Source organism: Pseudophryne corroboree, chromosome 10 (genome assembly GCF_028390025.1).
Source record: "Pseudophryne corroboree isolate aPseCor3 chromosome 10, aPseCor3.hap2, whole genome shotgun sequence".
NCBI lineage: Eukaryota > Metazoa > Chordata > Amphibia > Anura > Myobatrachidae > Pseudophryne > Pseudophryne corroboree.
In genome coordinates this window covers 189,809,891-189,881,979 of record NC_086453.1, presented here as the reverse complement: position 1 = coordinate 189,881,979, position 72,089 = coordinate 189,809,891, and the positions used below count along the sequence as shown (strand labels likewise).

At 42.9% G+C, this 72,089-nt stretch overlaps 2 protein-coding genes across 2 annotated transcripts; both read left to right on the top strand.

Annotated features, from left to right (window-relative positions):
• The first annotated feature begins 5,204 nt into the window (after positions 1-5,204).
• On the top strand, positions 5,205-6,617 carry LOC134965260 (paraneoplastic antigen Ma1 homolog). Its single transcript, XM_063941753.1, has one exon. The coding sequence runs from the start codon at positions 5,205-5,207 to the stop codon at positions 6,615-6,617; it is 1,413 nt and encodes a 470-aa protein (XP_063797823.1).
• Positions 6,618-19,905: 13,288 nt separating this feature from the next.
• LOC134965258 (uncharacterized) lies at positions 19,906-71,518 on the top strand. The gene is made up of 4 exons (XM_063941752.1): positions 19,906-20,333; positions 20,838-22,045; positions 70,382-70,606; positions 71,163-71,518. The coding sequence occupies exons 1-4, from the start codon at positions 20,029-20,031 to the stop codon at positions 71,516-71,518; spliced, it is 2,094 nt and encodes a 697-aa protein (XP_063797822.1). The 5' UTR covers positions 19,906-20,028.
• The last annotated feature ends 571 nt before the right edge of the window (positions 71,519-72,089 follow it).

The window sequence follows — 72,089 nt, the reverse complement described above, 5'->3', positions numbered from 1 at the left end:
CAAGTGCTGCACGTACATTACAAACAGCACGGAGGACCCAGCCGAGGTCATAGACCAAAAGATGGATGACATTTTACAATTAAAATGGGAGTTCCGAAGGAAACACAATCTCACCATTGCCGCTGTGGGTAATGAGCTGACCAGTTGGGTGTCATGGTTGAACCCACGAAATTGGTTCTCTGGTTTAGGAGAATGGGCCCAAGGTATTATCTTGGATGTAGGGAAATTTCTTTTGTGTATTCTGGGTGTCATCATATTGGTCGGTCTGATATTTAGATGCGTTCGGGTTTTAACGAAGTGTAAACGTAGTGCCCGAGTGATGAGTTTAAGAAGTGAAGATACTGCAATAACAACGACTAATTTGATTTATGACCCAACGATAGAGACAATGTTGTGATGAAAATGTGATTCCACGGTCCGTTTCTTTCACCCGTTTCTCCTTTGTTTTCCTTCAAGGTACAAAGACATCCGCTTGGAAGAAGAATTTGACAACCTTTTATACAGACCACTGATGGACAATGCCATAGACCCCCAATATCCCTAGTGACTTTAAAATTTTACGATAGCCCAACACTTTAAAGAATGTAAGTCTATGGACATTGAGAAAGCTTTTTGCTCAAGCAATTATAGCAAAAGCATCGGGAGACTACAGTCAACATGTACATCGAGACAAGACACAAGACAAGACCTCAATCAACAAATGTATATTAAACTCACATAGTTTATGACTGCATTTACCATAATTGCTTCTTATCTTCATTTCTACAACCTTCAGGTAATGACACACATAGTCGATAGGGAATATAGGCACAGATATCAGCACTCACAGATCCCCCCATTCATGTATCATCAACTAAATGTGCTCCCCCATTTTGTTGCAACCAAAAGCCGAAAAGAGCTCGGTAAAGTTTGACAGCCCATCCACAGGCCCGTAATACGGGATAAGAAGGAATTCAAATGTATACTTCGCAATACCTCGAAGCTTGATTTAAAACACGTACGGCACGATGATACATGACCCCTCAAACATGGACTCATACACACATGCTTCTACTATCTCACTAGGTCATACCTTTTTCCCACCTTCTTCTCTTCTCCTTTACCCAATCATAGAAATGTATTATACATGACATATATTTTTCTCTTTTTGAACTGTTTTAGGAAGTGGCAGTTATTGGTGACTGCCAAAGGGTGGACTGTCAAAGTCAGAAAAATATCACGCTACACGTTGCCATATATTCACCTCATGCGCGTGCCTGCTGCACGTGCACATTCTCTCCCGTGCGTACGGATACTCGCAGCCGCGTGATGGCGCCTTGGCCATGCGCTCGAGCGCGTGGTATGTGCATTTACGGTAGAGTTTGTGTGCGTCTAGCGAGCGACTCAATCGCTAGATAATAAATCCATATAGCAGGTTTTATAGGTAATGTTCCCTTTAGTAATAACTGCAAGTTTGTTTAATGTGACTTGTTCACGGACTTGGGAATCCCTCTTTGCGTGGTACAAAGGGTCTGATTAAGGTTGAACAGTGGTGTCTGGTACCTAACCGAAGAGTATTTTAATAGCAATAATCCGGTGTTGGTTAGGTAAAGACTAATCGCTCCTGCGTGTAGTTATGGCCATTAGTAGTTTCTGGACATATTCTATATTTGCAGTTCATTATCCATGCGGCGGGAATCCGGAGATTCCCTCCCACCTGAGCTGTTTGAAATAGTCACAGCCCACCTGTTCAAATCCACCTATGACCTTTTGTTATAGTGCAGAGAGACATTCCTGTGTCCAATGAACAATAAGGTTGTAGGGCCCTTTGAAGTACACTGTATGTTGTGTATATAAGGGTCACTGTCCCCAGACCGGCCAGTACTCTCTCTTCAACAGTTATCGCTGATAATTGGAGGACTGGATTCCGGTTGCGCCTGCGAGTGTTCCCCGTATGGTATGTTTCTCTGTTGCCACTTTGTTACCCGTGTAATGTTAGCCATTCATTCTTAGTCTATGTATTTGTATTTGCGATTGTTTACTATTGTGTATATTTCTGTCTAGATATCCTGTTAGAATTATATGTTAGCCTGTAGTGTATGACTTGTTAACTCTTTCTCTTTTCGATATAACTAAAAGCTTGTTAGTAAAGGTGTTGGAACCTTAGCAAGGTTTCGTGTGTTCATTACATTTGCAGAGGGTAATAGGAGCGTCCCGATCGCTCAAATCGCTTTGGTATTATTAAGGTTAAGCAGCGTTATATCGTAACAGTGTTTCAGTACAAGGTTTACAGCATAAGAGTATCCTTTCTGTGTGTTACATTCAAGGTTTACTGATTGTCATCCTGTGAGCGTCTGCGCCGCTCGTGATCTCCTCGTGGTCTCGAGCGTCCGCTACGCTGGTAGCGTAGCATTACGGTAGTCGCTCGCCTATAGCGTGCTCGACACCAAGCGTAAGCTGTGAGCGAGCGTGCCGCATGTGCGTCTCGATCACGGCCAAGCGTCTGCTACGCTAAGTGCGTACCCTTACGGTACCTCATACGCCAATTGCGTACTTAGTCTCTTACCCATATATAGTGAATATTATAAGGTAATCAAATCAGCATTATCAATACAGTAAAACAAGGAACCTAAAAGAGATCCTGGCACCAAGCCTACTGAAACCTGCCGTAACCCATCAGACAAAAAAATGCCAGGGCTGTTATAAATGCGGAAGCTGCAACATCTGTAAACTGGTCCATCGGGATCGGAAAAAGTTCTCAAACAGTAAAAACTCTCGGGAGTATACAATCAAGCATTTCATAAACTGCAATTCCACAATGGTTATCTATCTCCTGGAATGCCCATGTGGCTTAAAATATATTGGGAAAACCAAAAGAGTACTTAAATTGCGTATTCAGGAGCATGTAAGAAACATCAAAAACAAGATAACCACACATGCAATTTACAGGCATTTTCATGAAATACATAGGTCAAATCGTGAGGGAATGATTTTCAAAGGTATCGAAACTGTTGAACTGGGAGAAAGAGGTGGTGATATTTTGAACAAGTGTAACACAGTTAAGTATTTAATGTTGTTATTAATAAACAGTGTATATTTATATAAAACATGTATTTTATATATTACTGTACTATTTATATACATGAAACATGTATAGATAAGTGTATATAGTATGTTGTTAGCACTGCTGTAAATCATAAGAGGAGTGATTGGGGGGAAGTTTGACCAGCGGCAATTGATGGCTGGAGAAGTTTCTGGAGCCTCTCGCGGAAGATGAGGGAGCCTCGCGCCGAGCAAGGAGAGCGGGTGAGCGGGAAAGGAGACGAGGGCACGAGCTGCAGGAGGAGAGACTATAAGAGGCACCCGCAGGCGGCGGGTGGAGAGAGCCGTTGGATGCAAGGAGTGAGAGGACGGGAGAAAGAGGAGGTAGCCGAGGTCCGTCACCGCCGCTCAGCTGTCAGCATCTCGTAAGCTGTGAGGGGAGAGACGGCCGGTTAATGATAGAGAAGGGAAATATCTTTTCATTCAGCTCCACAAGAGCCGCCGGAGATAGAGTGATCAGAGACGGAGCCGATCACTGTGTGGCACCATTAGAACCGCCGGAGTGAAGGAGAGAGCTGCAGCGCCGGGGACCGTGAGGAGATGAGCCGCGGATACAGCGCTTAAGAGCTAAGGACGGCTTGAGGAGGACGATGTGGGGAAGCAATGCGGTAAGAGTATCCAGCATCATATGATTACCGCTATAGAGAGGTGCTCAATTAATTCATCCACAATAGTGAGGAGTTCATACAGGAGAAAGACACAGCCGGGGACATATGCTTGCAAGGAAGAGCAGTTACCCTGTGACAGAGGGACAGGTAGTTGGTCTAACAATATCCACAGAGCAATTACTATAGCAAAACCATTTAAACTACTATTGAATACCAGAAAGAGAGAGAGTGATGTATCTTCATATTCCCCCTCTCCCATATAGATGAGATCAGGAACTATAAACTGAGAAAGACAAAAGAGTCTCACAAACTGTCGCTGGAGAGTCGGGGGAGCATAGGGAGATAGAATAGTGATTATCCGATGTTATGATAATAAAAGAAACTTTAAGGCTCACTTTCTGCAGACTTTTGATACTATCAGGATAGTATGTCACAAGGGAGAAATATATTAAGCAGCAACTTCTAATATATCCTTTGGATTATAAATGATTATATAAAGTTCGCTCTGTGTTTAAAGGCATTTGAAGGGATTAAAGACAGCAATTAATTATTAAAGAGAATTATATTATTCAAGGATTCAACCACTCCAGCTACAACAGTATAACAAAAGACTAGGACACGCTTAAAATAGACTATGGATAACCTCACCTTATCTTCATCTCTACTAAAATCTACATGAACTGGGAAGATAAAGACACCTTTTGGAGCGTTAAATATAGACTAGTTCTGAAACATAAAGAGGAGTGCTAATACTCATTTATCCTATTTATAGCTCAAAGTCATTAGTATATCTCACTATTACTTAATGCATTGAGGATGAGATATAGTAGAGAGACAAATTAATCTCAAACTGCGCGAAAGACTCCAAGAATAGTAATAGTGTAATAACAGCATAAGTGATTACCGGGACTTTGTGTCACTCTCACTAAACAAATCCAGAAGGAGTGTTGCTATTACTAAATAAAAAATCGTATTGTATATACATGAGCTCTAAAAAGTGCACTATAATATATGTGGTATTGTATAACTAGAGTACCCGGGTCACTCTGGCACTTTGGGTGCCCTTTTTTTTGGGTTTTTTATATTGCATGCAAGATATTTGTATAGTGGTGTTTATACATAATATATTATCCAATATTATCCGATGAAATGGTTATGTTATTATTATATTAAAGTATTCTTTGTATTATACTTACCGTTTTCTGAGTCCTACTGAAGATAACAGGTTGAAAAAGTCTGGAAGACAGAAGAGACAGGTATTTAAGTACATATATGTGTATATTATCTATTATCTTAACAATCCATAACACTAACTATATACAAGGTTTAGGCTTACTCAAGCAAGCCTCACCACACTACATACATACTAGTGATAAGAAGCTTGAGTGGAGGCACAGCTATAGTATAATTACCCTTTGACACTATAATATATCAAATCCAATTGTCAGTTCGAAAGAAGGGTTACAACTGGAGGCACTGCTGAGATCCTAGGGCCTCACTACTCAGTAAATAGCAATGGAGAAACTTACCGAGGAAGATATAAGTGATTGGTGTTGTAGGAAAGGGAAAGATCCCAAGAAATGTTTAAGTATAGGGGGAAACTTTACGGAGTTTTCTGATGAAGAAATCACAGAGAGATTAGCAATGTTATATGGAGTATTTAGACCCAAGATTGTTGACAAGTGGATTGGAGGATTGGGAAGAACAGTGGCTGTTCTGATAGAGACAGACAGAGAATTGGACGCGGAAGTAATACCCTCAGTAGTGGTAGCTAGTGAAGAGTCTGGAAGGAGATGGAGCGTCGTTTGGCCTAATACGCAGGATAGAGAAGCTACTAGCGCACCCATATCGGCTGCTGTTGGCTCTTTACAGAGCAACTCTAATAGAGGTGAAGAGAGCGGTGAAGGGGGAGATGCTCATAATAGTAATGATAATACGAATGAAAACAACCAGTTTGAAGCTGTCATGGATAGAGTAGTGACCCAACTAGAGAGGTGGCATTATGAAGGAAGTTACCGACGGTTGCGGATATTTTCTGGAATTATCCCAGTGCCAGCAGGGGAAGAAACGTATGAGGCTTGGAAAGAAGCTGCGGTGCAACAAACAGAAGAGTGGCAGTGCCCGGATCGCATTAAAAGACAACGAGTTGTAGAAAGCCTGAGGGGACCTGCTATGGGGATCATACAAGCTGCTAGGCGTAGCAATCCCAATGCCACTTTAGATACATACTTTGAGTCATTGGATTATGCATATGGGACGCTCGAAGATGTAGGAGATCTTACTTCCAGACTGCATCATACATTTCAGGAATCAGGGGAGAAGTTGAGCGTATTTTTAATAAGACTAGACAAACTATTATACAAGATAGTAGATAAAGGAGGCATAGCTAAAGAAGACGTTGACAAAAGCAGGATGAAACAACTACTGCGGGGTGCTTCCACTATAGATCCTGTTGCCCAGAAATTGAGGTGTTCGGGTGTTAGAGAACCTTCTCCCACCTTTAATGAATTATTGAAAGAGGTGAAACAGGAGGAAGTGTTAATAGAAATGAGGGAGAAGGTTGTGAAAAAGGTTAAGGTGGTTCTGCCGGTGGCCGAAATCAATACCTTTGAAGATAGAATACTAAAAATGATGGACGAACAGAATAAAAAAATTGAACAGTTTATTACATCGCAAAGTACCAGCTCCACGGGTTCTTCTCAAAGGTCTTCTAGTGATAACAACCCCCTAGTGAGGAGTCAAGGTCGAGGAAATAATAATTATGGGCGAGGTTGTTTTAGATGTGGAAGAACCGGACACCGAGCCTTTGAGTGTAATGCAAGAAGTATGAACCGAAATAATTCGGGAACCTCAAATGAGAGTCAAGATCGAGAGCCAGGGTCGGGAAACGGTCGGGGGCGGTCTGTGGACCCCACACAGGCCCCCTAGAAGTCAGTAATTGTGCCATGGGGAATTCCTGGTGGAATGGGAGGTTACCTGAAGGACTTGTTGGACCTGCTCCATTAGTAACAGCAACAATAAATGGGTGTCCCTGCAAAATTTTAATAGACAGCGGTTCTCAAGTCTCTATTATATTCAAAAATTGGTATGACCTTAACCTCCCTGATGTACCCATTCAACCGTTGAGTGGTTTGGTAATATGGGGTTTGAGTGTGGACAAATACCCATACTTGGGGTATGTAGAAGTTACCCTGGAGTTTAACAAAAATGCCCATGACAGAGTAGGGTTACAAGTGCCTCTTCTTGCTTTGGTGTGTCCTGAGATTCCTGAAGGAAGAGATGAACCCCCTGTGATAATTGGAACTAACACCAGGATTTATCACATCCTCACTGAATGGCACAAGAAGGAAGATGAGCATTCGGTTGCGATTTATTGTGTATCATCTGAAGAGAAAAAAAAGAGTTCAATTGGATGGCTAGACAAATTTGATTCATGTTTTCAGGGGAGTGATATTACCCAAAGGGAAAAGTCTGCGTTAATCAGGGAGCTAGAATCCAGAAGCCAGGCTTTCTCTAGTGGAGAATGGGACCTTGGAAAGGCTAAAGGAGTAGAACACAGCATCAGATTAACAGATGAAGCACCTTTCCGTGAGAGATCTAGAAGAATTTCCCCAGCAGATTTCGAAGATGTGAGACAACACCTCAAAGGTCTACTAGAAAACCAAGTGATTATAGAATCTAGAAGTCCCTATGCATCCCCTATAGTGATTGCTCGAAAGAAAAATGGAAACATAAGAATGTGCGTAGACTATCGAACGTTAAATCTGAGGACTGTATCGGATCAGTACACAGTACCGAAAGTAGATGAGGCGCTGGATTGCTTGCAAGGGAGTTCATGGTTTTCAGTATTGGACCTAAGAAGCGGATTTTATCAAATTCCTATGAAACCAGAAGATCGGGAAAAAACCGCATTTATATGCCCTCTTGGGTTCTTTGAATTCAAACAAATGCCACAAGGAGTTAAAGGGGCCCCCGCTACTTTCCAGAGGGCAATGGAAAAAACAGTAGGAGACATGAATTACCGTGAGGTCATTGTATATCTAGATGATATCATTGTTTTTGGAGCCACATTACAAGAGCATAACAACCGACTCCTCAAGGTTCTAGAGAGGCTGATGGAAGCCGGATTAAAATTGTCCCTGGAGAAATGTTATTTATGTCAGTCCAAGGTGAAATACCTAGGTCATATAGTTAGTAGGGAAGGAGTGGCTACTGATCCCGATAAAGTGGAAGCTGTCAAGAATTGGCCCCGTCCAGTTAAACTCAAGGAATTAAGATCTTTCTTGGGATTTTGCGGGTATTACCGCCGATTTGTCTCAAATTACTCTAACATTGCCAAGCCTCTGACTGATCTTACGAAAGGATATCCTCCCTCTAATAAGAAGAAGAATATAGGACATAAGCCGGAAGTACAGCGGATACCCAGATATAAAGTTAATGAACCCTTTGGAGTGCGATGGACACCTGAGTGTGAGGCTGCCTTCATGGCGTTGAAACAGAAACTAACAACTGCTCCTGTTCTAAATTATATAAATCCTGAGCTACCTTACGTTCTGCATATAGATGCATCATTAAATGGACTGGGAGGAGTTTTGTATCAGATGCATCAAAAAGAATTGAAGCCAGTATCTTTCATCAGTCGAGGGCTCACTAGTAGTGAAAGACGATATCCAGTTCACAAATTAGAATTTCTTGCCCTGAAATGGAGTGTAGTCGATAAGTTTCACGACTATTTATATGGGACGAACTTTGAAGTTCATACGGATAATAATCCATTGACATATGTACAAACGACGGCCAAATTAGATGCAACTGGTCATCGCTGGTTAGCTGCTCTAGCTTTGTATAATTTCTCCTTAAAATATCGACCTGGTGTAAATAATGTAGATGCAGACTCTCTCTCCAGAATCCCAAATCAGCAGCAATTGGACGAAGGTGATGATGAAGATACATGGATCGAAGTACCAGCAGGAGAAGTCAAAAGTATGTGTCACAATATATTTGTGGATGTTATTACTGGGAACAAACATGTTGGCGCATTAGGTATGACTCCTTCAGCACTACCGTTGTCATATTGTTGGATTAGTCAGGTGGATTTGGAAGACCTCCCTAGAGTAAAAGGGAGCCAATTATGGCAAGAACAACGACATGACCCAGGGATAAAATATGTGGTTCAGGGGAATGTGGATCAAGCCATCACGCCTGAATTGAGGGAAGAAGTTGCTTTATTAAAAAGACAAAAGAGGAATCTGTTTTTCAAGAAAGGAATTTTGTATCGCTGCATAAAGCAAAGAAATGGACAACAACGATATCAGCTGGTGTTACCACGGAAGTACCGCTCTTCAGTACTACATGCCCTGCACGATGAACATGGTCATTTGGGATTTGAGAAGACCTTGAATTTAATAGTTGATAGGTTTTACTGGCCTAACATGAGGAAAGAGATACGGAAATATTGCCAAAACTGCGGGAATTGCGTCATGCGGAAAACATTACCTGTCAGAACAGCGTCATTAGTGACATTTAAAAGCAATGGGCCCATGGATCTAGTTTGTATGGATTACCTCACTTTGGAAGTAGAGCCGGGGAGAAAATGTAACATACTGATAGTAACAGACCACTTTACCAGATACGCTCAAGCGTATGTTACCCCGAATCAGAAGTCATCTACTATAGCAGACACCCTATGGGATAAATTTTTTATCCACTATGGTTTACCCAACAGGTTGCATACTGATCAAGGGAGAGACTTTGAAAGCCGATTGATAAAGGATTTATGTCGAAGTTGTGGGATTGCTAAATCCAGGACTACTCCCTATCATCCGCAAGGTGATCCGCAGCCTGAGAGGTTCAATCGGACTTTGTTAGACATGTTGGGGACCTTGAATCCATTAAGCAAACAACACTGGAAAAAACACATAAATCGTCTGGTCCATGCATACAATTGCACCCGAAACGAATCAACTGGGTTTTCACCGTACTATCTGATGTTTGGGAGAGAGGCTAAACTCCCCATTGATGTGTGTATGGGAACTTCTTCTGACGGGTGTCCCTTCAGATCACATATAAAATATGTAGAGAAATTGAGAAAGGAATTAGAGGAAGCTTACATCCTAGCTGAACAAGTTGCCAAGCGGTCAGGGGCAAAGAATAAAGTTTACTATGATCGGAAAGTTCGCGATCAAGTGCTATCCCCTGGGGATAGAGTACTATTGAAACGACTAGGCACATCTAAGAAATTCAAAATTGCCACTCGTTGGAAAGAGGAACCATATGTCGTGATTGAAAAGTTTGAAAATTTACCTGTGTATAGGATACAGTTAGAAAATGGAACGGGTGGTGTTCTAACTCATCATAGACAGAATCTACTCTCTATAGGAAGAGAAGTACGTCTAGAAAGTCAAGATCTAGGGAGAAAGGAAAACAATTTAACAGGAAAAGAAACAAAAGAAACAACCAGTAGCATGCTAAAACAATTAGTACCAAATGAAGACATAGAAGAGGACCAAGATACAGATAATGGAAGGAGTTGGGGATATTACTATCCCGATCAAGATACCGAATTCAAAGACGTTCATGGGGTGAGAAATGATGAAGAGAAACCTGGACCTTCGGGAGTTCAGACAGAGGTCGATCAAGAAGTTATCTATGCTTCTGACACTGATAATAGTAATTTGGACAATGGAAGCAGTAGTTTAAGGGGAGGTTTGGATATTTATTCTCTAAATAGTGAGGAACCTACAGAAAGCGAAACTATGAGTAGGCCTCAGAGACAGAGACGACCCCCGTTAATACTCACCTATGATCACCTGGGATCCCCACAAATGGTTCCCAGGACCATACACCCCAATACTATATTTACCTGGCCCTATTTTGATAGTTATTATCAAGTAGTCAATGATACGCCAGAAAATAATATTCATTCATGGTGATCAAGTTCAAATGAATTTATCATGATCACCAGGGGGAGAGTGTAACACAGTTAAGTATTTAATGTTGTTATTAATAAACAGTGTATATTTATATAAAACATGTATTTTATATATTACTGTACTATTTATATACATGAAACATGTATAGATAAGTGTATATAGTATGTTGTTAGCACTGCTGTAAATCATAAGAGGAGTGATTGGGGGGAAGTTTGACCAGCGGCAATTGATGGCTGGAGAAGTTTCTGGAGCCTCTCGCGGAAGATGAGGGAGCCTCGCGCCGAGCAAGGAGAGCGGGTGAGCGGGAAAGGAGACGAGGGCACGAGCTGCAGGAGGAGAGACTATAAGAGGCACCCGCAGGCGGCGGGTGGAGAGAGCCGTTGGATGCAAGGAGTGAGAGGACGGGAGAAAGAGGAGGTAGCCGAGGTCCGTCACCGCCGCTCAGCTGTCAGCATCTCGTAAGCTGTGAGGGGAGAGACGGCCGGTTAATGATAGAGAAGGGAAATATCTTTTCATTCAGCTCCACAAGAGCCGCCGGAGATAGAGTGATCAGAGACGGAGCCGATCACTGTGTGGCACCATTAGAACCGCCGGAGTGAAGGAGAGAGCTGCAGCGCCGGGGACCGTGAGGAGATGAGCCGCGGATACAGCGCTTAAGAGCTAAGGACGGCTTGAGGAGGACGATGTGGGGAAGCAATGCGGTAAGAGTATCCAGCATCATATGATTACCGCTATAGAGAGGTGCTCAATTAATTCATCCACAATAGTGAGGAGTTCATACAGGAGAAAGACACAGCCGGGGACATATGCTTGCAAGGAAGAGCAGTTACCCTGTGACAGAGGGACAGGTAGTTGGTCTAACAATATCCACAGAGCAATTACTATAGCAAAACCATTTAAACTACTATTGAATACCAGAAAGAGAGAGAGTGATGTATCTTCATATTCCCCCTCTCCCATATAGATGAGATCAGGAACTATAAACTGAGAAAGACAAAAGAGTCTCACAAACTGTCGCTGGAGAGTCGGGGGAGCATAGGGAGATAGAATAGTGATTATCCGATGTTATGATAATAAAAGAAACTTTAAGGCTCACTTTCTGCAGACTTTTGATACTATCAGGATAGTATGTCACAAGGGAGAAATATATTAAGCAGCAACTTCTAATATATCCTTTGGATTATAAATGATTATATAAAGTTCGCTCTGTGTTTAAAGGCATTTGAAGGGATTAAAGACAGCAATTAATTATTAAAGAGAATTATATTATTCAAGGATTCAACCACTCCAGCTACAACAGTATAACAAAAGACTAGGACACGCTTAAAATAGACTATGGATAACCTCACCTTATCTTCATCTCTACTAAAATCTACATGAACTGGGAAGATAAAGACACCTTTTGGAGCGTTAAATATAGACTAGTTCTGAAACATAAAGAGGAGTGCTAATACTCATTTATCCTATTTATAGCTCAAAGTCATTAGTATATCTCACTATTACTTAATGCATTGAGGATGAGATATAGTAGAGAGACAAATTAATCTCAAACTGCGCGAAAGACTCCAAGAATAGTAATAGTGTAATAACAGCATAAGTGATTACCGGGACTTTGTGTCACTCTCACTAAACAAATCCAGAAGGAGTGTTGCTATTACTAAATAAAAAATCGTATTGTATATACATGAGCTCTAAAAAGTGCACTATAATATATGTGGTATTGTATAACTAGAGTACCCGGGTCACTCTGGCACTTTGGGTGCCCTTTTTTTTGGGTTTTTTATATTGCATGCAAGATATTTGTATAGTGGTGTTTATACATAATATATTATCCAATATTATCCGATGAAATGGTTATGTTATTATTATATTAAAGTATTCTTTGTATTATACTTACCGTTTTCTGAGTCCTACTGAAGATAACAGGTTGAAAAAGTCTGGAAGACAGAAGAGACAGGTATTTAAGTACATATATGTGTATATTATCTATTATCTTAACAATCCATAACACTAACTATATACAAGGTTTAGGCTTACTCAAGCAAGCCTCACCACACTACATACATACTAGTGATAAGAAGCTTGAGTGGAGGCACAGCTATAGTATAATTACCCTTTGACACTATAATATATCAAATCCAATTGTCAGTTCGAAAGAAGGGTTACACAAGTTATCCAAGAGAGAAATGTTTGGATCTTTGAACTACAGACACTTGCACCCCTTGGCTTTAATGAAGGTCTCGAAATTGCCCCTTTTTTATGAACACTATCTCTCCAATAGTAATTGACTATATCACAATCACCTCTTGTACACTCAATTTTTTCACTTGCTTTTCATCCTAGATTCATGCATCCACCTCTATACACACCTATCCTGTATTTCTGTATAAATCACCACTATATTATGTGACTCACATCACTATAAATATTAATATATTATATGTGCATTAATAATAAATCTCTGAATAATATATTTCATTATTATCTCTTTGTCTAAAAATGGCTGTGCGTTTCAGTACATTTTAAAGTATGAAGTGGCCTGAGGAAATCCTTAATAAAATGGCCGTGCGTTTCACAATATCCCGGAAGTGACTCTAAGACTATAGGACTGCTCAAGCCTTTACACTAAAGCCGGACCGGAAGTTACGTTCCGTCGCCGCAAGCCAGTGGCAAACGCAGGATTTGCATGGGGGGGTTTCCAGAACTGGGCGGAGCCAATCACGGGGGTGGGGACTGAGGTGACCCAGTATATGCTGGGTCCGTAAAACTAGTGTGTCTGTGTGTGTATATATATATATATATATATATATATATATCTACACATATATATGCTTGTGCCATTATGCCACAGTTTACACTGCACCACTGGCTGTTGGAGTGATGCAGGTCGTTGATTAAGTGGATGCATTAAAATCATTTATACTAAAGTCCTGGAGTGCCATGTCTTGTCTTGGACATTTGTTTGTTCTGACTCTTCTATATATATATATATATATATATATATATATATATCTACACACATATATATATATATATATATACACATACATACACACACATACATATACACGGGTGGTCTTCAGTATGCCGGCGGTCGGGCTCCCGGCGACCAGCATACCGGCGCCGGGAGCCTGACCGCCGGCATACCGACACTTATTCTCCCTCGTGGGGGTCCACGACCACCCTGGAGGGAGAATAGAATAGTGTGGCGCGCGTAGCGTGGCGAGCGCAGCGAGCCCGCAAGGGGCTCATTTGCGCTCGCCACACTGTTGGTAAGCCGGCGGCCGGCCTCCCGGCGCCGGTATGCTGGTCGCCGGGAGGCCGGCCGCCGGGAGATCGTAGTGAACCCATATACACATATACATAGCATATTAAACATGCATACATATATATATATATATACACACACATACAGTACACATATATATACACATGTATATATATATCATATGTGTGTTTATATGTATGTATGTATGTATGTATGTATATACATGTGTATATATGTAGGCACATGGATATATATGTACTATAATTAAAATAAAGTAAACTTTTATTGCACTTGCAAGTGCCACCAGGAAGACAGCAGGCTGCAGAGGACGCTAGACAGTCATTAATAATACTCATGCAGCTAAAAAAAAAAATATATATATTTTTTTTTTTAGTGGAGGGGGGTTTCTGGGTACTCGGAAACCCCCCCTGGGTGCGCCACTGCAAGCCCTAGCGGAAGTGACGAACTGCGGTCCACAGTGTGTTCCAGCACTGTCTCCCATGACTACCGCCTCCGTTTTTGACGTCAGCATCCGGCGGAAGTGACGTGGCGCGACTCACCCTGCGCCTCAAAGCCACGAGAGACGACTCCCGGCTTCCTGGTTTATACGTTTCCGGCGGAAGTGACATCATCGCGGCTTAATACCGCGATTTAAGACATTCTCAGTACTCGTTTTTATACTACTTTATCCCCTCTACAATACTGGGCCTTACACCATCTGGATCTTTATTTTAAATTGCTTTTGCTGGTCCCCTTTATCTTCATATAAACCCGGTTCTCAATTTTCTGACAGGAAGTGATGTCACACTTCCTGTCCCATGTGACCCCTGTATGTTTTCAATTTAACTCCTGCTCTGCTCTCATTATGCATCCCCTTGATGAAGTCCTTTGCCATAGGACGAAATGCGTTGGGACTGGGACTTGCTGCTTAACCCTGAACTTCCCAGAGTGGACAGGTAAGCTGTTTTTATTCAATTATCCTGTACGTTTGTTACCTGCATTTGCTTCAGGAATATTTACTTATTCGCCATAATTTTATGAAACTGGGATTTGCTGCTTAAACCATGAATTGTCCCAGAGTGGACAGATAAGCTGATTTTATTTTGTTTATCCTGTACGTTTGTTACCTACATTTGCTTCAGGACTGTTTATTAAATTGTTATATCTTTTTATGTCACCATGCTCTCATCCGGTTATTGGGACCAGCTAGGTTCCTAATTAAGAGTAATTGGTTTATACAGTACACACTATGTTTCTCTTTCTGTTTTAATTTATATGCACCAAAGTGTCATCAGAATTGAAGACGTGTAAAGAGATAAGTAATACTCTGAAACTCTACACTCTCTCACGTCTCACAGGGTGAATTATCACATTTTTTTGTTTAAATTTAAACACCAGTAGGCGCTCTTTTGCACTTCATTTTTGTATATATATATATATATATATATATATATACACACATACAGTACATCTGTGTACATAGACATACATACACACACGTACTGTACAGTAGCATACTTACAATCGCAGCATACATACATGCAAACAGCATACGTACTTGCACAGCATACATACATGCAGAGACACACAGTATACATACAGACATACATGCATAGACACACAATATTCATGCGCACACAGTATACATACATGCACACACAGTATACATACATGCATAGACACACAGTATACATGCACACATACATAAACACAGCTTACATGCATACATACATAAACACATAGTATACATGCACACAGCATACATACACAGTATACATGCACACATATATACATACATACACACAATATGCAGTACATGCACACATACATACACAATATACATGCACACAGCACACACACACACACACACACACACACACACACACACACACACACACACACACACACACACACACACACACACTATACAGTACATGCACACAGTACATATACACACACCCTTTAACAGGAAGCACAGCACCCAGCACCTATACACATGACATGCTACTTGCACAAACAGTGCTGGCTGGGGGAGGTACATGCTACCAGGGCCGGCTCCAGGCATGTTCCAATAGAGCGGCCGCGCAGGGCGCCACCCTTAATGGGCGCCGCATGCTTGCGCCGCCATATTGGAACCTGGCTGGAGCACCTGTGACCTGCAGCACACAGCGATCCGTCCCTGATTTATCCATTCCCGTCCCGGCCCGCCCGCCTCCTAATAGTGGTAGTAGCCTAGCGAATCGATAGCGACTCGAGTAGCAGTGGACGGCCGCGGCTGACTGTGTGTGGTGTGTGCCTGCTGCCCCGTACCGATGACTCATCATGAGGGGGGAGTGCTGTGGGCGGGCCGCGGACTGAATCTAAACTACACAGGCTGTGCGCGTTGACGCTGTACGGCGGCAGCTGCTCCGGCGTCTGACGTCAGACGCCGGGCGGCGCCGCACAGCGCACATAGCCGATCAGACCTTACTAGCTTAGTCTGCCTCTGCCGTCTGCGGACCGCCCACAGACCACAGTACTCCCCCTCATGAGATGAGTCATCGGCACAGGCAGCCACTGATAGCCAGGAGGGGAGCCGGATTCACTGACTCTGGAGGTGGGACGCTGCTGCAGACTGCCTGGCCGCCGCCTTCCCTTCCTCCTGCAGCTGCTTAACACGTGATATCACACAGAGACCAGTCCAGACCAGTTCTGCTTAGTCACAGCAGACTCACACGCCAGGGCGCGGTCGGGTGGAGGTGGCAAAAAACAGCAGGGTGCGGATTAGATAATAATGCCAGCCAGCCAGAGCCTGCCAGATGCTGTTTCACTATTAACATATCAGGTAATGCCAGCCAGAGCCAGATGGCAAATGCTGTTTCACTATTAACATTACATACTGAATGATTCATTTCTGAAGATTTTTAGGTTACATAAATATTGCTTGAAGCTAAGATTGATGTTCCCTAAAGAATTAGCTCACTTTATAAATCAATTAAAAAAATGACAGAGCATGTGCATTTTTGCATAGCTACATTTCTTGTTAAATTAACCATTCTCAATACTATATATTACTAATACTTACCAAAAATCTTTATGGCCCCAAAAGAGAGTCATGTGACCTATCATGATTCACAAAGCAGATAATACGCCATCTAGGAATGTGGCTGTGCTGCTTTGAGTGGCGCTTCGTTCGTTGAATCATGATTGGGACTTAGTTAAGTCCCATACACATTAGACGATGTCGCTCTGTGAACGACATCGTCTAATGTTTCTCCCTCCCGACTGTACACACTGAGTGATATGACCGCTCATATCGCTCAGTGATGTCACGCCTCCGCCAGCCCTGCATGAAGGTCGTGGACGACAGTCCAGATCCTGCATGCATGCCCTACCAACAGCAACAATTGTTGCTGACCTGCGGGGCCGCGCATCGGTCATCGCTGGCGACAAACACACTTGACGATAAAATGAGCGACGTCGCTAATTTTATCGTCAAGTTTATATGAGCCTTTTGTTATTTTTATCCCAGTTGTCAAGTGTTGGGTGGTATTATTTTCATGTTTATAAGCAGTCAGGCCTCTAATATTTTCACAATGCATATATATTGGTCATAAGTTAAGAAGACATCATTTTTAATAGTGGATGGATGTTTATTTAATTTACTATTAGCTCTTCCACTTATACCCCTTTCACACCGCCGGCGCCACCCCTGAACATGGGTTATTGGCACATGAATGCGCATAACCCGTGTTCATGTGCGGTGTGAAAGGTGACGGGGTGTAAATACCGGGTCGAGTGACCCGGTATTTCAACCCAGGTCGTGAGCAGGGTTGAACACGTGTTCAACCCGGGCCCCGGCTTACTGTGCGGTGTGAACGGGAGCTCGGTCGATGCGACCCATTTCCCGTACACTATTTGTGATCTCCAAGCTGCGCCCCCGCCGCCGCTGCGTCAGCAGCAATATGCTGGGCTGCTAACTGGGGTGTGAAAGGAGCCTGAGGCGGGTCGCACCCTTAGGTTAAATTGTGTGGTGAGGGACCATATTTGCTTCTATTTGTCCACATATTTTATGATTGTCAGCCACAAGCACTGGTTTTGCCTATTACATTGACCATAATTGTAATTGTTCCTAATGCATCAACCCAAGGTGCCTAGGCACACAGTTTGAGAACCACTGCCATATAGTGTATTTGCATTGCATGAACTACCTTGTAAAAATTCTAACCATTTATTGCAGAGTTGTCGTTTTTTTGTGGCTGACCCAGAACCAAAGAAGACAGGAAGTTTGTCCGCCAGGTGTACACAGCCTCATCCCATTCTTTTGGAAGCAGTTCAGCCAAGTCTCTCAGGTACAGTATGCGCCATTCTAACTTTAATTTTTTTATAGGGACAAGGTGGCCTATTCCTGTCTTAGGATATGTAGAATGGTGCTGTAATGTGGTCTTAAATGATGTTTAAAAAAAAAAAAAAAATTGCCTACCATTTTTCTGCAGTATAGTCAATTTTGTGTGGCTGGCTGTTACAGAACAGATGCAGAGGGATGAAGATTGAAAACTTCGACCATTTGAAAGCTCCAGGATAGATCTTCATACTCGCCTATTTAAGGTAATATGCTTTTCTCTCTTTTTTTTTATTTTTTTTATTATTATTACACCCTGATAGGTTGTTGCCCTGTCCTGAAACGTTGGAGGTTTTAGGCTGTTTATTTAATTTTGGATTAAAGTATATTTTACCCACTAACAAACATAGAGTAATATCATGGGGGGATTTCAATTGGCATTGTGCATGGTCTTCTATAGGAACGGGAGACTATCGCAGCAATTCAATGTTCTGATCTGCTGCACATTAGCTGCAGCAGACAAATGTTTTCACATCCTCCAGGAAAGCAAGAAAAAAATATGTGAAAAGTCCATATTAATGTCGCTCAAAGCACCCAAATCCATACTTTAGATGTCCAATCATGATTTTTACATGGGTTTAGCTGCTTTGCGTCGCTAAACTCTAAGCTGACAGACCATCAGACGCATTGATTACCAATGGGCATCTGATCATAGCAACAATGGAATTGCTCTGATAGATGTCCCTTTGTGTAGATGGTCAGCAGAGTGCATGAAAATCAATTGAATTCCCCCCACGAATTTAGCTGAATTTATGGATTTTGGTTACAATAGAATACATAAGCATGCAGAATTGGGTAATTGAAAATCCTGTCATACAATATGTATTATAGTTTTTTTTAAACTTTTTTTGGTATGACTGTATTTACATATAACCACCAAATCTCTCTCATGCCATTTTTGTTTCAAAGTGAATGTAAAATGAGGAAAAATAGCATAATGAGTATTCTAGTTGAAACATATTTATTAGTTAAAAATGTAAACAGTTTGCAAGTCAATATACTGCCTTGTCCTTTCCCCCTCAGAGCTATTTGATTTTCAGATAATATTTCCATAGCTAGCCTATGTTTTAAGTTTAGGGTTTGCTAAATACATTTTTTATTTACAGATTTAAACAGTCTTCAAAAATGGCAAATACTGGTAAAAAGAAACCATCCGGTGCAGAATACAGAAGAAGAAGGGCAGAGAAGGAAGCTGAATTTCAGGAAAGTAGAAAGAAATTTATGAACCTGCAAGACTATTTTACATCGTCTAATGCTATAGCTGTGAATGAAAAGTCTAATGAAGAGTTGCCTGCAACTTCTGTGATATCTTCAATGTGTGACTCAAATAACAATATTGCAGATATTTCAGAGGAAGATGAACCAGATTTGCAGTCTGATGTTTCTGAAGTGGTTGATGTCGAAACATATGCAACACCTCTTCTGAACCTATCAGACCCTGACGTATGGCCTAAATGTCTTAATACTAAAATTATAGATCAGTTGGTTGTTCAAGGTCCACAACAAGTTCAGCTTAAACAATATCCGCGTGATGCAAATGGTCGACATTTCTCAAATGTTCATTATAGTCGTACACTTCCCAATGGTGAATGTATACAACGTAGATGGTTAATGTATTCTGAAACGAAAGATTGCATATTCTGTTTCTGTTGTTTATGTTTTGATCGTAGCTCAAGATCATTTTTAGGGAGTGTAGGTGTCAATGATTGGAGTCATGTGTCTGCAATCCTCAAAGCACACGAAAATGTTTCAAGTCACATGTTGGCTTATCAGTCATGGATAGAAACTGAAAAAAGACTTAATTCTGGAAAAACAATTGATAGAGTAGAACAACTGTTAATTGTGAAAGAATCAGAGCGTTGGTCAAACGTTTTGAATAGATTGATGAATATAATTCTGTATCTTGCAGAAAATAATATAGCATTTCGTGGTTCTTCGGATAAATTGTATACCAAAAACAATGGAAAATACTTGGGTCTTATTCAGTTATTGGCAAAATTTGATCCTGTTATGCAAGAACATGTTGGTCGTATTTTGAAAGATGAACTGTCAGTTCATTACTGTGGAAAGAATATTTTAAATGAACTTATTCAACTAATGGCTGAAGAAGTTAATTCTAAAATAATCTCCTTTATACAAAATGCTAAATATTTTTCAATAATTGCTGACTGTACACCAGACATAAGTCATGTTGAACAATTATCTTTGACTATAAGGTATGTTGACCTAACAAATAACAATGTTGAAATCTGTGAACGGTTCTTGGGATTCACCCCAATAGTCGACTCCACTGGTAAAGGTCTTTCAGATGTTCTCCTGAAATTGCTTGAAAAAAATAAAATCGACTTGAAACATTGTAGAGGTCAGGGATATGACAACGGGGCAAACATGAAAGGGAAAAATAGTGGAGTCCAAAAGAGAATCTTAGAACATAATCCACTGGCATTTTTTATGCCTTGCGGATGCCATAACTTGAACCTTGTGCTGTGCGATGCAGCAAAATCCTCTATCAAATCTTTGTCTTTATTTGGAATTGTTGGCCGATTATACTCTCTTTTTGCTGCTTCTGTTAGTTGTTGGCAGATTTTGAATGACCATGTAATTTCTTTTACTCTAAAAAGACCTAGCGACACACGTTGGGAGGCTAAAATTTCCAGTGTGAAAGCGGTTCGATACCAAGTTGCAGATATTCATGATGCACTTATTTCTCTTTCTGAAAAAGAGGAAAAACATGACCATGAAATTGCACATGAAGCAATTACTTTATCTTGTCAGCTGAAAGATTTTAGTCATCTTGTTTCGTTGGTGATTTGGTACGATATACTTTTTCAAGTAAATGTAGTCAGTAAATCGATGCAGAGTCAGAGTATGGATGTAATAAAAACCGTGGAATTAATACACGGTTGTATCAAGTTTTTGGAAGAATATAAAAAAAATGGCTTTGAGAATGCTATATCAAGTGCCAAAGAGCTTGCAAAAGTTCTTGAAGGTGTCCCTGAATTTCAAGCAACAAAAAGAATACGTTATGTGAAACGACATTTTGATTATGAGAGTAGAGATGATCAAATTGCTACAACACCTAAGAAACAATTTGAAGTTGAATTTTTTATTACATTGCTTGACGTAGCTATTATGTCCGTTCGAGAGAGATTTCAGCAACTTAATCAGCATGCTGAAACATGGGGTTTCCTTTACAAGATAACTGAATTACCAAATAGAGAGCAGCTTGAAAAGCACTGCAGTGATCTCCAGCTTGCTCTGACTACTGGTGAGGATGCAGATATTGAAGGTGGTCCTCTATGTGATGAACTGATCAGTATCCAGAAGTTTGTAGAAAACATGGCAATGCCAACTCCACTCAACATACTGAATTTTATCAAAACATCAAAGCTAGAAGATCTATATACAAATACATGGGTTTCTTTGAGAATCTTATTAACAACACCAGTTTCTGTGGCTAGTGGAGAGAGAAGCTTCTCAAAATTGAAATTAATAAAAACTTATCTGCGATCCTCTATGTCTCAAGAAATGTTGAGTTCGTTAGCAACCCTTTCGATTGAAAATGATGTATCTCAAAACATAGATTTTTCAGAATTTATCAAAAGTTTTGCTAATAAAAAAATCAAGAAAAGTCGTTTTTTCTTGAGGATGAATATTTTCTATATAATTTTTTTTTTTAACTCAATATTCCTATATTGGATAATCTTGAGTGTTGGAGTCTTTAATGGATCTATGCCCAGAGCAGTCTCTTCTTTTTTTGTCTACTCAGGCTGTTGTATTGTTGAGTCTTTAATGGATTTATGCCCAGAGCAGTCTCCTCTTCTTTTTTGTCTACTCAGGCTGTTGTATTGTTGAGAGTCTTTAATGGATCTATGCCCAGAGCAGTCTCTTCTTTTTTGGCTTCTCAGGCTGTTGTATTGTTGAGAGTCTTTAATGGATCTATGCCCAGAGCAGTCTCTTCTTTTTTGTCTTCTCAGGCTGTTGTATTGTTGAGAGTCTTTAATGGATCTATGCCCAGAGCAGTCTTCTCTTCTTTTTTGTCTACTCAGGCTGTTGTATTGTTGGAGTCTTTAATGGATCTATGCCCAGAGCAGTCTCCTCTTCTTTTTTGTCTACTCAGGCTGTTGTATTGTTGAGAGTCTTTAATGGATCTATGCCCAGAGCAGTCTCCTCTTCTTTTTTGTCTACTCAGGCTGTTGTATTGTTGAGAGAGTCTTTAATGGATCTATGCCCAGAGCAGTCTCTTCTTTTTTGTCTTCTCAGGCTGTTGTATTGTTGAGAGTCTTTAATGGATCTATGCCCAGAGCAGTCTCTTCTTTTTTGTCTTCTCAGGCTGTTGTATTGTTGAGAGTCTTTAATGGATCTATGCCCAGAGCAGTCTCTTCTTTTTTGTCTTCTCAGGCTGTTGTATTGTTGAGAGTCTTTAATGGATCTATGCCCAGAGCAGTCTCCTCTTCTTCTTTTTTGTTTACTCAGGCAGTTGTATTGTTGAGAGTCTTTAATGGATCTATGCCCAGAGCAGTCTCTTCTTTTTTTGGCTTCTCAGGCTGTTGTATTGTTGAGAGTCTTTAATGGATCTATGCCCAGAGCAGTCTCTTCTTTTTTGTCTACTCAGGCAGTTGTATTGTTGAGAGTCTTTAATGGATATATGCCCAGAGCAGTCTCCTCTTCTTCTTTTTTGGCTTCTCAGGCTGTTGTATTGTTGAGAGTCTTTAATGGATATATGCACTACAAAATTTCTCGCTCGAGGTGCTAGGATGCCTGGAGCCGGCCCTGTATGCTACAGCAATTTATTTTCAGAGTGCCCCCTCCTTCAACCCCTGACATACAGTTGGTGGTAGATGCACCTGGCTGCTGCAGATTCAGTGTGTGTGTGATGAACACAGCAGACGCTGCCTGACCCGTCTCTGATTCAAAGTCCGTTGGCTTCTACTGCCTGAGAGGAGCTGCACGCTTCTCTGCAGCTCCCCCTACAGGCAGACAGCTTCTCACTGTCATTCAGACACTGACAGTGAAGCCGAGGAGGGAGCTGCAGGAACGTAAGCTTAACTTTCTCAAGAAAAAAAAAAAAAACATCGTCCACTAGCACCGATAGAGCGGCGGCCAGGGGGGGTTTCTAGGTACTTGGAATCATAATACCCTCCTAATAAATAAATCCATTCATATTATCGATACTGTATGGTTCAATAATTGCTTAAAATCACATGAACATTTTTTCACTGGGGGATACCTGTAAAACAGGGGATACCTTCTAAGTTCCAGGTATTATTATTATTACATTTTATTTATAAGGCGCCACAAGTGTTTCGCAGTGCCGTACAAAGGACAGTACAGGGAGACAAAACTTAGCATTACAGTAAATAAATAACAAAAATAGAGTACAGGTAACAAAGAGCACCACGATTCTCAAAACATAATACAGCTAAGATGTAAGTAGTGAGGGAGTGATCAACATACTACTTGGGGCTGGCGGCCATATATAGAGATGAGCAGGGTAGGAACTGGCCCACAGGGGCCCCAGGGAAACAACCGGTAGGCCCCACTGCCTGAGTGCCCACTCATTAGTCTAGGGATCAGGTTCCAGACTGTGCACTTGTATTATACATGGTAGATATGTTGCATTACATTGCACTAGACTTTTGTGTATTTCAAGCCTCTGTGGAGGCTGGCCACACCCTTAAGTATGTGCCCCTGTCACTGCATTCCCCCGGTGGGCCCTTCATGCCCCAGTCCGATACTGGAGATGAGCCTTTACCAGCAGGAGAAAAAGCAGGTAAAGATGGTCGCTGAGAAGGAGAGAGCTGTGAGTGAAATGTGTCAAGAATAGGGCTTTGACAACAAGAGGAAAGAAGGCCCTGCTCTGAAGAGCTAACAATCTAGTGGCAAGGGGTGACAGACAGATAACATGAGGTGCAAGCAAGTGGGAGGTAGCCTGATGGCAGTATGTAAGCAAAGCAGAGATATTCAAGGCATGAGGCAGGAGGATGGAGGAGCAGGTAGAAACAGTATATGATTATTGTATCAACTATATTACCTACCACTATAAATAGAATGTAATAACAAGTAAATAAAAGGGGAATCATATTACCCTCCTGATAAATGAATTCATTCATATTATCAATGCTGTATGGTTGAAAAAAGCAAGAGAGATTATAATGAGATATACTGTTTACTGTCTCAATAAAGAGCACTTTTGTACCTGCATATAAAAGGACAACTGTGTATGTACAGCACAGGTGTAAATGAGTTCGAACAATTGTTTGAAGTAATGTGAGTACTGTATGTGGTTATTTAATAGGAGATATATACATATAAAGAGGAGGTATCTAGCCAATCATATTATATTATCTTCCTTATAAATTAATTTGTCCATGCCATGGACCTTTAATGGTACATAGAGACAAGAGAGACTATAGTGAAACATGCTACCACTGTCTCAATAACCAGCAACACTGTATATAATTGTTACATGTTTCAACTGTCTGTGCATCTGAGCATCACTGTATCATTGCTCTATTCAGAGAAGTCTAAAACAAATGGAGAGCTACACACAATGCTTCTATGAAGAAAATATAATATTGCAATAAAAAGCAAGTAGAGTTAACATAGTGCAGAATAAATGTTATTCTATTAACAAAAATGTTTTAATATATTTCACTTTTTGTAACCCTGTTGGGTTATATATGACACATTATGTGGAACATTAATGCAATAAAATAAATAGATGCCATATAGGTGTTGAAATTTGTAAAAACATACATTTTAAATAATAAAGTAAGGAACATTACATACATATACATATGCATATCGTTATTGTGTGGAAGGGAATGAGTGCACCAGAAATAATCTGTTTGTCTTTTTCTCTTTAATCCTATATATGGGGGTAAGTCATACCGGATCGCTGCCGCTGCATTTTGTGTACTGGATTGCTGCCTCTGATTTTTTTCTATGGTGTGCGCATACGCATCGGCCGCACGTGCGCACCCCGGGAGCCCAGTGAGATGGTAAAAGCATCACTGGGCTGCGATCGCCTCTGCCTGATTGACAGACAGAGGCAGTTGCAGGGCAGGAGGGGGAGTGCCAATGGTGTTAGAACACTGTAGGCAGGGCACGGTCTGAACAACACAGCGGCGATGCTTTTGCAACTGCTGCTCGCTGACTGGCTGCTACTAGCTGCGTTGGCAGGTAGCTACTCAGCGGGTGCAAAAGCATCACCGCTGTGCGATGCTTTTGCACCTTTGCGGGGTGGCAGAGCCAGGCACGCAGGGCAGACTATTACAACATATAAAAAAGAAAAAACAGCGCTAAGAATAAATCTAAAAACAGGTGTTTTCATAAGAATGAATCACATACGTTTAATGTTACTCAACATACATATATATAAAAAATTCTCTCACAAATCCGACACTGATGTTTGGTGGTTTTCCCTCTATTAATTTTCCACGTCCATAGGTTGAAGTGTGTCCAAGATGGCAATAACTGCAAAGGTGTCCTAAAGGTGGCTTTGAAGTGTCAGGGTCAAGGCTGGTCCTCTTACGCGTTTCGCTGGCATTTGGCAGCTTCATCAAAGGCTTTGATAAAGCTGCCAAACGCCAGCCAAACGCGTAAGGGGAACAGCCTTGACCCTGACACTTCAAAGCCACCTTTAGGACACCTTTGCAGTTATTGCCATCTTGGACACACTTCAACCTATGGACGTGGAAAATTAATAGAGGGAAAACCACCAAACATCAGTGTCGGATCGGAGACAGCCTCTGGACCTTCGCTAGGTGGGATACCCGGCCAATCCACTAAACATCTGGTAATTATACCACAAGATTGGACACATCTGCATATCTAAAACTAAGGATCCTGTTGATATTGTGACCGGTCACAGGGACATTACTAATATTAATAGGTGTGCCTACACATATCAAATTATCAGTGGTCAGAGACTGGCTATAGAGGCTCCATTTATTATGGTTTTACATTTGTGAGAGAATTATTTATATATATGTATGTTGAGTAACATTAAACGTATGTGATTCATTCTTATGAAAACACCTGATTTTAGATTTATTCTTAGCGCTGTTTTTTCTTTTTTATATGTTGTAATTTCCAGTTTTATGAGAGATTGACTGTCTCTCACTTTAACAGCAGCTTAAAGAACCAGCACAGTCATAGCGCCAGAACCTGTATTAAGTAATTAATACAAATACATTATCTTTACGCAGGGCGGACTAGCCCTGTGCTGGACATCCCCTCGCATGTCTGAGAAACTGATTCTACTAGATGTGCTAAATTTAGCACATCTACGATCATATCTGAATGAACCCCAATGTACATAGGCGCTCCCCGTTGTTGTGGACCGTTGCGCCTGTGCATTGTGTTGAATATGCATGCACAGTTCAGACCTGATCGCCCGCTGTGCATGAATCGGCCCCACAGTACTGTGCAAAAGTTTAAGGCAGGTGTGGAAAAAATGTTGCAAAGTAAGAATGCTTTCAAAAATAGAAGTGTTAACAGTTTATTTTTATTAATTAACAAAATGCAAAGTAAATGAACAGACGAGAAATGTAACATATATGTTTATGAATGTATGTATGGGTTCCGGTATGAAAGATAGATAGGTCTAGTTAGACAGTCAATAGATAGACACCATATGTTAGACAGACATTAGGTCGACAGGGTCAAAAGATCAACAGGGTCAAAAGGTCGACATAAAAAAGGTCGACAGGTCAAAAGGTTAACAGGTCAAAATGTCGACAGGAGTCAAAAGGTCGACATGAAAATGGTCAACATGAACAAGGTAGACAGCATGTTTTTTGCATTTTTGTGGTTTGTGTTGTTAGTTTTGTCATCTGGGACCCCCAATTGTAGAAAGGCATACCCTCGCGGGGCTCGCCACAAGGTTTATAACCAACTCTATGCCGACATGGATAAAGTATGAAATAGTCCAAAAACATGTTACATAAAAAAACATTTGTCTATCTTTTTTATGTCGACAATTTTCATGTTGACGTTTGACCATGTCGACCTAATGTCTGTCTAACATATGGTGTCTATCTATTGACTGTCTAACTAGACACTGTCTATCTATCAACCGGATACCGTATGTATGTATGTATGTATGTATGTATGTATGTATGTATGCATGCATGTATTTGTATATTCATACATATATAGATACTGGTGTCAGCCTTAATTTAGGGGAGTGTACTGTACATTATATGCGTCTGAGGTCTGTGGAAGGGGTTATTTAAGGTGAGCACTTCTCTGTCTTTTTGTTTGTAGACGTTGCCTGACAAAGGGCATTAAGGCCCGAAAGCTTGCTAAAGGGGAAAAAAAGCTAAAGGAAACTTGTGTTCATGTGTACTCATTAAGCCTTAATTTAGGGGAGTGTACTGTATATTATATAAATATAGTGTAGTAATAAGATTCCTTTTTTTAATTTTTAATTTTTTTCATTCATTTTTTATATTTGGATTTTAGTCACTAGATGGCGATATATGCCTCTGAGTTATTTGTTTACATATGACCAGACATTTTCTTGTTCCTGAATGTATTTGCACGTCTTTTTAATATTTGAAATAGAAATGTTAAGTTATGATTAATCAACCTTGCACTGTATTATAATAGTTGCGCTGATGTTATTTGCCTGTTATGGTATGTATTCACAGGTCACATGGTGCTGCAGTGGCTTCAGCCGCATTACCATGGTAACCTGGACAGCCCTGGTGTTGTGACCCGGTGGACATCACTTCCGGGGCGACGTCACACTCGGGACCGGAAGTGAGGCGCGGACGCCGGGAGCGCACGCTGGGAGGCTGCAGAATGATCTGGAGAACTGTAAGTGTGTATATTTAAGCACTGTATGTTGTACACTGGTTGATGTGTGTGTGTCCTGATGACGGGGGGCAGTACCCCGAAACGTTGAATTAAATCACCGCATTTGTTTCACCTATTCTGAAGTCCGGAAGTGCCTCTGTGTATTGCAGTCTATATATATATATATATATATATATATATTAGTGATGAGCGGGTTCGGTTCCTCGGAAACCGAACCCCCCCGAACTTCACCCATTTACACGGGTCCGAGGCATACTCGGATTCTCCCGTATGGCTCGGTTAATCCGAGCGCGCTCGAACGTCATTATCCCGCTGTCGGATTCTCGCAAGATTCGGATTCTATATAAGCAGCCGCGCGTCGCCGCCATTTTCACTCGTGCATTGGAAATGTTAGGGAGAGGACGTGGCTGGAGTCCTCTCCGTTATTTAATGTTGATGCAAATATTTGTGCTTATTGCTTAATTGTGGGGACTGGGGAGCAGCTGTATAATATAGGAGGAGTACAGTGCAGAGTTTTGCTGACACTGACCACCAGTATACGTTGTCTGCCTGAAAAACACTCCATATCTGTGCTCAGTGTGCTGCATATATCTGTGCTCACACTGCTTTATTGTGGGGACTGGGGACCAGCAGTATTATATAGGAGGAGTACAGTGCAGAGTTTTGCTGACAGTGACCACCAGTATACGTTGTCTGCCTGAAAAACACTCCATATCTGTGCTCAGTGTGCTGCATATATCTGTGTTCACACTGCTTTATTGTGGGGACTGGGGACCACCAGTATATTATATAGGAGGAGTACAGTGCAGAGTTTTGCTGACCAGTGACCACCAGTATATGTTGTCTGCCTAAAAAACACTCCATATCTGTGCTCAGTGTGCTGCATATATCTGTGCTCACACTGCTTTATTGTGGGGACTGGGGACCAGCAGTATTATATAGGAGGAGTACAGTGCAGAGTTTTGCTGACAGTGACCACCAGTATATAGAGCAGTACGGTACGGAAGGCCACTGCTCTACCTACCTCTGTGTCATCAAGTATACTATCCATCTAGATTCTATACCTGTGGTGCATTTTAGTTTTGCAGTTTGCTGACAGTGACCACCAGTATATATAGCAGTACGGTACGGAAGGCCACTGCTCTACCTACCTCTGTGTCGTCAAGTATACTATCCATCTAGATTCTATACCCGTGGTGCATTTAAGTTTTGCAGTTTGCTGACAGTGACCACCAGTATATATAGCAGTACGGTACGGAAGGCCACTGCTCTACCTACCTCTGTGTCGTCAAGTATACTATCCATCCATACCTGTGGTGCATTTCAGTTGTGCGCAGTATATATAGTAGTAGGCCATTGCTATTGATACTGGCATATAATTCCACACATTAAAAAATGGAGAACAAAAATGTGGAGGTTAAAATAGGGAAAGATCAAGATCCACTTCCACCTCGTGCTGAAGCTGCTGCCGCTAGTCATGGCCGAGATGATGAAATGCCATCAACGTCGTCTGCCAAGGCAGATGCCCAATGTCATAGTAGAGAGCATGTAAAATCCAAAAAACAAAAGTTCAGTAAAATGACCCAAAAATCAAAATTGAAAGCGTCTGATGAGAAGCGTAAACTTGCCAATATGCCATTTACGACACAGAGTGGCAAGGAACGGCTGAGGCCCTGGCCTATGTTCATGGCTAGTGGTTCAGATTCACATGAGGATGGAAGCACTCATCCTCTCGCTAGAAAAATGAAAAGACTTAAGCTGGCAAAAGCACAGCAAAGAACTGTGCGTTCTTCTAAATCACAAATCCCCAAGGAGAGTCCAATTGTGTCGGTTGCGATGCCTGACCTTCCCAACACTGGACGGGAAGAGCTTGCGCCTTCCACCATTTGCACGCCCCCTGCAAGTGCTTGAAGGAGCACCCGCAGTCCAGTTCCTGATAGTCAAATTGAAGATGTCACTGTTGAAGTACACCAGGATGAGGATATGGGTGTTGCTGGCGCTGGGGAGGAAAATGACAAGGAGGATTCTGATGGTGAGGTGGTTTGTTTAAGTCAGGCACCTGGGGAGACACCTGTTGTCCGTGGGACAAATATGGCCATTGACATGCTTGGTCAAAATACAAAAAAAATCACCTCTTCGGTGTGGAATATTTCAACACAAATGCGGACAACAGGTGTCAAGCCGTGTGTTGCCTTTGTCAAGCTGTAATAAGTAGGGGTAAGGACGTTAACCACCTCTGAACATCCTCCCTTATACCTCACCTGCAGCGCATTCATCATAAGTCAGTGACAAGTTCCAAAACTTTGGATGATAGCGGAAGCAGTCCACTGACCACTAAATCCCTTCCTCTTGTAACCAAGCTCCTGCAAACCACACCACCAACTCCCTCAGTGTCAATTTCCACCTAACAAAGGAAAGCCAATAGTCCTGCAGGCCATGTCACTGGCAAGTCTGACAAGTCCTCTCCTGCCTGGGATTCCTCCGATGCATCCTTGAGTGTAACGCCTACTGCTGCTGGCGCTGCTGTTGTTGCTGCTGGGAGTCGATCGTCATCCCAGAGGGGAAGTCGGAAGACCACTTGTACTACTTCCAGTAAGCAATTGACTGTCCAACAGTCCTTTGCGAGGAAGATGAAATATCACAGCAGTCATCCTGCTGCAAAGTGGATAACTCAGGTCTCGTCAGCCTGGGTGGTGAGAAACGTGGTTCCGGTATCCAATGTTAATTCACAGGCAACTAGAGACTTGTTTGAGGTACTGTGTCCCCGGTACCAAATACCATCTAGATTCCATTTCTCTAGGCAGGCGATACCGAAAATGTACACAGACGTCAGAAAAAGAGTCACCAGTGTCCTAAAAAATGCAGTTATAACTAATGTCCACTTAACCACGGACATGTGGACAAGTGGAGCAGGGCAGACTCAGGACTATATGACTGTGACAGCCCACTGGGTAGATGTATTGCCTCCCGCAGCAAGAACAGCAGTGGCGGCACCAGTAGCAGCATCTCGCAAACGCCAACTCGTTCCTAGGCAGGCTACGCTTTGTATCACCACTTTCCATAAGAGGCACACAGCTGACAACCTCTTACGGAAACTGAGGAACATCATCGCAGAATGGCTTACCCCAATTGGACTCTCCTGGGCATTTGTGACATCGGACAACGCCAGCAATATTGTGCGTGCATTACATCTGGGCAAATTCCAGCACGTCCCATGTTTTGCACATACATTGAATTTGGTGGTGCAGAATTATTTAAAAAACGACAGGGGCGTGCAAGAGATGCTGTCGGTGGCCCGAAGAATTGCGGGCCACTTTCGGCATTCAGCCACCGCGTGCCGAAGACTGGAGCACCAGCAAACACTCCTGAACCTGCCCTGCCATCATCTGAAGCAAGAGGTGGTAACGAGGTGGAATTCAACCCTCTATATGCTTCAGAGGATGGAGGAGCAGCAAAAGGCCATTCAAGCCTATACATCTGCCCACGATATAGGCAAAGGAGGGGGAATGCACCTGACTCAAGCGCAGTGGAGAATGATTTCAACGTTGTGCAAGGTTCTGCAACCCTTTGAACTTGCCACACGTGAAGTCAGTTCAGACACTGCCAGCCTGAGTCAGGTCATTCCCTCATCAGGCTTTTGCAGAAGAAGCTGGAGACATTGAAGGAGGAGCTAAAACAGAGCAATTCCGCTAGGCATGTGGGACTTGTGGATGGAGCCCTTAATTCGCTTAACCAGGATTCACGGGTGGTCAATCTGTTGAAATCAGAGCACTACATTTTGGCCACCGTGCTCGATCCTAGATTTAAAACCTATGTTGTATATCTCTTTCCGGCAGACACAAGTCTGCAGAGGTTCAAAGACCTGCTGGTGAGAAAATTGTCAAGTCAAGCGGAACGTGACCCGTCAACAGCTCCTCCTTCACATTCTCTCGCAACTGGGGGTGCGAGGAAAAGGCTAAGAATTCCGAGCCCACCCGCTGGCGGTGATGCAGGGCAGTCTGGAGCGAGTGCTGACATCTGGTCCGGACTGAAGGACCTGCCAACGATTACTGACATGTCGTCTACTGTCACTGCATATGATTCTGTCACCATTGAAAGAATGGTGGAGGATTATATGAGTGACCACATCCAAGTAGGTACGTCAGACAGTCCGTACGTATACTGGCAGGAAAAAGAGGCAATTTGGAGGCCCTTGCACAAACTGGCTTTATTCTACCTAAGTTGCCCTCCCTCCAGTGTGTACTCCGAAAGAGTGTTTAGTGCAGCCGCTCACCTTGTCAGCAATCGGCGTACGAGGTTACTTCCAGAAAATGTGGAGAAGATGATGTTCATCAAAATGAATTATAATCAATTCCTCCGTGGAGACATTCACCAGCAATTGCCTCCAGAAAGTACACAGGGACCTGAGATGGTGGATTCCAGTGGGGACGAATTAATAATCTGTGAGGAGGGGGATGTACACAGTGAAAGGGGTGAGGAATCGGAGGATGATGATGAGGTGGACATCTTGCCTCTGTAGAGCCAGTTTGTGCAAGGAGAGATTGATTGCTTCTTTTTTGGTGGGGGCCCAAACCAACCAGTCATTTCAGTCACAGTCGTGTGGCAGACCCTGTCGCTGAAATGATGGGTTCGTTAAAGTGTGCATGTCCTGTTTATACAACATAAGGGTGGGTGGGAGGGCCCAAGGACAATTCCATCTTGCACCTCTTTTTTCTTTCATTTTTCTTTGCATCATGTGCTGTTTGGGGACAATTTTTTTGAAGTGCCATCCTGCCTGACACTGCAGTGCCACTCCTAGATGGGCCAGGTGTTTGTAACAAAAACAGAAAGGAATAAAAAATAGCGCTTGATGGAAAAAAGCAGCCTAGATATATTCTAGTGATTCCCAATCACCAATTTAAAGCTAAAGAGAAATAAGTAATTGAAAATATCTTTGGCGCTACCACCTTTATATTAGTCAATGATGGAAAAGTCTATAGGATTGTCCCATAAGCTTTCTCTGTAACTGAATTTTGATCTTGCTGTCTTCCAAATTTCTTCAGATCTTGGAATTCCTTACGGATAGGTATACATATAAACAGAAGAAAGAAGAATATATAGTGTAGTATTTTTTTTTTTAAAAAAGTTCAAATTTATTTTAGATGACACGGATGATAAAAAGCATTTAAAAAGAATTTTTCTTCCATCCAATAAAATTCTGTGTTTTTTATATATGATTGGAACCGTACCGTGTCAAGCTCCCAGCATGGAGCAATGGAAAGAGCACAAAGTTGGAGTCTCCGGAATTCCTCCTTACTCCCTCCAGGCAAAACACCGGCAGCTGGACCAGGCAGGCTCCCTTCCAAATTAGGATGCAGGTAGATGGATTCAATAGCCGCCAACGCGTTTCGAGTTCTAATAAACTCTTCCTCAAGGCAGAAAAAAATACTACACTATATATTCTTCTTTCTTCTGTTTATATGTATACCTATCCGTAAGGAATTCCAAGATCTGAAGAAATTTGGAAGACAGCAAGATCAAAATTCAGTTACAGAGAAAGCTTATGGGACAATCCTATAGACTTTTCCATCATTGACTAATATAAAGGTGGTAGCGCCAGGTGTTTGTGTCGGCCACTTGTGTCGCTTAGCTTAGTCACACAGCGACCTTGGTGCGCCTCTTTTTTTTCTTTGGATCATGTGCTGTTTGGGGACTATTTTTTTGAAGTGCCATCCTGTCTGACACTGCAGTGCCACTCCTAGATGGGCCAGGTGTTTGTGTCGGCCACTTGTGTCGCTTAGCTTAGCCATCCAGCGACCTCGGTGCAAATTTTAGGACTAAAAATAATATTGTGAGGTGTTCAGAATAGACTGAAAATGAGTGGAAATTATGGTTATTGAGGTTAATAATACTATGTGATCAAAATGACCCCCAAATTCTATGATTTAAGCTGTTTTTGAGTTTTTTTTGTAAAAAACACCCGAATCCACAACACACCCGAATCCGACAAAAAATTTTCAGGGAGGTTTTGCCAAAACGCGTCCGAATCCAAAACACGGCCGCGGAACCGAATCCAACACCAAAACACAAAACCCGAAAAATGTCCGGTGCACATATATATATATATATATATATATATATATATATAAAATATCCAAATGGCCGGAACCCTTCTTCACATGTAACATATGCTGCGGTGCATATTAACAGATGAAAAACAGTTCCAGTAGATAGCACTTATCGGACTTCGCATAATGAGGATTCATGAACATGAGTTTCCTTTCCCGCAGCCACCCAACATCTGAAAGGGTTATTTAAGGTGAGCACTTCTTTGTCTTGTTTGTACATGTTGCCTAACAAAGGGCATTAAAGCCCGAAAGCATGCTAAAGGAATAAAAAAAAAAGCTAAAGGAAACTCATGTTCATGTGCACTCATTGGGGGTCATTCCAAGTTGATCGCTCGCTAGCTAATTTTTGCAGCCGTGCAAATGCATAGTCGCCGCCCACTGGAGAGTGTATTTTCGCTTTGCAAGTGTGTGAACGCCTGTGCAGCCGAGCAGTATAAAAACAGTTTGTGCAGTTTCTGAGTAGGTCTAAACTTACTCAGCCATTGCGATCACTTCAGCCTGACCGGTCCTGGAATTGATGTCAGACACCCGCCCTGCAAACGCTTGGACACGTCTTCATTTTTCCAACCACTCCCTGAAAATGGTCAGATGACACCCACAAATGCCTTCTTCCTGTCAATCTACTTGCGATTGGCTGTGCGAATGGATTCTTCATTAAATCCATCGCCTAGCAACAATCCGCTTTGTACCCATATGACACGCCTGCACATTGCGGTGCATATGATTTCATAGTAGTGACCTGATCGCTGAACTGCGAAAAACAGCAGTGTGCGATCAGGTCGGAATGACTCCCATTATGCGAAGTCCGATGAGTGCTATCTACTGGAAATGGTGAATATATATATATATATATATATATATATATATGCAGTACTGTGTGAAAGTTTTAGGCAGGTGTGGAAAAAATGTTGCAAAGTAAGAATGGTATCTAAAATAGAAGTGTTAATAGTTTATTTTTTATCAATTAGCAATATACAGTACAATGTGAATGAACAGAAGAGAAATGTAATACATATATACAGTATTATGCAGAAGTAGTACAAAAGTAGCCTGTTAATAGTCCTGGAAGAGGAAGACACTTGACCTATTAGCAGCTAGAAGGATATTCAGACACACCTTTTGTTTTATAAAAAAGGAAATGAAAGAACCTCTTTTGCAGGTAAGCTCATTTGTACAAAGTGTTCTCTTCAAATAGAACTCCAGGTAATACCACTTTTAGACTAAAATCACAGGTCGCAGCCGGGAGCGTGACAAGGCTGCTACCCGGCTGCGACCCGCGTCAACCCCCTTTCCCACCAGTCACCAGCCCAGCATATTTCTGGGTTGGTGATGTTGCCGGTGACGTGATGGGGGCGGTGCTTGGAGATTACATGATCTCCAAGCGCCGCCCATACATACACTGTAAATGGGAAGCCAGGTTGTGCGATGCGGCTTCCGTTTACACTGCACAGTTTGCCAGGTTGAACACGTGTTCAACCCTGCAAACTACCCGAGTTGGAATACAGGGTCACTCGACCTGGATTATTCCAACTCGACCCTTTTACACCGAGCAGCAACACGGGTTATGCACCTTCATGTGCAATAACCTGTGATATATGCTGGCGGTGTAAAAGGGGTATTAGTCTCCTGTATAAATGCAATACAATTTATTGCAGCAAGGGCGTATCCAGAACTTTGTGTACCCCATAGAAACATTTTGAAAGAGCCCCTGACCCATCGCTTCTAGAGAAACACCTCTCCGCAGCAGATGTTAATGTTATGCCTCATAGTAGTGCCCTAGTTACTACTATGGCCCATAATAGTGCCCTAGTTCACATTATGTCACATTATACATTGTAGGGCTGCCAGTACACTTTATGCCACACTATAGTGCCTCCACTTCATATTCAGCCACAGTGCTGTATATTGTTCTCCAGTTCATGTTATACCACATTAGAATTAGTGTGTCCAGAGGCTTTAGTGTACACAAACTTTGTTTCATGCAAAAAATTGTTAAAAATATTGTACAAAATTACCTACAGGTTATGTGTATAAAGTGTATATGAGGTGTATATTATACATAAATGCATGTTATGCCTAGATTGGGGTTCCATCTTCAAAATATATCATTATGGCATGCAAATATTCCAAAATCCAAATCCAAAATACTTCTTGTCACAAGCATTCCGGATATTACCTGCATTTTTCCCAACAGAACAATTAACTGAATTTTTTTAAATAAAATCTTTCACAATAATAATCTGAGTGATGCTGGCTGCAGTATAACTTGCTTTTCAAGAACACCGGCTTATTACAATCTGTCACTGTCACACTCACACAGTGCCTGTACTATAAGTATGTGGTTGCATATACAGAATATCAGCAATTTAGGATTGTCCTTGCTAAAGGCTACTCCTAATCAGCGCTGGTTTTGGGGAAACAGGAATTACAGGAAGGCATGGGCAACTTTGGTAAGTAGTGTGTTTACAGCACAGATCTGCATTACTTTCATCATGTATTATTAATCTTTATAATTTATACTACTACAGTATTTCAATTATTTTGCTGGATGTAAGGATTTTAAGATTTCTGTTCAGATAAAAACTGATTTAGATTTAGGGTCACCAGAACTAAAATCTTTACAGGACAGTAGAGAAACTAAAGGCTTACTTCACTTAAACTACTGTAACTTTAAATTTACAAAGAATATGATCAGCATCAGTGTGACATAAACAACTCACATTGATATATTAAAAATGCATTTATAAATAATAAAACAAAATCAAAAATAAAAACACAATCATATTCAATAAATAAATTAATGAACAATACAAGCTAGTGGGGAATTCAACTGTGGGCGAAGAGTGCAAATTGCTATTGCTGTTGCGCTTAAACACTGGCAAAGGCAGCCCGATTTGTACCTTTTTCACTTAAAAATGCTAACTACCCAATGGGGTAGTGAACACTTTTGAGTGATATCCCACTGCCATAAAGTGCAGGAGGTGTCGTGGGAATTTGGTCAGACATACAAGTCACTGGCAATTGAATTACCCCATAAGATTATGAAATAACAAAGCTCAAAGATTACAGGCGAGATGTAATAGCATCTAAAATTGACGGAGGGGTGGGATGCCTGACGAACTGTGACTTTTTTTTTAAAAAGCAGTCATTTACAAGGCAAAACCATGCCTTCTAAATGATTGCCGATTTAAAAAAACATCCGAGATTGGCTGGCATCCCGCACATCTGGCAATCTAGGACGCTATTAGAGCTCGCCTTAAATTCCAAAATGTATCTCCTTTGGTATATTTATTTATTATTATTTTATTAACAGTTTCTTATACAGTGCAGCATATTCCATTGCGCTTTACAATTGGAACAAAAGTAATAGAACAAACCTGGATAACAGACCAGATCAGTATGAAATACTGGTGGACAGGATTCCGTCTGTCATGATTCCGACAGCGGGATCCCATTTTTCGCAATGCCAGCAGTGGGCCGAACGCTAGAAAGCCCTTGTGGGTTCACTGCACTTGCCATGCTGCAGGCACGGTGGCTTGCTGTGCTCGCCACAGGTTCTATTCTCCCTCTATGGGTATCGTGGACACCCACAGAGAGAGAAAATAAACTGTGGCACCAGTATTCTGGTGGCAGCATTTCACCGCTATTTGGGATTCCGGCATCAGCATTGTGACTGCGGCTATCCCGACTAGCAGTATTTTAACTGCTACCCTAACAGAAAGACATAGGAGGCTCGGCTAACAAGCTCGGCTCACAAGCTTACAATCTATAAAGAAATAGGTCTAAGCAGCATCATATGATTTTATGTACAATACAATGCATAAATACAAACATAAGTAAATTATACATAGGACTCTCTGGCATAAATGTAGATGTACAGCACCAGTTTAGTATCTGGAGTATACAGTCCTGTGAGTGCTGCTGTACATAGTACTGTGATTCTGTAACCAAGAGAGGATCCTGCACTAAGAATAAATCATATAATTGATATCTTAAGGTAATGGGTACATATCAAAAAAGTTTTTTTCTGTAACATATTTTCATTCATATCTAATCTCCTTTTGGTGCCACCTGCTGATTCTTAACATGAACATAGATAGGATTAAAGAGAAGAAGAGAAACAGCTTTTATTCTGGTGCACTCATTCCCTTCCACACAATAATGTGGATATATGATACAAATAGAATGTAATAATAAGTAAAAAGTGGAATCATATTACCCTCCTCATTAATTAATCCATTCATATTATCGATACTGTATGGTTCAATAATTGCTTAATATCACATGAACATTTTTTCACTGAATAGGGGGTATACCTGTAAAAACAGGGGATACTGTCTGAGTTCCAGGTAGAAACCGTATATGATTATTGTATCAACTATATTACCTACCACTATAAATAGAATGTAATAACAAGTAAATAAAAGGGCAATCATATTACCCTCCAGTTAAATTAATTCATTCCAGTGGCGTAAGTTCGTCACAGTTGCCCGGAGGCAAGATAAATATTGGTGCCCCCCTATTTCCTATATTAAGATAAATATATGTATGTATGTATGTATGTACACGTGTGTGTGTGTGTGTGTGTGTGTGTGTATATATATATATATATATATATATAATGTGTGTGTGTGTGTGTGTGTGTGTGTGTGTGTGTGTGGAGTGTTCTGAGAAAAATGTATATACTGTATTTAGACATTTCATTGTGTTTTATTTTAAATCACACATTTCTTAGCAGTCATACCCAGGATTAGAACCCATAACCTGTTACACTGACAGCAGACACTTTACTGATGGAGCTATTTGCTCCTGTAGAGAGAGCCTGACAATTCTAACTATATGAAGTTACGTATAATTGTCAGAGAAGTATCTTCATATAGTTAAAATTCTCATATTTCCTATACAGGAGCAAACAACTTCATCAGTAAGGTGTGTGCTTCCAGTGTAATAGGTTGTGATTTCTAATCCTGGGTGTGACACTTGTAAAATGTGTTTATTCAGTATAATAAAGAGGGTGTGACTTGTAAGGTGCAGGGACCAGTGAGGAAGTCGGCCACTGAAAAGACAGCGACAGCTATCAATTAACTTAATTTAATGGTGTCACAGAATAGGAGGAGAGGTGCCCCCTTCAGAGTAGGAGCCCGGCGGCAGATGACTCCTTTGCCTCTGATTCATTCATATTATCAATATTGTATGGTTGAAAAAAGTGAAAAAAGAGAGATTACAATGAGATATATTGTTTACTGTCTGAATAATTTTAAATGTACAATACAATGCATATAAACATAAATAAATTATATATAGGACTCTCTGACATAAATGTAGATGTACAGCACCAGTTTAGTATCTGGAATATACAGTCCCGTGAGTGCTGCTGTACATAGTACTGTGATTCTGTAAGCAAGAGAGGATCCTGCACTAAGAATTAATAGCATAATTGATATCTTAAGGGAATAGGTATATATCAAAAATGCATATTCTATACCATATTTTTTTCATTCATATGTAATCATCTTATGGTGCCACTTGCTGATTCTTAACATGAACATAGGGGGTCATTTCGAGTTGATCGCTTGCTAGCTACTTTTTGCAGCCATGCAAATGCATAGTCGCCTCCCACGGGGGAGTGTATTTTCACTTTACAAGTGTGCAAACACGTGTGCAGCCGAGCGGGACGAAAACGTTTTTGTATTTTCTGAGTAACTCTGGAATTACTCAGCCGTTGCGATCACTTCAGCCTGTCCGGTCCCGGAATTGATGTCAGACACCCGCCCTGCAAACGCTTGGACATGTTTGTGTTTTTCCAAACAATCCCTGAAAATGGTCAGTTGCCACCCACAAACGCCCTCTTCCTGTCAATCTCCTTGCGATCGGCTGTGCAAATGGATTCTTTGTTAAATCCATCGCCCGGCAACGATCCGTTTTGTACCCATACGATGATCCTACACATTACGGTTGCATAGGCATGCGCAGTAGTAACCTGTTCGCTGCGCTGTGAAAAATGGCAGTGAGCGATCAACTTGGAATGACCCCCATAGTTAGGATTAAAGAGAAATAGAGAAACAGCTTTTTTCTGGTGCACTCATTCCCTTCCACACAATAATGTGGATATATGATACAAATAGAATGTAATAATAAGTAAAAAGTGGAATCATATTACCCTCCTCATTAATTAATCCATTCATATTATCGATACTGTATGGTTCAATAATTGCCTAATATCACATGAACATTTTTTCACTGAATAGGGGGGATACCTGTAAAAACAGGGAATACTGTCTGAGTTCCAGGTAGAAACAGTATATGATTATTGTATCAACTATATTACCTACCACTATAAATCGAATGTAATAACAAGTAAATAAAAATGCAATCATATTACCCTCCAGTTAAATGAATTCATTCATATTATTAATATTGTATGGTTGAAAAAAAGAGAGATTACAATGAGATATGCTGTTTACTGTCTGAATAAAGAGCAATTTTGACCTGCATATATAAGAACAACTGTGTATGTACAGCACAGGTATAAATGAGTTTGAACAATTGTTTGACGTAATGTATGTGATTATTCAATAGGCGCTATATACATTTCAAGAAGAGTTTTAGATCAGTACGCTTCTCTTTAGATGATTCTTTCTTACAAAGTCTAGTCCACAGACTAATGTCCAAAGTTTGAATTTAAGTACACCCTCCACTCTGTTTGGGTGGCTGCTCAATTCCGCATAAGGCAATAAGGTATATAGCCCAAAAATCTGTAGAAAAAGAAAGAGGGGAACAAGTGCCTATGGTGTAGTATTTTCAAGTAGGGGTGCCAAAACTCTCCACCCACAAAACTGCGTACCAGTTAGTAGCTTATAACCTAAGCACATCAATTAATTGACTTGTATTCCCCAAATAATGCCTGAATCTATAGGTCAAAAAGAGAGAACATACGCCGTATGTGATATAACAAGGATAAATAAAATAAAGTTAAATCAAATAGTAATGATAAAAGGCTTAGCTCAGATCAGAATGAGTTTCAAGTCAAAGTCATACAGTCTCATCGCGTTTTGGCCGAAGCCCCAAGAGGGCAAAACGCGTTGAGACTGCATGACTTTGACACTGTGCGTGCGCACCCCAGGAGCCCAGTGAGATGGTAAAAGCATCTCTAGGCTGCGATCGCCTCTGCCTGATTGACAAGCAGAGGCGGTCACGGGGCAGGAGGGGGAGTGCTAATGGTGTTAGAACGCTGTTGGCAGGGCGCGGTCTGGACAACGGAGGTGATGCTTTTGCACCTGCTGAGTAGCTACCTGCCAGCGCAGCTCCTGCGCACTGACAGGCTGCCACTATCTACGTCCCTGGTTGCAGCAGCTGCGTGTGACGTCACACAGCCACTGCAACCCAGGACACAGCTAGTAGTGCCCTTCCAGTGCACAGGAGCTGCGCTGACAGGTAGCTACTCAGTGTGTGCAAAAGCATCGCCACTGTGCGATGATTTTGCACCCTTGTGGGTTGGCAGAGCCAGACATGTGGGGCGGACTAGCCCTGGGCTGGGCATCCCACGCATTTCTGAGAAACTGATCGTAGATGTGCTAAATTTAGCACATCTACGATCAGATCTGAATGACCCCCAATGTATATAGGGGGTAATTCCGACCTGATCGCTAGGGTGCGTGTTTTGCAATCAGGTAGGAGGAATTCACTGTGCAGGGGTGTGATTGCATGTGCAGGAGAGCTGCACAAACAGAAGTTTTTGCAGTCTCTGCACAGCCCAGGACTTACTCAGCTGCTGTGATGATTGGGGCCAGAGCTGACGTCAGAATCCCTCCCTCCAAATGCCTGGTCCATGTTGTGCTTTTCCAGACACTCCTCAAAAACAGTCAGTTGCCACCCACAAATGCCCTCTTCCTGTCAATCTCCTTGCGTTCACCGGTGCAATGGGATTTTTAGCACCATCCCATCGCTGCCCTGCGCTCCCCATCACTGCGGACCATCGCGTTTACGTATTGCAGTACATATGCATGTGCAGTTCAGACCTGATCGCCTGCTGTGCGAAAACACACAGCAGCGATCAGGTCTGAATTGACCCATTGTACTGTGCAAAAGTTTTAGGCAGGTTTGGAAAAAATGCTGCAAAGTAAGAATGCTTTCAAAAAATAGAAGTGTTAATAGTGTATGTATGTATGTATGTATGTATGTATGTATGTATGTATGTATTTGTATATACATATATATAGATACTGGTGCAAGCCTTAATTTAGGGGAGTGCACTGTACATTATATGCGCCTGAGGTCTGTGGAAGGGGTTATTTAAGGTGAGCACTTTTTTGCCTTTTTGTTGGGTACACATGCCTGACGAAGGGCATTAAAGCCCAAAAAGCTTGCTAAAGGGGGGAAAAAAACTAAAGGAAACTCGTGTTCATGTGTACTCATTAAGCCTTAATTTTGGGGCTTGTACTCTAATATATATATATATATATATATATAGATAGATATCCAAATGGCCAGCACCCTCCTTCAAATGTAACATCTGCCGCGGTGCATACTAAAAGCTAAATACCAGTTCCAGTAGATACTGTAGCACTCATCGGATTTCGCATTATGAGGGTACATGAGCACGAGTTTCCATTCCCGCAGCTGTCCAGCGTCTGAGGTCTGTGGAAGGGGTTATTTAAGGTGCGCACTTCTTTGACTTTTTGTTTTTACACGTTGCCTGACGAAGGGCATTGAAGCACGAAAGCTTGCTAAAGGAAAAAAAAAAGCCAAAGGAAACTCGTGTTCATGTGCACTCTTTAAGCTTTAATTTAGGGGAGTGTACTGTACATTATATTTTATATCCAGATTGTAGCCGGCACTCCAGTGTATACAGTCAATATTGCCATGGTGCCTTCCACAGATGTCAGGATGGCCAAATATGCAGAGATAAAATATAGGCGGCACTCACAGGACTTGTATGTAGCAAAGTTACAGATATTATTATTTATTTATTACCAGTTATTTATATAGCACACACATATTCCGCAGAGCTTTACAGAGAATATTTTGGCCATTCACATCAGTCCCTGCGCCAGTGGAGCTTACAATCTATATTCCCTACCACATGTACACACACATTCACGCTAGGGTTAATTTTGTAGGGAGCCAATTAACCTACCAGTATATTTTTGATTGTGGGAGGAAACCGGAGTACCCGGAGGAAACCCACGCAAGTACGAGGAGAATATACAAACTCCACACAGTTAGAGCCATGGTGGGAATCGAGCCCATGACCTCAGTGCTGTGAGGCAGTAATGCTAACCATTACGCCATCCGCTGTGGTCAACGCTTCAGTTTTAATCTTTGAAAACTTTCGTCCTAACTCGTGTTCATGTGTACTCATTGAGCCTTAATTTACATTATATATATACTGTACATTATATATATATATAATATAAATATATATATATACCCCGCACATTATATACATTACTGTAAATGGCCCAGTAAGGACCGAAACGTCGGTGTGACTATGATGTCTGTGCTACATTAAAACCCTGCTTGACTACATGAATCGTCTGGTGAGTGCACTCCTTCCATGATTATATGCATTCACGGGACCAATAGGGTGCATACCCCTAGTCTCATGAACATTGAGTGACACCCCAGCAAGTGTTGAATTTGGAGAGTGCCAACAACCTGTGACTCTTTATAATATAAATATATATATATACCCCGCACATTATATACATTACTGTACATTATATAATATATATATATATATATATATATATACCCCGCACTTTCTATACCTGTCCTATTTTGTCATGTACTGTAAGTGCAGTTTTCTTGCTTGCTCATTTTATTATGTACTGTGTAATGGGCGCTGCGGATCCCTTGTGGCACCATATAAATAAAGGATAATAATAGTAATAATAATAATAATAATAATAATTTTATATATATATATATATATATATATATAAATAATATATCCAACTGGCCGGCACCCTTCTTCACATGTAACATCTGCTGCTATGCATATATACAGGTAAAAAAACAGTTCCAGTAGATAGCACTTATTGGACTTCGCATAATGAGGGTACATGAACACGAGTTTCCTTTCCCGCATCTGAAGTCTGTGGAAAGGGTTATTTAAGGTGAGCACTTCTCTGTCTTTTTGTTTGTACATGTTGCCTGACGAAGGGCATTAAAGCCTGAAAGTTTGCTTAAGGAAAAAAAAAAAGCTAAAGGAAACTCGTGTTCATGTACACTCATTATGCGAAGTCCAATGAGTGCTATCTACTGGAACTGGTAAATATATATATATATATATATATACATACAGTACTCTGTGTAAGTTTTAGGCAGGTGTGGAAAAAATGTTACAAAGTAAGAATGGTATCTAAAATAGAAGTGTTAATAGTTTATTTTTTTATCAATTAACAATATACAGTACAAAGTGAATGAACAGAAGAGAAATGTAATACATATACACAGTATTATGCAGAAGTAGTACAAAAGTAGCCTGTTAATAGTCCTAGAAAAGGAAAACACTTGACCTATTAGCAGCTAGATAGATATTCAGATACACCTTTTGTTTTATAATAAAGGAAATGAAAGAACCTGTTTTGCAGGTAAGCTCATTTGTACAAAGTGTTCTCTTCAAATAGAACTCCACGTTAGTCTCATGTATAAATGCAATACAATTTACTGCAGCAAGGGTTTATCCAGAACTTTGTGTACCCCATAGAAACATTTTGAAAGAACCCCTGTCCCATCTCTTCTAGAGAAACACCTCTCAGCAGCAGATGTTAATGTTATGCCTCATAGTAGTGCCCTAGTTACTACTATGTCCCATAATAGTGCCCTAGGTACTATTATGCCATGAGTAGGGCCCTAGTTCACATTACTGTATGTCACATTGTAGGGCTGCCAGTACACATTATGCCACACTATAGTGCCTCCACTCAGTGGCGTAAGGATTTTAAGATTTCTGTTTAGATGAAAACTGATTTAGATTTAGGGTCACCAGAACTAAAAGCTTTAGAGGACAGTAGAGAAACTAAAGGCTTACTTCACTTAAACTACTGTAACTTAAATTTACAAAGAATATGATCAGCATCAATGTGACATAAACAACTCACATTGATATATTAAAAATGCATTTATAAATACTAAAACAAAAATAAAAAAAAACAAAATCATATTCAATAAATAAATCAATGAACAATACAAGCTAGTGGGGAATTCAACTGTGGGTGAATAGCATTTAAAATTGACAGAGGGACGGGATGCCGGACAATCTGTGACTTTTTTTTAAAGCAGACATGCCCTGTAAATAATTGCTGCTTTAAAAAGACATCTGAGATTGGCTAGCATTCCGCACATCCGGAAATCTAGGACGCTATTACAGCTCGCCTTTAATTCCAAAATTTATCTCCAATGGTATATTTATTTATTATTACTTTATTAACAGTTTCTTATATACTGCAACATATTCCATCGTGCTTTACAATAGGAACAAAATTAATAGAACAAAACTGGGTAATAACAGATGGGATTAGCATGAAATGCTGGTGGACAGGATCCTGGCTGTCATGATCCCGACAGTGGGATCCTGTATGCCGTAATGCTGGCAGCGGGCCATGCGATAGAATGCCCCTTGTGGGCTCACTGCACTTGCCATGCTGCGGGCACGGTGGCTCACTGCGCTTGCCAGAGGTTCTATTCTCCTTCTTTGAGTATCGTGGACTCCCACAGAGGGAGAATAAACTGTGACACCAGTATTCTGGCGGCAGCATTTCACCTCTAGTCAGGATTCCGGTGTCAGCATTGTGACTGCGGGGATCCTGACTAGCGGTATTTTAATTGCTTCCATAACAGAAAGACATAAGATGTAGGAAGGCCTGGCTCACAAGCTTACAATCTATAAGGAAAAAGGTATAAAAAGCATTACATGATTTAATGTACAATACAATGCATACAAACATAAATAATTTATATATCACCTCTGGTTTCGGCTCGGTTGATGTGAGGTGCCTCTCACATCAGCTCCAGTGCTGACCCCCTGTTTTACCCTGCTAGGGCCCCTCCTGGCCCACCCTACTAACCTGCCGACCCTTCACTCTTCAGCGGCGGCTCCTGGATACGATACAGGTGACTTTTCAGCCTCCTGCGTCACCCGCTCCACGAGCCATCCCGCCCACTGTGCCCGGACCCTGACTGCCGGCTATACGGGGGAACGTCTCCTCATCTCCTCTCCAGCACTTGTTTCCACAGGAACGCCAGCGCTGCCAGCCCCACTGTCTCATATACACGGCTCCGGGATATAATCTCCCTTACCCAGCTGGCTGCATCGGGGTGCTGACATCACCAACTCAGGCTCCATGGGCCAAGACACCCGGGCTCTGTCTGATTCTTCACAAGGATCTTGTTCTCGACCAATCTCCTGGCTGCTTGCCCCCTGCCTCCATTTACAGCTTCAGGAACAGGATCACAGCAGTGAGATGTGCTACGGGCTCTTCAGCTGACAGCAACAAAAACATAAATAGTGCCATTCTGCGCCCTGTGGTAAACTTTTATAACTGGTTTCTGGTGGGCTGGGAGATATCTCCATTACCTGTTGCCCCTACTATTGCCCCCTATCACTGGGGTAAACCCGGCAACGATCCGTTTTGTACCCATACGATGATCCTACACATTACGGTTGCATAGGCATGCGCAGTAGTAACCTGTTCGCTGCGCTGTGAAAAATGGCAGTGAGCGATCAACTTGGAATGACCCCCATAGTTAGGATTAAAGAGAAATAGAGAAACAGCTTTTTTTCTGGTGCACTCATTCCCTTCCACACAATAATGTGGATATATGATACAAATAGAATGTAATAATAAGTAAAAAGTGGAATCATATTACCCTCCTCATAAATGAATCCATTCATATTATCGATACTGTATGGTTCAATAATTGCATAATATCACATGAACATTTTTTCACTGAATAGGGGGGATACCTGTAAAACAGGGAATACTGTCTGAGTTCCAGGTAGAAACAGTATATGATTATTGTATCAACTATATTACCTACCACTATAAATCGAATGTAATAACAAGTAAATAAAAATGCAATCATATTACCCTCCAGTTAAATGAATTCATTCATATTATTAATATTGTATGGTTGAAAAAAGAGAGATTACAATGAGATATGCTGTTTACTGTCTGAATAAAGAGCAATTTTGACCTGCATATATAAGAACAACTGTGTATGTACAGCACAGGTATAAATGAGTTTGAACAATTGTTTGACGTAATGTATGTGATTATTCAATAGGCGCTATATACATTTCAAGAAGAGTTTTAGATCAGTACGCTTCTCTTTAGATGATTCTTTCTTACAAAGTCTAGTCCACAGACTAATGTCCAAAGTTTGAATTTAAGTACACCCTCCACTCTGTTTGGGTGGCTGCTCAATTCCGCATAAGGCAATAAGGTATATAGCCCAAAAATCTGTAGAAAAAGAAAGAGGGGAACAAGTGCCTATGGTGTAGTATTTTCAAGTAGGGGTGCCAAAACTCTCCACCCACAAAACTGCGTACCAGTTAGTAGCTTATAACCTAAGCACATCAATTAATTGACTTGTATTCCCCAAATAATGCCTGAATCTATAGGTCAAAAAGAGAGAACATACGCCGTATGTGATATAACAAGGATAAATAAAATAAGATTTTACTTACCGATAAATCTATTTCTCGTAGTCCGTAGTGGATGCTGGGGACTCCGTCAGGACCATGGGGAATAGCGGCTCCGCAGGAGACAGGGCACAAAAGCAAGCTTTTAGGATCACATGGTGTGTACTGGCTCCTCCCCCTATGACCCTCCTCCAAGCCTCAGTTAGGTACTGTGCCCGGACGAGCGTACACAATAAGGAAGGATCTTGAATCCCGGGTAAGACTCATACCAGCCACACCAATCACACCGTACAACTTGTGATCTGAACCCAGTTAACAGTATGATAACAATGAAGTAGCCTCTAAAAAAGATGGCTCACAACAATAATAACCCGATTTTTGTAACAATAACTATGTACAAGTAATGCAGACAATCCGCACTTGGGATGGGCGCCCAGCATCCACTACGGACTACGAGAAATAGATTTATTGGTAAGTAAAATCTTATTTTCTCTAACGTCCTAGTGGATGCTGGGGACTCCGTCAGGACCATGGGGATTATACCAAAGCTCCCAAACGGGCGGGAGAGTGCGGATGACTCTGCAGCACCGAATGAGAGAACTCCAGGTCCTCCTCAGCCAGGGTATCAAATTTGTAGAATTTTACAAACGTGTTCCCCCCTGACCACGTAACTGCTCGGCAAAATTTTAAAGCCGAGACCCCCTCGGGCATCCGCCCAAGATGAGCCCACCTTCCTTGTGGAATGGGCACTTACAGATTTTGGCTGTGGCAGGCCTGCCACAGAATGTGCAAGCTGAATTGTACTACAAATCCAACAAGCAATAGTCTGCTTAGAAGCAGGAGCACCCAGCTTTTTGGGTGCATACAATATAAACAGCAAGTCAGAATTTCTGACTCCAGCCGTCCTGGAAATATATATATATATATATATATATCTATATATTTTTAGGGCCCCGACAACGTCTAGCAACTTGGAGTCCTCCAAGTCCCTAGTAGCCGCAGGCACCACAATATGTTGTTTCAGGTGAAACGCTGACACCACCTTAGGAAGAAACTGGGGACGAGTCCGCAGTTCTGCCTTGTCCGACTGGAAAAACAAATATGGGCTTTTTTAAGACAAAGCCCCCAATTCTGACAATCGTCTGGCCGAGGCCAGGGCCACAACATGGTCACTTTCCATGTGAGATATTTCAAATCCACAGATTTGAGCGGTTCAAACCAATATGATTTTAGGAATCCCAACACTACGTTGAGATCCCACGGTGCCACTGGAGGCACACAAGGGGCTGTATATGCAATACTCCCTTGACAAACGTCTGGACTTCAGGAATTGAAGCCAATTTTTTCTGGAAGAAAATCTACAGGGCCGAAACTTGAACCTTAATGGACCCCAATTTGAGGCTCATAGACACTCCTGTTTTCAGGAAGTGCAGAAATCGACCTAGTCGAAATTTTTTCGTGGGGCCTTCCTGGCCTCACCCACGCAATATATTTTCACCACATGTGGTGATAACGTTGTACGGTCACCTCCTTCCTGGCTTTGACCAGGGTAGGTATGACTTCTTCCGGAATGCCTTTTCCCTTAGGATCCGGCGTTCAACCGCCATGCCGTCAAACGCAGTCGCGGTAAGTCTTGGAACAGACAAGGTCCCTGCTGGAGCAGGTCCTTTCTTAGAGGCAGATGCCACGGTTCCTCTTGGAACAGACATGGTTCTTGCTGAAAGCAAATCCCATCTTAGCTCCCGAGGCCATTAGTCCTCTGTGAGCATCTCTTGAAGTTCCGGGTACCAAGTCCCTCTTGGCCAATCCGGAGCCACGAGTATAGTTCTTACTCCTCTACGTCTTATAATTCTCAATACCTTGGTTATGAGAAACAGAGGAGGGAACACATACACCGACTGTTACACCCACGGTGTTACCAGGACGTCCACAGCTATCGCCTGAAGGTCTCGTGACCTGGCGCAATACCTGTCACGTTTTTTGTTCGGGCGGGACGCCATCATGTCCACCTTTGGTCTTTCCCAACGGTTCACAATCATGCGGAAAACTTCCCGATGAAGTTCCCACTTTCCCGGGTGGAGGTCGTGCCTGCTGAGGAAGTCTGCTTCCCAGTCATCCACTCCCGGAATGAACACTGCTGACAGTGCTAACACATGATTTTCCGCCTAGCGAAAAATCCTTGCAGTTTTGACCACTGCCCTCCTGCTTCTTGTGCCGCCCTTTCTGTTTACGTGGGCGACTGCCGTGATGTTATCCCACTGGATCAATACCGGCTGACCTTGAAGCAGAGGCCTTGCTAAACTTAGAGCATTATAAATTTGCTCTTAGCTCCAGTATATTTATGTGGAGAGAATTCTCCAGACTTGATCACACTCCCTGGAAATTTTTTCCCTGTGTGACTGCTCCCCAGCCTCTCAGGCTGGCCTCCGTGGTTACCAGCATCCAATCCTGAATGCCGAATCTGCGGCCCTCTAGAAGATGAGCACTCTGTAATCACCACAGGAGAGACACCCTTGTCCTTGGATATAGGGTTATCCGCTGATGCATCTGAAGATGCGATCCGGACCATTTGTCCAGCAGATCCCACTGAAGAGTTCTTGTGTGAAATCTGCCGAATGGAAGCGCTTCGTAATAAGCCACCATTTTTACCAGGACTCTTGTGCAATGATGCACTGACACTTTTCCTGGTTTTAGGAGGATCCCGATTAGCTCGGATAACTCCCTGGCTTTCTCCTCTGGGAGAAACACCTTTTCCTGGACTGTGTCCAGAATCATCCCTAGGACCAGCAGACGTGTCGTCGGAACAACTGCGGTTATGGAATATTTAGAATCCACCCGTGCTGTCGTAGAACTACTTGAGATAGTGCTACTCCGACCTCCAACTGTTCTCTGGACCTTGTTCTTATCAGGAGGTCGTCCATTCTCTTTGACGACGAATCCTCATTTCGGTCATTACCTTGGTAAGGACCCGGGGTGCCTTGGACAATCCAACGGCATCGTCTGAAACTGATAGTGACAGTTCTGTACCACGAACCTGAGGTACCCTTGGTGAGAAAAGCAAATTTTTGGGACATGGAGGTAAGCATCCCTGATGTCCCGGGACACTATATAGTCCCCTTGTTTGCTATCACTGCTCTGAGTGACTCCATCTGAATTTGAACCTTTGTAAGTGTTCAAAAAAGTTTTTTGATTTAGAATCGGTCTCACCTAGCCTTCTGGCTTCAGTACCACCATATAGTGTGGAACAATACCCCTTTCCTTGTTGTAGGAGGGGTATTTTTATTATCACCTGCTGGGAATACAGCTTGTGAATTATTTTCAATACTGCCTCCCTGTCGGAGGGAGACATTGGTACAGCAGACTACAGGAACCTGCGAGGGGGGAAACGCCTCGACATTCCAATCTGTACCCCTTGGATACTACTTGTAGGATCCAGGGGTCCTGTACGGTCCCAGCGTCATGCTGAGAACTTAGTAGAAGCGGCGAAGGGCTTCTATTCCTGGGAATGGGCTGCCTGCTGCAGTCTTCTTCCCTTTTCTCTATCCCTGGGCAGATATGACTCTTATAGGGACGAAAAGACTGAGGCTGAAAAGACGGTGTCTTTTTCTGCAGAGATGTGACTTAGGGTAAATAACGGTGGATTTTCCAGCAGTTGCCGTGGCCACCAGGTCCCATGGACCGACCCCAAATAACTCCTCCCCTTTATACGGCAATACATCTTTGTGCCGTTTGGAATCTGCATCACCTGACCACTGTCGTGTCCATAAACATCTTCTTGCAGATATGGACATCGCATTTACTCTTGATGCCAGAGTGCAATATCCCTCTGCGCATCTCGCATATATAGAAATGCATCCTTTAAATGCTCTATAGTCAATAAAATACTGTCCCTGTCAAGGGTATCAATATTTTTAGTCAGGGAATCCGACCAAGCCACCTCAGGTCTGCACATCCAGGCTGAGGCGATCGCTGGTCACAGTATAACACCAGCATGTGTGTGTATACATTTTAGGATATTTTTCAGCCTCCTATTAGCTGGCTCCTTAAGTACGGTCCTATCTGTAGATGGTACCGCCACTTGTTCTGATAAGCGTGTGAGCGCCTTATCCACCCTGAGGGGTGTTTCCCAACGCGCCTTAACTTCTGGCGGGAAAAGGTATACCGCCAATAATTTTCTATCGGGGGAAACCCACGCATCATCACACACTTCATATAATTTATCTGATTCAGGAAAAACTACAGGTAGTTTTTTCACCTCACACATAATACCCTTTTTTGTGGTACTTGGAGTATCAGAAATATGTAACACCTCCTTCATTGCCCTTAACGTGTGGCCCTAAAGGAAAATACGTTTGTTTCTTCACCGTCGACACTGAAATCAGTGTCCTTGTCTGGGTCTGTGTCGACCGACTGAGGTAAATGGGCATTTTACAGCCCCTGACGGTGTTTGAGACGCCTGGACAGATACTAATTTGTTCGCCGGCCCTCTCATGTCGTCAACCGGCTTACAGCGTGTTGACATTATCACGTAATTCCATAAATAAGCCATCCATTCCGGTGTCGACTCCCTAGAGAGTGACATCACCATTACAGGCAATTTGCTCCGCCTCCTCACCAACATTTACCTCATACATGTCGACACACACGTACCGACATACAGCACACACATAGGGAATGCTCTGATAGAGGACAGGACCCACTAGCCCTTTGGGGAGACAGAGGGAGAGTTTGCCAGCACACACCAAAACGCTATAATTATCCAGGGACAACCTTTATATAAGTGTTCCTCCCTTATAGCATTTTAATATATGTACATATCGCCAAATCAGTGCCCCCCCTCTCTGTTTTAACCCTGTTTCTGTAGTGCAGTGCAGGGGAGAGCCTGGGAGCCTTCCCACCAGCATTTCTGTGAGGGAAAATGGCGCTGTGTGCTGAGGAGAATAGGCCCCGCCCCCTTTTCGGCGGGCTTCTTCTCCGGAGTTTTTGATATCTGGCAGGGGTTAAATACATCCATATAGCCTCAAGGGCTATATGTGATGTATTTTTCGCCATACAGGTATTATACATTGCTGCCCAGGGCGCCCCCCCCCAGCGCCCTGCACCCTCCGTGACTGCTGTGAGAAGTGTGCTGACAACAATGGCGCACAGCTGCAGTGCTGTGCGCTACCTGATGAAGACTGAAAGTCTTCTGCCGCCTGGTTCCGGACCTCTTCATCTTCAGCATCTGCAAGGGGGGGTCGGCGGCGCGGCTCCGGGACGAACCCCAGGGCGAGCCCTGTGTTCCGACTCCCTCTGGAGCTAATGGTGTCCAGTAGCCTAAGAATCCAATCCATCCTGCACGCAGGTGAGTTGAAAATCTCTCCCCTAAGTCCCTCGATGCAGTGAGCCTGTTGCCAGCAGGACTCACTGAAAATAAAGAACCTAAAAACTTTTTCTAAGTAACTCTTTAAGAGAGCCACCTAGATTGCACCCTACTCGGACGGGCACAAAAACCTAACTGAGGCTTGGAGGAGGGTCATAGGGGGAGGAGCCAGTACACACCATGTGATCCTAAAAGCTTGCTTTTGTGCCCTGTCTCCTGCGGAGCCGCTATTCCCCATGGTCCTGACGGAGTCCCCAGCATCCACTAGGACGTTAGAGAAAATAAAGTTAAATCAAATAGTAATGATAAAAGGCTTAGCTCAGATCAGAATGAGTTTCAAGTCAAAGTCATACAGTCTCATCGCGTTTTGGCCGAAGCCCCAAGAGGGCAAAACGCGTTGAGACTGCATGACTTTGACACTGTGCGTGCGCACCCCAGGAGCCCAGTGAGATGGTAAAAGCATCTCTAGGCTGCGATCGCCTCTGCCTGATTGACAAGCAGAGGCGGTCACGGGGCAGGAGGGGGAGTGCTAATGGTGTTAGAACGCTGTTGGCAGGGCGCGGTCTGGACAACGGAGGTGATGCTTTTGCACCTGCTGAGTAGCTACCTGCCAGCGCAGCTCCTGCGCACTGACAGGCTGCCACTATCTACGTCCCTGGTTGCAGCAGCTGCGTGTGACGTCACACAGCCACTGCAACCCAGGACACAGCTAGTAGTGCCCTTCCAGTGCACAGGAGCTGCGCTGACAGGTAGCTACTCAGTGTGTGCAAAAGCATCGCCACTGTGCGATGATTTTGCACCCTTGTGGGTTGGCAGAGCCAGACATGTGGGGCGGACTAGCCCTGGGCTGGGCATCCCACGCATTTCTGAGAAACTGATCGTAGATGTGCTAAATTTAGCACATCTACGATCAGATCTGAATGACCCCCAATGTATATAGGGGGTAATTCCGACCTGATCGCTAGGGTGCGTGTTTTGCAATCAGGTAGGAGGAATTCACTGTGCAGGGGTGTGATTGCATGTGCAGGAGAGCTGCACAAACAGAAGTTTTTGCAGTCTCTGCACAGCCCAGGACTTACTCAGCTGCTGTGATGATTGGGGCCAGAGCTGACGTCAGAATCCCTCCCTCCAAATGCCTGGTCCATGTTGTGCTTTTCCAGACACTCCTCAAAAACAGTCAGTTGCCACCCACAAATGCCCTCTTCCTGTCAATCTCCTTGCGTTCACCGGTGCAATGGGATTTTTAGCACCATCCCATCGCTGCCCTGCGCTCCCCATCACTGCGGACCATCGCGTTTACGTATTGCAGTACATATGCATGTGCAGTTCAGACCTGATCGCCTGCTGTGCGAAAACACACAGCAGCGATCAGGTCTGAATTGACCCATTGTACTGTGCAAAAGTTTTAGGCAGGTTTGGAAAAAATGCTGCAAAGTAAGAATGCTTTCAAAAAATAGAAGTGTTAATAGTGTATGTATGTATGTATGTATGTATGTATGTATGTATGTATGTATGTATGTATTTGTATATACATATATATAGATACTGGTGCAAGCCTTAATTTAGGGGAGTGCACTGTACATTATATGCGCCTGAGGTCTGTGGAAGGGGTTATTTAAGGTGAGCACTTTTTTGCCTTTTTGTTGGGTACACATGCCTGACGAAGGGCATTAAAGCCCAAAAAGCTTGCTAAAGGGGGGAAAAAAACTAAAGGAAACTCGTGTTCATGTGTACTCATTAAGCCTTAATTTTGGGGCTTGTACTCTAATATATATATATATATATATATATAGATAGATATCCAAATGGCCAGCACCCTCCTTCAAATGTAACATCTGCCGCGGTGCATACTAAAAGCTAAATACCAGTTCCAGTAGATACTGTAGCACTCATCGGATTTCGCATTATGAGGGTACATGAGCACGAGTTTCCATTCCCGCAGCTGTCCAGCGTCTGAGGTCTGTGGAAGGGGTTATTTAAGGTGCGCACTTCTTTGACTTTTTGTTTTTACACGTTGCCTGACGAAGGGCATTGAAGCACGAAAGCTTGCTAAAGGAAAAAAAAAAGCCAAAGGAAACTCGTGTTCATGTGCACTCTTTAAGCTTTAATTTAGGGGAGTGTACTGTACATTATATTTTATATCCAGATTGTAGCCGGCACTCCAGTGTATACAGTCAATATTGCCATGGTGCCTTCCACAGATGTCAGGATGGCCAAATATGCAGAGATAAAATATAGGCGGCACTCACAGGACTTGTATGTAGCAAAGTTACAGATATTATTATTTATTTATTACCAGTTATTTATATAGCACACACATATTCCGCAGAGCTTTACAGAGAATATTTTGGCCATTCACATCAGTCCCTGCGCCAGTGGAGCTTACAATCTATATTCCCTACCACATGTACACACACATTCACGCTAGGGTTAATTTTGTAGGGAGCCAATTAACCTACCAGTATATTTTTGATTGTGGGAGGAAACCGGAGTACCCGGAGGAAACCCACGCAAGTACGAGGAGAATATACAAACTCCACACAGTTAGAGCCATGGTGGGAATCGAGCCCATGACCTCAGTGCTGTGAGGCAGTAATGCTAACCATTACGCCATCCGCTGTGGTCAACGCTTCAGTTTTAATCTTTGAAAACTTTCGTCCTAACTCGTGTTCATGTGTACTCATTGAGCCTTAATTTACATTATATATATACTGTACATTATATATATATATAATATAAATATATATATATATATATATATATATATATACACCCCGCACATTATATACATTACTGTACATTATATATTATATATATATATATATATATACCCCGCACTTTCTATACCTGTCCTATTTTGTCATGTACTGTAAGTGCAGTTTTCTTGTTTGCTCATTTTATTATGTACTGTGTAATGGGCGCTGCGGATCCCTTGTGGCACCATATAAATAAAGGATAATAATAGTAATAATAATAATAATAATAATAATAATTTTATATATATATATATATATATATATATATAAATAATATATCCAACTGGCCGGCACCCTTCTTCACATGTAACATCTGCTGCTATGCATATATACAGGTAAAAAACAGTTCCAGTAGATAGCACTTATTGGACTTCGCATACTGAGGGTACATGAACACGAGTTTCCTTTCCCGCATCTGAAGTCTGTGGAAAGGGTTATTTAAGGTGAGCACTTCTCTGTCTTTTTGTTTGTACATGTTGCCTGACGAAGGGCATTAAAGCCTGAAAGTTTGCTTAAGGAAAAAAAAAAAGCTAAAGGAAACTCGTGTTCATGTACACTCATTATGCGAAGTCCAATGAGTGCTATCTACTGGAACTGGTAAATATATATATATATATATATATATATACATACAGTACTCTGTGTAAGTTTTAGGCAGGTGTGGAAAAAATGTTACAAAGTAAGAATGGTATCTAAAATAGAAGTGTTAATAGTTTATTTTTTTATCAATTAACAATATACAGTACAAAGTGAATGAACAGAAGAGAAATGTAATACATATACACAGTATTATGCAGAAGTAGTACAAAAGTAGCCTGTTAATAGTCCTAGAAAAGGAAAACACTTGACCTATTAGCAGCTAGATAGATATTCAGATACACCTTTTGTTTTATAATAAAGGAAATGAAAGAACCTGTTTTGCAGGTAAGCTCATTTGTACAAAGTGTTCTCTTCAAATAGAACTCCACGTTAGTCTCATGTATAAATGCAATACAATTTACTGCAGCAAGGGTTTATCCAGAACTTTGTGTACCCCATAGAAACATTTTGAAAGAACCCCTGTCCCATCTCTTCTAGAGAAACACCTCTCAGCAGCAGATGTTAATGTTATGCCTCATAGTAGTGCCCTAGTTACTACTATGTCCCATAATAGTGCCCTAGGTACTATTATGCCATGAGTAGGGCCCTAGTTCACATTACTGTATGTCACATTGTAGGGCTGCCAGTACACATTATGCCACACTATAGTGCCTCCACTCAGTGGCGTAAGGATTTTAAGATTTCTGTTTAGATGAAAACTGATTTAGATTTAGGGTCACCAGAACTAAAAGCTTTAGAGGACAGTAGAGAAACTAAAGGCTTACTTCACTTAAACTACTGTAACTTAAATTTACAAAGAATATGATCAGCATCAATGTGACATAAACAACTCACATTGATATATTAAAAATGCATTTATAAATACTAAAACAAAAATAAAAAAAAACAAAATCATATTCAATAAATAAATCAATGAACAATACAAGCTAGTGGGGAATTCAACTGTGGGTGAATAGCATTTAAAATTGACAGAGGGACGGGATGCCGGACAATCTGTGACTTTTTTTTAAAGCAGACATGCCCTGTAAATAATTGCTGCTTTAAAAAGACATCTGAGATTGGCTAGCATTCCGCACATCCGGAAATCTAGGACGCTATTACAGCTCGCCTTTAATTCCAAAATTTATCTCCAATGGTATATTTATTTATTATTACTTTATTAACAGTTTCTTATATACTGCAACATATTCCATCGTGCTTTACAATAGGAACAAAATTAATAGAACAAAACTGGGTAATAACAGATGGGATTAGCATGAAATGCTGGTGGACAGGATCCTGGCTGTCATGATCCCGACAGTGGGATCCTGTATGCCGTAATGCTGGCAGCGGGCCATGCGATAGAATGCCCCTTGTGGGCTCACTGCACTTGCCATGCTGCGGGCACGGTGGCTCACTGCGCTTGCCAGAGGTTCTATTCTCCTTCTTTGAGTATCGTGGACTCCCACAGAGGGAGAATAAACTGTGACACCAGTATTCTGGCGGCAGCATTTCACCTCTAGTCAGGATTCCGGTGTCAGCATTGTGACTGCGGGGATCCTGACTAGCGGTATTTTAATTGCTTCCATAACAGAAAGACATAAGATGTAGGAAGGCCTGGCTCACAAGCTTACAATCTATAAGGAAAAAGGTATAAAAAGCATTACATGATTTAATGTACAATACAATGCATACAAACATAAATAATTTATATATCACCTCTGGTTTCGGCTCGGTTGATGTGAGGTGCCTCTCACATCAGCTCCAGTGCTGACCCCCTGTTTTACCCTGCTAGGGCCCCTCCTGGCCCACCTACTAACCTGCCGACCCTTCACTCTTCAGCGGCGGCTCCTGGACACGATACAGGTGACTTTTCAGCCTCCTGCGTCACCCGCTCCACGAGCCATCCCGCCCACTGTGCCCGGACCCTGACTGCCGGCTATACGGGGGAACGTCTCCTCATCTCCTCTCCAGCACTTGTTTCCACAGGAACGCCAGCGCTGCCAGCCCCACTGTCTCATATACACGGCTCCGGGATATAATCTCCCTTACCCAGCTGGCTGCATCGGGGTGCTGACATCACCAACTCAGGCTCCATGGGCCAAGACACCCGGGCTCTGTCTGATTCTTCACAAGGATCTTGTTCTCGACCAATCTCCTGGCTGCTTGCCCCTTGCCTCCATTTACAGCTTCAGGAACAGGATCACAGCAGTGAGATGTGCTACGGGCTCTTCAGCTGACAGCAGCAAAAACATAAATAGTGCCATTCTGCGCCCTGTGGTAAACTTTTATAACTGGTTTCTGGTGGGCTGGGAGATATCTCCATTACCTGTTGCCCCTACTATTGCCCCCTATCACTGGGGTAAACTCCACGCTTCCCCACAAGCTTTTGGCTATACTTAGTTACTTTTCAGGCCAGGACTTACTATTTTGTGCTTCCGTGTCCCTCCATGGACAAATACTTATCAGGCACAATGCCTGGAAAACATCCCTATGCAGGGACGGCTGCGGACATGGACAATCCTTCTATCAGCCTCCCTCAATTGTTGTTGCCTTCTACTGCTTCTTCTTTGATTCAACAACCCACTGCAACCACCACTCCAGCAAATCATAACCCCCCCCCCCTTCCCCCCACCCCCCCCCCCCCTTCCTCTCTTACATATGCTGATGTGGTACAAGCTGTGAGGGAAACAGTGCAGCCTATGCTAAAGGAACAAGCTGCACTTCATGCTGCTGCACTCCAACAAGCAGTCACGGACATTAAGAGCCAATGCAAACAATTGGCCAAGAGAGTCTTGGTGGTGGAACACACTGCCAGGGAAAATTTTCAAGCCATTTCCTCCCTACAAGACCTCACTGCTCAGCTGAAACAATCTGACACGCAAGTATGGGCTAAATTAGACGATATGGAGAAGTTTCCCTTCCCTGCCACTGCTAACACTATCTGACTGGTCGCATCCTGTGCGACCAGGTCAGATAGAGCACTTGCAGGCATGGTCGCCTCTGATGCAACCATGCCAGGCAAGTGGTTAAAGGGCCGGCCCTATACCATTTTTTGAAGCAGACCCTTCATGAACTACTTGATATCCAAGATACTTGTTCTGACCTTGTAATTGAGCGGGCCCATCAGACAGAACAGATGCGTGACTCTTCTTCTTCTAGGCCCAGGGCTGTTTTGTTCAGATGCCTGAATTTTATCCACAAGGAAACTATCTGGTCCGCTTCTAGAAGGGGGAGAGATCTTACGTGGAATGGCAACAAACTTCTTATTTTTCAGAATTATTCCCCTGAACTGACGCGACTCCGTAAAACCTTCACCCCGGTGTGTTCCCAACTGGTCCAGGATGGGAGGAAATTTTCCTTGCTTTATCCGGCTTGTCTAAGAATCTTCGATGGCATGACCTTCAAAGATTTTACTTCAGCTGAAGATGCAGCGGCTTATGTGAGAGAGCAGTCACACCCTTCGGCGGAAGCCGACACTTGAGGTTATTCCCTTGCATTTGTAGGATGTCCTTGGTATCTGTCTATTATGTTCTTGCACCTCTTCTGGAATCAATATATATAGACTTTTTTCAGCCTTATTGTCACTATATTGCTGATGTCTCTGTTAGATTATTCATACTGGTGGTGATTTATCAGTTTTCCATTTGTCTTTTTGTCTCTACCCTTTCCTTCTTTGGTTATTTTGCTGTACTCACTCTCTTTATCCCCACGAAATGTTTTACTGTGTCCCTTGTTTTCTTTTCAACCCCATGATAATATTGCTACCCCTTCCTTATATTCTTGTTCATTATTGATGTGGCAGTACTTCTTTTTTTGATTATATGTGTTAGGGTTGTCGGTTAAGTTTTCATCCTCTGTTCTTTAAATGGGGCAGTTTTGGCTGGGAGCTTCGCCTTTCTGACAAACTTGCCCCATGTTTTATCTCAATTACCTGAATTGTGAAGTTATTTTTCTTCCAGTTGTTGTTGGAGTACTACTTGTACTCCTCTTTTTTTCTCTTCTTCTTTCCCCCTTCCTCCTCCCACTTTCCCGTTGTTTCTCAATGATACTGTTTGCGGAGTCTGTGTCATCTGTTTATTATTTGTTCTTTCTAATGTATGGCATCGATTAAGGTGGGCTCTTGGAATGTGGGAGGTATCCACTCCCTGATCAAGCGTAAGAAACTACTCCTCTATTTAAACAAACAACATTTAGATTTAATACTATTACAAGAGACACACTTAACACTCTCAGAAACACTGAAATTTGCTACCCTGGGATGGACAGTTCTTGCAACTGCCCCCTATTCTTGCAAAGCCAGGGGGGTCGCTTTGCTGGCTAAAAAACGACTCCCTATAGAAATATCTCATACTGATATTGACCCTGAAGGTAGATATGTACTGGTTACTCTCTCCCTCTTTAACTCTCAGTATACTTTTTGTAACGTCTATGCCCCTAACTCTCATCAGGCTACATTTTTCCGCATGATACTACGCAAACTGAACACTTTTATGCCCAGTTATTTACTTTTAAAGGGCGACTTTAATGTGGTTTCCGCTTCATTTATGGACTCTAATTCTACTGCATGTAGAAGACCTCTCCCTAAGATTGGCGTCCCTTTTCTATCACAAGAATTGTGTCACAACTGAGGGCCTGAGCTGACGGGAGGCAGCCTCAGTTGTAGGGGCTGAGATGTAACGGAACCTGGGAGGTTGTATCAGACCCCTAGACATGTAAGTAACATGTAGAATAACTGCCCGAAGGCGTGACCACGACAACCAGGATAAAAGTCAATGATGTTTATTATGACAAACTCCGTAACACAGCAGCAGTAAAAGGAAACATAAAAGTCAACAGAGGATAAATACAATTCCTGAGTACTACAGGGTGTCAAGGGCCACAGGCACTGGTAGTGTGAGACAGTTCTTATAATCTTCTAGTTGGAAAGTCCTTACCAGGCCTGACTGTAGCAATGGAGAGAGCCCAGGATCGTACCAGCCGGTGTTCCAGGAAAGGCTGGGCTGTTGAAGATAAAACGGCTGCTGAGGATACTGGCTGGAACCAGACTGTTGTTGGTACGGAGTGGATACTGGCTGGGACCAGTTAAATAATAAACGAACTTGAGAGCGATGAAATAATAATGAAGTTTGGAGTTTGAGAGCGGTGAAATAATAATACCGGTGGAGAGTGGTAAACTGCAGAAAGGACACCGGCCCTTTAAGAGAAGCTGTACACTGCTGGAAGCTGGGCTGGAAGCAGGTGATTGTTTGAGAGCGGTGAAATAATAATACCGGTGGAGAGTGGTAAACTGCAGAAAGGACACCGGCCCTTTAAGAGAAGCTGTACACTGCTGGAAGCTGGGCTGGAAGCAGGTGATTGTTTGAGAAAACAGGTGAGTCCAGAATGGATCGGAGAGTCAGGCTACACCGCAGATGGAATGCTGGTGCGGGTCTCTATAGCAGAAGTCTGGAGACAGGAGCTGGAACCTGGAAGACAACCACAGGAGAGAGACAAACTGGAACTAGGTTAGACAACCAAAGCACTGACGCCTTCCTTGCTCAGGCACAGCTTACTTATACCTGCAGCAAGGAAGGGGTTGGCTAGGCAATTATGCAAATCAACAATACAGACAGCAGATTGGTGGAAATGATCAGATGACAAAATCCAAGATGGCTGCGCCCATGCAGACACTTGGAGGGAAGTTTGGTTTGTAATCCATGTGAGAATTGAAACAGTAATGGCGACGCCGGCCACAGGAGACAGTAGACGCCAGACTAACAAGCGCACATTTAACCACGCGGGCACAGCGGAGGCCGCAGCTGATGAAATCACCACTCTGACATTCTGCATGTGGAAACTCAGGAACAGCGGGATCCGGTCCTGGAACGCTGAGCCAGCCTTAGGAGGCATCTGAAGGGTAAGTAATGGCGTCCAGATACCCGGATCGTGACAGCACCTTCCCCTTTAGGAGTGGCCCCAGGACACTTCTTAGGCTTTAAAGGAAACTTTGCGTGGAAATTTCGGACCAAGGCAGGAGCATGGACGTCTGAGGCATTGGTCCAAGAGCGTTCTTCAGGACCATAGCCCTTCCAGTCAATGAGGTATTGTAACTGACCGTAACGGAAACGTGAGTCCAAAATCTTGGCCACCTCGTACTCGACTCCCCGTTGAGTCTGAACTTTGGGAGCTGGAGGAAGTGCGGAATGAAACCGATTCAGGATCAGCGGTTTCAACAAAGAAACATGAAATGTCCTGGGTATTTTCAAGAAGGATGGTAACTGTAACCTGTAGGCAACAGGATTGATGACTTGTTCAATCTTGAAGGGTCCGATGTAGCGAGGTGCAAATTTCATGCTGGGAACTCTCAACCTCAAATTCTTCGTGGACAACCACACACGATCACCCACCTTGAGAGCAGGAACCGCTCTACGCTTCCTATCGGCAAACTTCTTATACCTGAATGAGGCTTTAAGCAGGACATTCCTCCAGTTATTTGAAAACTGACGCAAGGTGACATCCACTGCTGGAACAGAAGTTGCGGGAAGCGGTTGGAATTCTGGGACTTTAGGGTGGAATCCATAATTAATGAAGAATGGTGTAGAAGAAGATGAGGAATGGTATTGATTGTTGTGGCTGAACTCGGCCCAAGGAAGGAGTTGAACCCAGTCATCTTGAGAGGAAGACACATATATATACGGAGGAAGGCCTCCAAGTCCTGATTCACCCTCTCGGTTTGACCATTGGTCTGAGGATGGTAAGCCGTGGAAAACTTTAACTTGACTTGGAGGGCTTGACACAAACTTCGCCAAAATTTGGCTACAAATTGTACTCCACGATCCGAGATGATCTCTTCAGGAAGACCGTGAAGTCGGAAGATCTCTTGTATAAACACTTGAGCCAACTTGGAAGCTGACGGAAGACCGGTGAGAGGGATGAAATGTGCCATCTTGGTGAACCGGTCAACTACCACCCAGATGGTATTAAACTTGTTGCAGATAGGTAGATCGGAAACAAAGTCCATCGACAAATGGGTCCATGGTCGACGGGGAACAGATAATGGAACCAGTTGCCCCGCAGGCGACTGGCGGGAGACTTTGTGTTGGGCACACTTTGGGCAGGAGGCAATAAATTCCATAACGTCCTTCTTCAGAGTTGGCCACCAGTAGGACCTAGAAATAAATTCAAGGGTTTTCTGAATGCCTGTATGTCCAGCAAAACGGGAAGCATGGGCCCAATGCATGAGCTTCTTCCTTAGAACTGGCTTAACAAAACTTTTCCCTGGTGGAGGCGTAGAGTCCATCCCTACCGTGGAGAATGCCAACGGATTAATAATAGGATGCTTGTCTGCAGACTCGGACTCATTTTCTTGCTCCCATGAGCGGGAAAGGGCATCGGCCTTACGATTCTGAGAACCCGGACAGAACTGGAGTTTAAAGTCAAACCTAGAGAAGAAAAGTGCCCATCTGGCCTGACGAGGATTCAGACATTGTGCGCCTTTGAGATATAAAAGATTTTTGTGGTCGGTAAGTATGGTGATTGAGTGGGAAGCTCCCTCCAACAGGTATCTCCACTCCTCCAGAGCGAACTTGATGGCTAGCAACTCCTGATCGCCAATGGCATAGTTGCGCTCAGCTGGGGAGAACTTCCGGGAGAAGAAACTGCAAGGATGTAGATGTCCATCTTTGGCCCTCTGGGATAACACTGCTCCTACTCCAACGGAGGAGGCATCTACCTCTAAGATAAAAGGAGAGTCGGTGTCGGGCTGTTTCAGAACTGGTGCAGAGATGAACCGTTGCTTCAGAAGGTGAAAGGCCTGTGTAGCTTCCTCGGACCACTTGGACGGATTAGCACCTTTCTTGGTTAATGCAGTGATAGGCGCCACAATGGTGGAAAAGTCTTGTATAAATTTTCTATAATAATTGGCGAACCCTAAGAACCTCTGGACCCCTTTGAGGCTTAAGGGTATAGGCCAATTCTGGATTGCTTGGAGTTTCTCAGGATCCATCTCTAGTCCGGAACCGGACACAATGTAACCTAGAAACGGAATGGTTTTAACTTCAAACACACACTTCTCCAATTTACAATAGAGGTGATTGACACGGAGACGGGAAAGAACCTCTTTTACCCAGAAACGATGATCTTCGAGATTATTAGCAAAGATGAGGATGTCGTCTAGATAAACCACGACATGGCGGTACAAGATGTCCCTGAAAATCTCATTCACGAAGTGCTGGAAGACTGCTGGAGCGTTGCTCAATCCGAAGGGCATGACGAGGTACTCATAATGTCCGTCACGGGTGTTAAAGGCGGTCTTCCACTCGTCACCCTCATGGATTCGGATGAGATTGTAGGCACCCCTCAAGTCCAGCTTTGTGAAAATGGTTGCACCACTAACTCTATCAAAGAGCTCGGTAATCAGGGGTAAAGGGTATCGGTTCTTGACGGTAATGTCGTTCAGACCTCTGTAGTCGATGCACGGACGCAGACCACCGTCTTTCTTCTTAACGAAGAAGAAGCCTGCGCCGGCTGGAGAAGAAGATGGTCGGATGAAACCCTTCGCCAGGTTCTCTTTGATGTACTCTTCCATGGAGTATGTCTCAGGCAGAGACAACGGATAAGTTCGGCCTCGCGGTGGAACCTTCCCTGGAATGAGATCGATTGGGCAGTCCCATTCTCTATGAGGAGGAAGGATATCAGCAGAGGCTTTACTGAACACGTCCGTGAAGTCTTGATATGGAGGAGGCGGAACATCAGATGACCTGGGGAAGGAAGAACAAACAGGAAGAACTTTGGCTAAACAAGTCTCAGCACAGGAGGGACCCCATGCCAGTATTTGCGTAGTCGTCCAGTCAATTGATGGGTTGTGGAGACGGAGCCATGGAAGGCCTAAAACCACTGGATGTGTGGCTCTTGGAATCACTAAAAAAGAAATATACTCAGAATGAAGAACTCCCACTCTCAGACGAACTGGAAGAGTCCTTAAGGAAATGACTGCGTCAAAAATCTTGCTGCCATCCACGGCAGTCAAAGAGATGGACGAGGACAGTCTCTCGGTGGGTAGGGACCACCGTTTAACATAAGCTTCGGTTATGAAATTCCCAGCTGCTCCGGAATCAAGGAGGGCAATGACGTTCCTGTAACGTTGAGCAATTTGGAGCGACACTGGGAGGTTACAGTCATGAGGAGATGGAGAGGAGATCATTACTCCTAGCCGGCCCTCTCCTTGGCGAGCTAGGATCTGGAGTTTCCCGGACGTTTGGGACAGGCATTGATAGTGTGCGACGGAGCTGCACAGTAGAGACAGAGAGACTCAGAGAGACGTCTTCGGCGCTCAGCGGGAGTTAGACGGGAACGACTAATTTGCATAGGCTCATCCTTGGATGGAGATGGTTGACGAGGAGGAGGAGCAGAAGATTTAGGAGTAGATGATCTTCCTCGCTCGGTTGCTCTCTCTCTGAAACGTAGATCAACCTTCGTGCAAAGAGAAATTAGCTCATCCAACTTAGAGGGCAAGTCTCTGGTAGCTAACTCATCCTTGATGCGTTCTGATAAGCCATGCCAGAATGCAGCATACAGGGCCTCGTCGTTCCATGCCAGTTCGGATGCCAGGATTTTAAACTGTATAAGATACTGTCCCACAGTACGTGTTCCCTGGCGTAAACGGAGAATCTCAGATGAAGCAGATGTTATCCGGCCTGGCTCGTCGAAGATGTGCCTGAATGTAGCTACAAAGTCAGTATAGGAGGATAGCAGGGGATCAGACTTCTCCCATAAAGGTGATGCCCAGTCAAGGGCTGAGCCACTGAGAAGGGAGATGATATAGGCAATTTTGGTACGGTCACTGAAGAAATTGCCAGGTAGAAGCTCAAAGTGGATTTCACATTGATTGAGAAATCCCCTGCAGAACCTTGGAGATCCATCAAATTTTGCTGGCGTTGGAAGATGAAGATGTGGACTGGAAATGGGTAAGGTGGGTGGGGTTACAGCTGGTGTCACTGTAGTGGACGCACCGGACGTGCCAGGTCCACGGAGGGTCGTTTGAATCCCATCCAGCCGTGTAAAGAGATCCTGGAGACAGCGGATGATGTGGCCCTGTGCAGCCTCCTGATGTTCAAGTCGGGCTGCCAGTTCTTGCATCGGCCTGGTCGCTTGATCCTGGTCTCCGGCTGGATTCATTTGGTCAGTGCTTACTGTCACAACTGAGGGCCTGAGCTGACGGGAGGCAGCCTCAGTTGTAGGGGCTGAGATGTAACGGAACCTGGGAGGTTGTATCAGACCCCTAGACATGTAAGTAACATGTAGAATAACTGCCCGAAGGCGTGACCACGACAACCAGGATAAAAGTCAATGATGTTTATTATGACAAACTCCGTAACACAGCAGCAGTAAAAGGAAACATAAAAGTCAACAGAGGATAAATACAATTCCTGGGTACTACAGGGTGGCAAGGGCCACAGGCACTGGTAGTGTGAGACAGTTCTTATAATCTTCTAGTTGGAAAGTCCTTACCAGGCCTGACTGTAGCAATGGAGAGAACCCAGGATCGTACCAGCCGGTGTTCCAGGAAAGGCTGGGCTGTTGAAGATAAAACGGCTGCTGAGGATACTGGCTGGAACCAGACTGTTGTTGGTACGGAGTGGATACTGGCTGGGACCAGTTAAATAATAAACGAACTTGAGAGCGATGAAATAATAATGAAGTTTGGAGTTTGAGAGCGGTGAAATAATAATACCGGTGGAGAGTGGTAAACTGCAGAAAGGACACCGGCCCTTTAAGAGAAGCTGTACACTGCTGGAAGCTGGGCTGGAAGCAGGTGATTGTTTGAGAGCGGTGAAATAATAATACCGGTGGAGAGTGGTAAACTGCAGAAAGGACACCGGCCCTTTAAGAGAAGCTGTACACTGCTGGAAGCTGGGCTGGAAGCAGGTGATTGTTTGAGAAAACAGGTGAGTCCAGAATGGATCGGAGAGTCAGGCTACACCGCAGATGGAATGCTGGTGCGGGTCTCTATAGCAGAAGTCTGGAGACAGGAGCTGGAACCTGGAAGACAACCACAGGAGAGAGACAAACTGGAACTAGGTTAGACAACCAAAGCACTGACGCCTTCCTTGCTCAGGCACAGCTTACTTATACCTGCAGCAAGGAAGGGGTTGACTAGGCAATTATGCAAATCAACAATACAGACAGCAGATTGGTGGAAATGATCAGATGACAAAATCCAAGATGGCTGCGCCCATGCAGACACTTGGAGGGAAGTTTGGTTTGTAATCCATGTGAGAATTGAAACAGTAATGGCTACGCCGGCCACAGGAGACAGGAGACGCCAGACTGACAAGCGCACATTTAACCACGCGGGCACAGCGGAGGCCGCGGCTGATGAAATCACCACTCTGACATTCTGCATGTGGAAACTCAGGAACAGCGGGATCCGGTCCTGGAACGCTGAGCCAGCCTTAGGAGGCATCTGAAGGGTAAGTAATGGCGTCCAGATACCCGGATCGTGACAAATTGATGCTAACTGATGCCTGGAGAGCTCTTCACCCTATTGATAGGGACTTCACATGTTAATCTGCCGCTCATGGATCACTCTCTCGAATTGATTATATTCTTTTATCTGACCGTCTCTTTTCTAATATAATTTATGCTAACATTGAGCCAATGTTTCTTTCTGACCATTCTCTTATCTGGGTATCCTTTTCTTCTTCTTTAGATATGGGCTCCTATAAACTCTGGCACTTCCCTTCTTATTTCGCTTCTTTCTTGGTCTTCCACAGCAAGCTTGATGCGTATTGGGAGGAGTTCAGACTTGATAATCTCTCCACTATGGATTCGGACCCTATTCTCTTTTGGCAAACATATAAGGCTGTGATTAGGGGTTGTATAATTCAATATGTCTCACAGACTAAAAAAGAACGTGCCTCCGAATATAAACTTCTCCAGTCTCAATTAACAGCAGCCTACCAAATCTATAAGACCTCCCCGACTCTGGGTAACAAATCTGGTTTTGTTTTAGCTAAGCACAAATTTGATTGCCTCCTTGCTTCTATGGGTGATAAACATTCTTTTTATAAAGATCATAGTTTTTATAAGTTCGGTAACAAAACTGGCCGACTACTCTCCAACTTAATGAAATCCTCCACACCCTCATCTCTTATACACTCTATCCAGCGTCCTGATAACACCTATGCCTTCACTGGTAAAGATATTGCCTCCATATTTCAAAATTTCTATACCGATATTTATACCCAACCACCCAGAGATACTTCCGGTGAGCAGTGGCGGTTCTTGCCACGGGCAAGCAGGACTTTTGCCCGGGGCGCCGCCTTCCGGAGGGCGCTGGCGCCATCCGGAGGGCGCCGCACCGTGGCAAGATCCGCCACTGCTGCCCGCTGTGTCCCCCGTCCGCCTCCGCTGCCCGCTGCCGTCCCCGTCCTCGGCGTCTCCTGTGAAGGGAACTAGACGCTATGCGTCTAGTTTCCCTTCGTGGAGAGTAACTGCTGAGCGGTGCGCGATGACGTCATCGCGCACCGCACAGCAAAGGTCCTCTCCACGAAGGGAACTAGACGCATAGCGTCTAGTTTCTCTTCGTGGAGAGGACCTTTTGCTGTGCGGTGCGCGATGACGTCATCGCGCACCGCTCAGCATTCAAGCGGCGCTTTCAATGTACAGGGGGCGTGACTCACCACGCCCCCTGTATTAGGCCACGCCCCTTTCCTGCCCGGGGCGCTCTGCGCCCTTGAACCGGCCCTGCCGGTGAGCTTTCTTTCTGGGAGTCAATTGATGTCCCTTCCATACCTACTGACTCTCATGCCACTATATGTGCACCATTCACACCTCAGGAAATTGAAGCCACCATCAAACAGCTAAAACCCGTGAAGTCTCCTGGTCCAGATGGATTCTCGGGAGAGTATTATAGAATACTACTCTCAAGACTCGTAGACCCATTAGTATTAGTTTTTAACGCCCTACTTACTGCTCCTTCTATGCCTCAATATTTTAATGATGCTATTATCCATCTGCTGCCTAAAACCAGGCAGGAACCCCCACTTACTTGGCTCTTACAAGCCAATATCTCTACTCAATGTAGACTAAAAATTATTCACTAAACTTCTGGCAGATAGGATTAAATTTCTGATACCGGGGTGATTAATTCGGACCAGACAGGCTTCGTGGTTGGTAGATATTCCTCGGCTAACATTCGCAAGGTTATTGCAGCTTCCCATTGGATGAGCTCCTCTTTAGATACTACAGCTTCCTTTTTATTATCACTCGACGCTGAGAAAGCATTCGATTTGGTTTCCTGGGAACACTTACTCACTACCCTTAATAAATTTTATTTTCCTTGTCAATTAATCTCTCTTATACGTACACTATATATGAATTCCCTAATTATATGTAATGGATACTTGTCAGCCCCTATACTTCCAAGGAGAGGCACCAGACAGGGATGCCCCCTTACCCCCGTTTCATTTGCATTGGCCATTGAACCATTAGCGATTGCTCTCCGCAGCCTTCCTGATTTTCAAGGCATACGTGTTGCTCATCATTCCCTCAAATTGGCGTTATTTGTGGATGACATGTTGATGTTCCTTTCTGACCCTTTCATCTCCATCTCAGCCATTCTACACTCCATTAATTCTTTTGGCCTCTTTTCAGGTTTTAAAATCAATTATGACAAGTCTGAGCTCCTCCCATTATCCTCTTCTGCATCTGCTCTTCTCACTTCTCTCCCTCCTCTCCTGTCCTGTCTATATTCAAGCACCATAAGTCCAGGTTAAAATATTTGGGCATATATATTTCGCCCTCTTTGTCCAATATTTATGCTCTTAATTTCACTCCTGTTTTACAGGCCATTGCAACACAATTAGAAACATGGACATCTCTACCCATGTCCCTTATGGGGACTATGTTTTACTAAAAAGTATTATTTTCCCCAAACTTTCCTATCTTATCCAGATGCTACCATACGCTTTGACGAAACCAGACATCAGACACTGTGAGAAACTTTTTACCAAATTTCTATGGTCAGGCAAGAAACCTCGTGTGGCCCTGGCCAAACTTAAACTTCGCAAAAGTGCGGGTGGCCTGTCTATGCCTGATATATCTGCGTTAACCAAGGCTGTAGCATTTAGGTATATTTTTGACTGGTTTCTTTCTCACTCTACCTATTCTAACTTTACTTTGGAACAAAATCTCTGCGCTCCTTATGATCTTCGTGCTCTCCTACATACCCCTAAATCTGCTCTTCCTATGTCTATTCGTACTAACCCTCTCTTTTGGGATACCTATTTAGCATGGTGGTCTGTAAACAAATCACTTAGGAGAAACCCGGCTCATTCTAAATTTATCCCCTTTTGGGGTAACCCCTGTTTCCCAGCAGCTTTAGACAATGTGAGGTTCTTTCAATGGTGACATAAAGGCATTGCACTAATCAAGGACGTGTTTGATCCTGGGGGTGTACTATTGTCCTTTTCTGACTTAATTAATAAATATCAGATCCCGCGTTCAGACTTTTTTATGTACTTGCAGTTATTACATTATGTCCTCTCTTTACCCCCACCATATGATCCGACCCTTGGCGCTGACCCTTTTATGCAAACTGTTGCTTTAGTCTCACTTTCCCCTTACAGAACCTTATTTATATTGGGACATCCTCTCTGGATTTGAATCAAAGCTTTGGGCATCGACTGTTAAGGCCTGGAAGATGGATAACCTCTCCCCTATATCACACAAACTACTGACAGATAATTTCTCTGCTATCCTCAAAGTGCTCCACTCGACACAGCTTCAGGAGACACATATTAAATTCACACATAGAGACTACATCACACCTGGCCAACGAAAACATATGGTTCCTGCTGAATCTGGTCATTGTCTAAAGTGTGGAATGGTCTTTTCTTACACTGTTTCTGGAACTGCCCCAAGATTAAAAAATTCTGGTACAAAGTCTTATGGTTTATTAACTCAACATTTCATCTTAAACTAAAGTTGAATTGCAAGGCAATGCTTGGATTGATTTTCTCGGATTGGGATATCCCATCACAATGCAAACAGCTTATGCAATTACTACCTGTATATATTATTCTAACCTTGGGGAAAAAGTTGATCCTTACTAATTGGAATGTCAAATCTCCCCCCAGGCCTGACACTCTACGTTAACGCCTTATTTATACCTTATATATAGACTTCCAATCCACTCTACCCAATGTTGAATGTAATGTTATATGCTTCTATAAAAAATGGGGCCCATTTATAGAATCTTTGGATTCTTCCCAACAACAACATGTGCTATCTTTATTTGATTCAACAACATGGTTCTTACTACGTCGCATCACCTCCGACCTTTAAATATGTTTGCTCTTTATGTTGCCGATTATGAATCTGACCTGATATGTAAATTATTTTCTGATAATTGATACTCACCTTGTTGTATACTCAGCATAAGAATGTTTATCTATGATCTTTGCTGGCACAGTCTCCGTACCCTCTGTCCCTCCCTCCCCTCCCCCCATCCTCAGTTCATCCCCCTTATTCTTTCTTTATCTATCCTCTCTAAC

What these genes read in the sequence shown, in the direction of transcription:
- LOC134965260 (XM_063941753.1), top strand. Translation starts at nt 5,205, where the DNA reads ATGGAGAAACTTACCGAGGAAGATATAAGTGATTGGTGTTGTAGGAAA.
- LOC134965258 (XM_063941752.1), top strand. Translation starts at nt 20,029, where the DNA reads ATGTTGGCTTATCAGTCATGGATAGAAACTGAAAAAAGACTTAATTCT. An exon ending in TTTTGTCTACTCAGGCTGTT is followed by an intron (nt 22,046 to 70,381) that starts GTATTGTTGAGT and finishes CCTGTTTTACAG; the next exon opens with GCCATTGCAACACAATTAGA. An exon ending in CAAACTTAAACTTCGCAAAA is followed by an intron (nt 70,607 to 71,162) that starts GTGCGGGTGGCC and finishes TTCCCCTTACAG; the next exon opens with AACCTTATTTATATTGGGAC.